Below are 72089 nucleotides of genomic sequence, written 5' to 3' on the forward strand. Positions count from 1 at the left end.
TTGCTTCCCTGGCAGTTAAAAAGATTGAAACTACAATAGCGGATCTTACTTTCCTAGCATTGCAGTGGAACAGATTGAAGTTATAGCAGCGGATCTTACTTCCCTAGCAATTAAAAAATATTGAAGCTACAACAACGGATCTTATTTTCCTAGTGTTACAGTGAAACGGATTGAAGTTACAACAGCAGATCTTGCTTCCCTTGCAATTAAAAATATTGAAGCTACAACAGCGGATCTTACTTTCCTTGCGTTGTAGTGAAACAGATTGAAGCTACAGCAGCAGATCTTGCTTCCCCGGCAGTTAAAAATATTGAAGCTACAACAGCGGATCTTACTTTCCTAGTGTTGCAGTGGAACAGATTGAAGCTACAACAGCGGATCTTGCTTCCCCGGCAGTTAAAAAGATTGAAGCTACAACAGCGGATCTTATTTTCCTAGCGTTGCAGTGAAACGGATTGAAGCTACAGCAACAGATCTTGCTTCCCTTGCAATTAAAAAGATTGAAGCTACAACAGCGGATCTTACTTTCCTAGCGTTACAGTGAAATAGATTGAAGCTACAGCAGCGGATCTTACTTTCCTAGCATTGCAGTGGAACAGATTGAAGCTACAGCAGTAGATCTTGCTTCCCCGACAGTTAAAAAGATTGAAGCTACAACAACGGATCTTACTTTCCTAGTGTTGCAGTGGAACAGATTGAAGCTACAACAGCGGATCTTGCTTCCCTGGCAGTTAAAAAGATTGAAGCTACAACAGCGAATCTTACTTTCCTAGCATTGTAGTAGAACAGATTGAAGCTACAGCAGCGGATCTTGCTTCCCTAGTAGTTAAAAAGATTGAAGCTACAACAGCGGATCTTACTTTCCTAGTGTTGCAGTGGAACAGATTGAAGCTACAACAGCGATTGAAGCTACAACAGCGATTGAAGCTACAACAGCGGATCTTGCTATGCCAATACACCCCTAATCGGTGGGCCCCACTAATCCCTCTTTATTCCGTCGTTTGGTTTAATGTATTGCTAATACGCGTGTAATACATTACTTTTCTAATCGGTGAAAACCACCGATTTCTAATCCCTCTCTTTTGCCCAGATTAGATGCCTCTTCAGTTTCCCCTCCCTGTTTTACCCTCTGCCTCAACCCGAGTCCAACTCCATTTTCTTCTTCACTTTCAACCCAGATCAAATCTGCCTCTATTTCTAAAACTAAAGAGAACCCTTTTTCTTCTTCACCATCTTTCATCTTTGTATCAATCTTTCCCCTTTCGATTTTCTTAAATTCTGTGGTTTCAATCTTTGATGCTTTCAGTTCAAAAGATTGGGTGGGGACGGTGCTCCAGTTACAAGTGCTCTCACTTGCTCTGCTCTTCTTGCTTTACTCTGCTTTGGGTCTTTTAAATAATAAGAAAGGTTGATACTTTTGGCCTGATCCTGTTCTTGAATTAGTTCTGCTTTTAGCTTTTGTTGAAGAATTTTTGTTGTATTACTTGCAAAGAAAGGATACAAGTGGGATTGAGAATAGATATTTTGATCTTTTATGTGTTCCCATAGCAATTTGTGTGGTTTCAACAATGTTAGAATTGAGATCTAACAGGTCCATTTACTCGAAATCGGTACGAGGTATTGGGTTGATTTTACACGGAACATGGTTTGTGCAAATGGGATTTTCATTTTACACTAATTTGATGGTTCATGGATGTAGCTTACATGAAAAAAGTAGAGGGAATTATACTATTAAATGCAGAAGTCACCCTGATTATCATAGAGCAAGGTTTATTGCCACATTGCAATTCAATTGCCATCTTGCTTTGCTTGTGGTTCTGGTTGTTGGGATGTTATCGCTTATTGGCAAAAGAAACGGTGTTGTTGTTGGTGCTTCAGGGGATGGTTTGCGGTATAAGCCATTAGGGGCTGAAATACAGCTAATGGATAGTAATGGGGGGAATTTCACTTTGGATTCCGATGATGATCTCGATAGTGGGATTAAAGAAGAAGATGGTTTGGTGAAAGAGAAGTCGGCTGTTGTGGAATTGGGTGGTAATGGCCATGCTTCACATGTCTGAGGTAAACATTTAGTGGTTTCTTTCGGATAGCTGGCTGAAAAGCATTGTAATTTTATTCTTTTGTAATGATATTAGTTAATAAGTGATGATTGACTTTGCATAAACTAAAATATACCCGTTTGTTTGTTGTTTTGGTCAATGAGATTTGAGTTCTATTTCGTGTTCTATCTGATTTTGATTCTCGTATGTTAATGCAGTTTTCGAGTTTAAAAATTGTATTGAGTGGTTTTGATTAATTACATCTATGGTCTGTCCAATAGGAGGATTGAATTACTTTGCACGTCATCAAGGCCTTTTCTTTTAGAGTTTCTAGTTTGCTTGAGCTTAAAATGTGGATGTGTTTTAGTAGCATTTTGTCTTTATATGTTTCTTACAAAAGTTCCTCTTATGTGCCTTTTACTTTTGTGAATCATGAGGATATTGATGGAACTTGAGCTTCAGTTTAGGTTTCTGGATTGGAGTGTTTCTCCTTGTATTAGGGCTGCTAATACCACCCTGTGTTTATCTCAAAGCTAAAGATACAAGGTGTCAAACTACATTTCTTTCTACTTTCATTTAAATGGGGCCTGCTTGCTACTGCTGCCATTACTGTATTGAAAACCTTGTTTCTATAGGAAGTCTCCAATGATACCGTAATGTTGTTACTGACTATTATTGCAGTGAGTGTTGGAGCATTTCGGAATTAGTTCGTTTGATTAGTGCTTTTTTTTTTGCCTCATATTTTGTGTAGATAGCTGTTCTGACTTGCTTGAGCATCATATGTTTCATGTATGTTGAGTGCATTCGTTCAGTCCCTATATTGTGAGCCAAAAATTGGAGGTTATGCTATTTCACTGCTGCTGCTGTTGGCGCTGCTAACTATGAATTCTATTTTTATCTTGAAAACAGGTTGTGGTGGTTGATCCAGAGGCGTATACCTATGACGATGAGGTGCTAAAGAAAGCTGAAGCTATGGGCAAGCCAGGTCTTGTGGAGATATATGCCAAAGAAGACAGTTTCATCTTTACAGTTGAATCCACTGGTGCGATCAAAGCTTCTCAGTTGGTTCTTAATGCTATAGAAATCTTGAAACAGAAGCTGGATGCAGTTCGCCTGTCTTAGGATACTGTGGAAGCTGATGATCAGTTTGGTGAACTAGGTGCCCATATGCAAGGAGGATGATCTACTTGTAATTAAGAACTAGCCATTGACATTTGTAGGTTTCAGAAAAGGCGTGTTTACATCTAACTAACTACCTTTTGTTTAAAACTCTTGAGATATTTTGGGTAGAATAGACTACTTGTTTTCCTCGATGAAAATTGTCAGCTATATGCCATCTGTTTTAAACTTAAAAGCCAGCAAAGCATGGACTGGCAAATCTTACTTGTTTTGAACCGATACAGTTGAAACTAAATTTTACTTAATTTATGTAAATCTTGGCGGTCCAAGAATTCTCTTATCAACTTAAACATGAAACAAGCCAAAATAATACAATGACACGTTTAATAATCGTCTTCCTTGGCACGTATGTTTGGAACTCGGATTGAGTGTTTATGCAGATTATAATTCTCAAGTTATATTTTGATTTTAGTAAATTCATATAAGAACATTTTATTATTAAGAATTTTATGAAATTATATATCATTATTAAATTATATTTAATATTAATTATTTTAAATTGTATAAATTCATATAAGAAAATTTATTATCAATAATTTTATGAAATTATATATTATTATTAAATTATATGTAATAATAATTATTTTAAATTATACAAATTCATATAAGATAATTTATTAGTTATAATTATTTTAAATTTTATTAAATCATATATTTTAATTAAAATATATTTAATATTAATTATTTCAAATTATCTTTCATGTGGACTTGTGGGAAATGGGGCCTCATTAGCTTCTATGTTGCTTATAGCTTTGATATGTATAAATATAATATGGAGATTAACTTGAATAATGTGTACTGTGGGTTGAAACTATAAGGACCTTCGAAGTCCATTGAAGAATGTTAAATCATAAGATTATTAATAATTATGTTAAATTATATTTAATATATTTAATAATAATTATGTTAAATTATCTATATTATGATTTGAGTAAATTCATATAAGAATATTAGTTATTAAGAATTTTATTAAATTATATATTTTAATTATAATATATTTAATAATAATTATGTTTAAATATGATTAAATTATTTATTATTGATATTAATAATCTTATTAAAAATTGAATAACAATAACAATAATAATTTACCAAAATAAATTTCTGCTAATTATTAAGAATTTTATTAAATTATATATTTTAATTAAAATATATTTAATAATAATTATGTTTAAATATGATTAAATTATTTATTATTGATAATAATAATCTTATTAAAATTTAAATAACAATAACAATAATCATTTACCAAAACAAATTTATGCTAAGGGTATTCTAGTCATTTTAGTTTTTTCCATTATGCTATTACATCTCTATTCCATTCAACCAAACACAAGATTACTATTACGCCTCTATTCCATTACATTCAACCAAACAGTTGATTTGCTATTACACCTCTATTCCAATACACCTCTAATCCATTACACCTCTAATCTAATACACCTTTAATCCAATACAGCGAACCAAACGTGCCCTTAATTGTATTTACTACTTATTTATTTCATTTTCTTTATTTTTTTTGAATAAATGTTTTAATTTATTTGTTTATATATTGTTATTTTATATGATTGTAAGTATGACTTTTATTTATTTTATATTGTTGCTATTGCTCGTATCATTTTTATACTTTTGCGTACATTATGATTTTATCATGCATAACAACAATGTAATTGGCTTTCGTATTTTTTTTACTACGATTTTCGTATTTCATTTTATTTGATATAACAAAGTTGTTTTGAATAAATAATATTTTGTGTTTAGATTCGAGAAAATCGTACCCTAACTTACTGGGTTTCGATTTTCACGGTAAACCCAAATGCACGAATCTTTTTAAACTCGAATTCTAAATAATCTCGGGTTTTAAAAACAAAATCGCGTCCTAACTTATTGGTCGTGATCTCATTTTTAAATTCGAGATAGCTAAAATATCTTTTAAACAAGCATTTTTATGTATTGGGAATTCGAGATATTATGTCCTAACTTACTGGATATGATTCTCTTTCTCGAATAACGTGAAATATGCCCTTTCTTTGAAAATTTTCAACGTTTTAATACAAGGATCGTATTTTTAAATTTCTTTAAAGTTTTCGGTTTTTCGACACTAAGACATTAAGTAATCAACTAGGTACCAATTTTGGGCGTATCGAGGATGCTAATCTTTCCTCGTGCGTAACCGACTCCCGAACTCGTTTTTCTGAATTTCGTGGACTAAACTCATTGTTTTAATAAAATTAAACCGTTTATTAAAAACAACCACTTTTACGAGGTGACCCAATCACACCTCATCAAAAAGGATTGGTGGCGACTCCCGTTTTTTTTGTTTTCGTCAAAACCCAAGTCGACCCCGTTTTTTCATCCAAAAAATGGTGTCAACAGAGATAACTAGATTATCTCTGAAAAATTAAAATTCCAATGTAGCATATAATTTTAAGAGTTTTATTACCAAAGAAAGCAAACAGAGACATGAAGCAGCCAATTACATCGTACAAACATGGAGTTAACAAAATAGAAGGATGTTCATATAAACACAACGATGGGACTCCTCACTTTGTGCTCACCATCGTCCCACACTAAAGCACCAGACACCATAGCTTTATCCATTGTCGCTTCCACTATTACTTCAAAAGACAGCTTTTGTCCCACCGATGTGAACGACAGAACATCGGGGTTAACCCTGATTTTCAACGTACCTGTCGAAAAACTCAGGTTAGCTCTGTAAACCGCCGTCGGAGATCCCACGTTTGTGACGGTCCTTTGAAGGTACGGCTGAATGGTTTCAATGGCGAAGTGGAAAGACCAAAGGAAGGGTAGTTTAGTTCCGAAACTGTCCCATTAGTGTCTTCAGGACAAGTGGAGTTGTCTTTGGATAATAATTGTATTAACCGAGTGGCGTATCCTTGTCCGCATAAGAAGTTTATGTAATCGGTTTCATTGGCATCGTATACTAGACCTGGATTTGCAGCTTTTAAAGGATTCAAATGGCCTGAACCGTATGCAAATTCAGCTTCCATGTTGATGCCAGAGCTCATGGGGGCGGCTGCAATTAACATTGCAATTGGAAATTTAAGTGAAAGTTGTACCTAATCGAACTATAAAACATATTTGTTATGAGGTTTATAATTAATTACCTGTGGTCATAAGGGCAGATTGAATAGCAGCAGGAGACCATGTGGGATGAAATGATTTAACGTAGGCAGCTGCACCAGAAACATGAGGACAAGACATTGATGTTCCTGAGATTATGTTGAATGTCACGAACCTGTTGTCGCCTGGAACTAAAGAAACAGGAGAAATTGAAGACCACGCTGCTAGAATGTGAACCCCTGGTGCTGATATATCTGGCTGCAAACAACAATTTAATGAAAAAAAAAAAAACCATCAATCCGTCACAAGTTTCTGCAAAATCATATACTTTAATATATTTGGAAAGATTTGGATAAAAATATTAAACCAAAGCTTTTTTATCATTCAAGAGCAAAATCACGCTCGGCCTCACCCAACCATTTTTTTTCTAAATCTATAATATATTGTTTTTTTTCTTATATTAAATTGTAAATTATATCCCATCAAAAAATATTTTAAGTTATCTATTTTTAAAATTTTAATAAAAGAAAAATATTAAAATACTATAATTTTAAAAATTATATTGTTTAGAATTGAGCAAAAAAAAAAAATCAAAGATTGACCCAAATCAAGGTGTTTAGACGATGGAATACAAGTTAAAATATTATGGTTATCCAAACTGAGCCGAATGCTACTTTTTTTTGTTTAATTTATAATTAATTTTAATTTTTATAATTTAAAAAATAAATATTTTATATTTAAAATAGTGAAAATAACTTAAAAGTTCTATATAGAAATATTTTTTAAAATTACCATATAAAAGTTATTGGTTATTTTTTATTTACTTGAAAAAATAAATTTTCTAGAAATATTTATAAAAAAAAAGTTGAAATTTTATCAAATGATATTCAAAAGATATAAAATAAAACTCATTTTATCAAAATAAATCTAAAAATCTAAATAAGGATAAATCGAGAATCGAATTGAATTATGATAAACGATTTAAAAAAACGACCAAACTAAACTAAACTCACCCCTAATATCGACAAACTTAAACAAATTTGGATTAAATATTTACTAATACAAGTAAGCTTGAATTAAATCCATCGACCCACGAATACTTCTATATTTACCTTAAAAGATGTTTATGTTTTATATATTGGACACAATTATTGAAAGAAAAAAAAGTCAAACCATTAAATTTTCCATCAATTTACCTTAATAATCTCGGGTGTAATCGGATTCGGACCTCTCGACGAGAAAGAGATGATATAAGGAGCCAATGAGTCATTAACCTCACTACTCCTGAATATAGTTGCTGTTGGAGCACTACAAAAACATATAGGCAAAGTCTTACATGATATTCATTTGTGTATTCATATTGTATTCGTATCGAGTAATCGTACCTGCTGGAGTTTACGTACTGAAAAATGTTGCGACCGTCAACAAAGTTAAAACAAGATGCAGGCAAAGGAAAAAGGCTAGAATAGTCAATGCTGTCCTGGCCTCGAGCCACGGTCCCAGCTGCACCAGCCAAAAGGGCTCCTATCCCATTAGTGCGTATCGTATCACAAAGAACAATCTTACCCTTCACCAAATTTTTATCCAATGAATTCGAAAAACATAACCTGCACTTAAATGATTAGATCACTAAAATATTAATAGTATAAAAAGATATTAAAAAATGAAATACTTTAATTTTACACATGTGTAACTGGATCAATTAAAAAAAGAGAAGCTAAGTTTATTTACCTGGATGATCTACTAGATGTTGTAGTAGTGTTTGGTGCATCTCCACCATAAATCATAGGGTATGTTTTATTCTTGAGATCAAATGTATTTATTGATACTCCCTACATACAACCATACATATATATATATGATAACTATCATTATAAATCTATGACTATAAATCATGTATGTATTTATATTACCTCATAAATCTTGTTGTTGCCAAGTTGAACCTTGGTGGAAAACTTGCGATCGATGGTGCTAGCTGCCACGGAAAGCGACCACGGTGAGAAATTAGAGATCGTTGAACGTCCAGGGCCTTCGTTACCCGCAGAACTTACAGTCAGTATACCGTTTTTCATGGCATGAAAAGATGCGATATCGATCGCATCTTCGAAATAGTCTCTGGTCCGTCCTCCACCGAGTGAAATTGATATAATATCGACTCCATCAGAGATCGCATCATCGAATCCCGCGAGAATGTCGGCATCCTGACAACCATCGGACCAACATACTTTGTACACCGCAATGCGTGCCGATGGAACCCCTCCTCGAGCTGTTCCTGAACCAAAGCCGTAGAGACTTGCACCGTCGACTAAATTCCCGGCTGCCGTGGAAGCAGTATGAGTCCCATGACCGTCGAAGTCTCTCGGAGATTCAAAGTCATCCGGTAAAAACAGTCCATCGCTGCGGTAATATTTTGCACCTATGATCTTGCTGCATTTGAACATATAGCAATATTAGTTAGACATTTGAAGCACTAAGATTTCTCCCATATCGAACATATACTTGTATCCGAAGCGCACCCCTAAACCCAGTAACATAACCCAAAAAAAGAAACAAAAGTTACTTGTTGCAAGTGAAATTGTCTTGTGGTTGAAATTGGCAACTGCCTTTCCATTTGGAAGGAGGTGGACCAAGTCCTTTGTCATCAAAGCTTAGAGATTCAGGCCAAATTCCAGTGTCTAAAACACCAATGATAACATCACTTTCCATGGTTGCTCTTTCAACTTGTTGAGGGAATCCCATAAAATCCCATGACCTTGTTGTATGTAGTTTTCTCTTTTCATTTGGAAACACTGATACTACACCCTTCATTCCTGAACATATCCAAACAACCAAAATTCAAATTAAGCTCGAAGATCTGCGTCTTAATCCACAGAGTATTTCCGCTTTGACTTTTAAAGTAGACCTATTATTATAACTCGAACTTGAAATTTTGATTTGTTTAACTCGAATATGAACTTGATCTAACTTGATTTGATATAAAAAGTAACAATATGAAACCAGAGGGGCATGGTAAGGTCTTGACCCTCACCTTGGTTGAATGAGAACTCTTTAATCCTTCCCAAAAAATTGTATTTTTTTAGCATTTTCAAAAGATTAATAATATAATTTAAGCTTTTGAATATAAAAATTTTAACCTTGATCCCTTCAAAGTTTTATAATTTTATTTTGGATCTCTAAAAACTTCATTGCTTCACCCTTGAAACTGGTTCAACTTGAACTAAAAAATGAACCAAACTTAAGTGCCAAATCCGAATGGAAAAAACTCAAAAAGCTCAATTGAAAAATCTGAATGATTCAATTTTGAAATTGACCTGAACTCAAAAATAATTCAAACTCGAAGTAATATAAAAATTTTAAAACTTGAATTGACTCAATCTAGAATAATCAAATTTGGAATCAATTGAACATGTCTGGTTACAAGTCTAGTTGAAAATATAGCGCTCTCTTTTTTACTTGAAATTCTTATAATTTTGTCTAAAGTTTACCAATCTAACCCTTGATTGAATCATTCAAATCATCTGTTAATTCAAATTGGTTCACTCAATTTAAATGTTGACCTAATAATAATTAAATAATTAATTCAAAAATCATAAATATTATAAAATCGATTGAAGCGCCAATTTTTTATTTTGATTTCTAGTTTTTTTAATTGAACCCAAGTGATTCACTCAAAAATCAATTCAACTCTTGTTTTCATATCGATATATTGATCGGTCTTGTTCCACCAATCCGACCTATCAATCTGATTCGATACAAATAACACTGCTTTTATCTCATAAAAAATAATTGATAAATACAAACTTAAATGTTTGTGTATATATCATAATGGATTTGAAGAAATTTTAAATGTGAGGTTGGAGTGTTACACTTACCGGCCATTTTTTGTGCTTCTTCCTCAGTCAAATCCACCACGAACCCATTAAAACTCTTTTTGTAGCTGTACAGCACTGTCTTCGACTCACTGCATTCATTCCAATTGCATGCTCAATCTCAATCACCAGTAGTAGGTTTTATTTTGTTTTGGGAATAATTATAATTAATTATTACAATTATTAGGAGGAGCTAAGGTTATTGACTGCCCTTTTACCTTGGTCCCTGTTTATATATATATATACGATATAAATATCAGATACGGATATTTAAGAAAAAAAATCAGAGGCAGCATATGTTTACACACCTGCCAAAAACATCTTGTACCATGCTGCCATGAAGCAAAGCTGTGGAAGCTCCATCTTTAAGTCGGTCACCCATATACACAATATAGCTCTGAATATTCACCGATTACAATTTTTATTTTTCTTAAAATGAAGTTCATCACCAATGGAAATTTTAGAAAAAAAAAAGACAAGAAATTAAATCCAGTATTAACCTTTCGATTGGCATTGGCGTTGGATTGAAAAAGATGAGAGGCTGCTTTGGTGGTAAGAAGAGCTAAAAGAAAGCAATGAAGTAGATATTTTCCTCCCTCCATTGAAACAATGCTCACACAAAAATAAATAACAAACTTTTCCAAGTAGTATATTTATGGAGAAAAATAGATGCTAAAGTCTTAGTCTTTGTGGAAATAAATTATATTAGAAATTTAAACTTTTCATACTTTTTTTTTTGTTTTAATTTATATTTGGGATAATATTTAAAATTGTATATAAATTTGTTGGATAATTACTACAAAATTTCCTTTACAGTAATTTTAGTAAAATGTCAAAGTTTTAGAGAAAAGAAATATGAGAAAATCAAGAAGAATGACTGAAGCTCTCATTTTGTTGCTTATAAAAAATAATGACCTCCTATTTATAGGATTCGGGTAAAATAGTTCAGGAAATTCAAAGGCCATATTGCAATGATCAGATTCTGACGATCATATTATTGCATTACCTTCGTTATAAATTACATTTGGGATAATATTTAAAACTGAACATGAATTTTATGTTATAATTATTTCTTTAAATATAATTATATTTAAAAAGAAATTGGATAAACCATTTGTTTTATTTATATTTGGATTAAATTTTTAATTTTTAAAAATAATCGTGTATTATGTCTATTTCCTACCATGGTAGCTCATTAAATAAGTGTTCCTAAATTTTTATATTTTTGTGGGTATGAACATATGACCTACATTTTGATTTTTCTTTAGTATCAATAAATTTGGGGTCACCAATTGCTACAACTAGTGAACTACTTTTCAATATTATTATTATTTCATTAAAGATGGAGAAAAGTATTTTTGAGATTGAGAAAATATTAGGTAAATTGTTCCTATTAAATAAATTATTATTTTATTTGATAATTTATTGTATAATAATGTTTTATTTTTTTTCTTAAAGTATTACTTAAGGGTGAATTCAGTTTGATTTGATTATATTTTTTTAAAAAATTAAATTTATTTATGATAATTTTGAGTTTTAAGTTGTCGGATTTTATTTTAACAAAAAGAAAAGATATATACATATATTGAAAAATAAGTTTCATATAGAATTTTACGTATTTCTAAAGGGATTTGAATAAGTAACAAACTTAACCACGAAGTTAGAATAGGAGAAAATAGGTTAAATTCTATTATTAGACACTATATTTTGAATAAGTTGTGAATTTAGTACCTATATATTAATTTAGTCATTTTCAATCTCTATACTTTTAAAGTTTTAATCTTGACCAAATGAAAGCTATCACATTAATTAAGTTCTGTTATTTTTAAAATTTGACACGTCAAATATATTATCGCATATGTTCTGTCATGTCAACTTGCCATCTCCATATATTACTCACAAAAAACCAATTAATAGATTTAACAGTTGTCGTTTACATTAAGATTAAGATTTCGAAAATTAGAAAATATAAGACTAAGAACGATCCAATTCGAGAACATGAACTAAATCCCTAACTTTACACATAATGCAGGACTAATAATAAAATTTAACCAAATAGATTTAATTGCTATTGTTTGGTCAGGATTAATTTTTTTAAAATTAAAAAAATAAATAGACTAATATTGATCAAATTAAAATACATGTATTAAATCTACAATTTATGTAAAATACATGTTCTAATGGCAGAATTTGACCGGAGAAAATATGATAAATCAGTTTGACTTTAGCTTGTATGTGGTAGAATGACATTATATGGTTTTATTGGGCATTCTTTGGTGGCGTGTATGGGAAGCAACCAAAAAAAGGGTAAACCTCATTAATCGCTAATTTACGTATTTGACAATCGAATCGATAAAATTTGTATATGTAGAGATTGAATCGATTGATTTAATTTAGAATTAAAATTAAAATAATAAAATATATAAATTTAAAAGCTACATATATTATTATACCAATTAGATAAAAGTCATCTTTTCTATTAACAATTTAATAATAATGTTAGTGATAAATTTGTAAATTTTTATACCTTGGGTGTCTACTTGCTATATAAAATTTTTTAGTTTTCATAATCATTTTTCGAAAAATTATTTTTCAAATAAATAACTCTAATATAAAAAAATGATTTTTATATAACATTTTAGCTAAAATTCTAGAGGGTGTGGAAATAAATAACGAACTAATTTGTCTCCTAACATGTCCAGAGAGAGACATAGTGTTAGAATAGGAGAAAATATTGCAAATCAGTTTGATTTTAGTTTAAAGAGGTGAAAATGACCTCTTGGCATTATTCGTCGGTCTGTATGGGGACGCAAGAAAAATATTACAAAAATGCATAATGTCAATTTTAGATTTTCATCTTCTTAACTTTTATCAATTTGGTTAAAGTTGACATTAAAACGCCTTTTGAGTACTAATTCTTAATTAATAAGCAACTAATAAAATTAGAATCTACATTTTCAAAGGTTAATATGTTAAGGGTAGACTACATTAGTCACTAAATTATAGATAAGTTTTCGTTTTGGTCACTTAACTAAAAAAGTTACAATTTAGTCATTGAACTATTCGAAAGTTTTCATTTAAGTCACTGGACTCTTAAAATCGGTGCTATATGGTTTTCTCTATCCGTACTGCCTGCACCAATCAAAAGTTCTTTTTCCCATTCTCTTTTGCAGTTTGTTTTTTTTTTCATAAAACAATTTTGGACATCATGAATCTACGGACCAAAATTCAAATAGCTTTTTTTTCTGATCTTCGATACTGACCGTCAGATCGACTTGGACTTCAGGTATATTCTTCTACTCATAGATGGGTACTAATCCATCATATCGATCATCATTTAGAGCTTGTTGGTGGAACTTTAAAAAAAAAAGACCTAATAGCTTAGTAACTTAAATAAAAAATTTTAAACAGTTCAGTGACTTAAATGAAAACTTTTGAATAATTTAATAATCAAATTGTATCTTTTTTAAGTTAGTGGCCAAAACTAAGATTACCCTTTATTTAGTGACTAATAGTATAGTTTACCCATATATTAAATAAGACCTTGAATTTTATCATCACTTTATTTAGATAAAGCGCTTATACTTTTACTATACTTAAATAAACCATTAAACTTTTATGGGTAAACTAAATTAGTAGTCATCCAACTATTAGTAAATTTTTTTAGTCACACAATTATGAAAAATTACAAATTGGTCACCCAACTATTCAATTTTGTCTTTTTTGGTCACTAACTAGCTAACGGTGATAGCTTTTAAAATTGACATAATAGCAACTTTAACACTAAATATTTATAAATTATGTCAATTTAGAATTGATTCTAAAAAATTAACTCTCAACATTTACACAATGTGTAATTTGGTTTTTTTTTTTTGCAATTTTACTTTTCTTTGTTGCATGAAGGTTAATTTTAAAAGAATGAGAAAAGATTAAAATTATTATCTTAGAATTTTTTGGGATTTCCATTTTTTGTATATCAATCAAATTCAACTAATAAAATTGTTTTTTTTAGCTTTTTAGGTGAAAGTGTCACAAAATAAAACTTCAAAAAAGACCAAATTTCTCAATATGTAAACGTTGAGGGTAAGATTTTTTTGAATCAAGACTAAATTTATACAATGTATAAATGTCAAGGGTTAAAGTTACTATTATGCCAATTTTAAAAGCTGTCACCATTAGCCTAGACCAAAAAAAGACAAAATTGAATAGTTTGGTGAACATTTTGTAACTTTCCATAGTTGAGTGACCAAAATAAAAAATCAAATAATTAAGTGACCATGTTGTAACTTTTGATAGTTAGGTGATCAAAAAAGAAATTTACTAATAGTTGAGTGACCACAATTGTAGTTTATGCAACTTTTATTGATACCATATAAGACTTAATCTCTAACCTGTATACAAATAAACCCTTAAAATTTAAGTTATATCTAAATAAAACTCTTAATATAAATCATTATTTCATTTACAATAAGAGCTAATTCAAATACAAATAAAAGTATAATAACTTATTTGGGTACAACAAAAAATATAGGGACTTATTTAATGAATGTAATCTACTTCAAGGGCACTTTTGGTAGTTTAGCCTTTTCAAATTTCAGGTTTTCACAGCTATGATATTGAAGCAAATACAACTATTGGACTCCTCGCTTTACGCACACCATCATCCCACACTAAAGAACCAGAAACCATAGATATGCATCCATTGTTCCTTCAATTATTACTTGAAAAGACAGCTTTTGCCCCACAGATGTAAACGACAAAACATTAGGGTTAACTCGGACTCTAGCTGTTCTTGTCGGAAAACTCACTCTTGCTCTATACGTTGCCATCGGAGATCCCACATTCGTAACAGTTCTATTGAAAACACGACGAACAGTTGTTGAAGAAGTGAAAACAGCAAATGAAGGATAGTTTAGATCCGAAAGTACTGTTCCATTTGTTGCTGCAGAACATGTTGCATTATCCCTATTAACTTGTCGAAGAAACCAAGTGTCATATCCTTGTCCGCATAAAAAAATTTATGTAATCAACTTCATTGGAATCGTAGATTAAGCCTGGATTTATAGCTTTGATTGGGTTCAAATGGCCTGATCCGTATGCAAACTCAGCGTCCGAGTTCATGCATGAACTCATACGGGAAGCTGTAGTGATAAGGGAAGATTTGATAGCAGAAGGAGACCAAGTGGGATGAAACGACTGCGGCAGAAACATGGGGACAAGCCATTGATGTGCCTGAGATTATGTTAAATGGAACCCATCTATTATCGCGCCTCTATTTTGGGAAACTGGTGAAGCTAAAGACCATGCAGCTACAATATCAACCCCTGGTGCTGACAAATCTGGCTGTAATTATTACCCACAAAAATTTAGAAAACTTAGGATTAAGTTACGCCTAAGCTTGCTATTAACATATTTTATAAGTTCTCCTTGGCTTAAAATTTTGTTTAAATTAACTCATATTTATAAATAACTAATTTAAATCTATTTTAGATCTGCCTATATTATTTTTAAAAAATAAAATATATATTTATATTATTTTTAATTTAATATTTAATAACTTTATATATTTTTTATTTATTAAAATTTTATATATAGTTACCTAACATTTTTTAATTTTTAGATTATAGTAGTATTATATAGTACTATAGATTTAATTTTTATAAATGATATAATATATAAAAATAATGTAATATAAAATATTAGAAACATAAAAATTGAGTCGGACTTGAGCTTTAAATTTTCAATCATAGAGATAACTAGATTATATACGAAAAATCAAAATTTCAATATAGCATATAATTTTAAGAGTTTTATTACCACAGAAAGCAAACAGAGACATGAAGCAGCCAATTACATCGTACAAACATGGAGTTAACAAAATAGAAGGATGTTCATATAAACGCAACGATGGGACTCCTCACTTTGTGCTCACCATCGTCCCACACTAAAGCACCAGACACCATAGCTTTATCCATTGTCGCTTCCACTATTACTTCAAAAGACAGCTTTTGTCCCACCGATGTGAACGACAGAACATCGGGGTTAACCCTGATTTTCAACGTACCTGTCGGAAAACTCAGGTTAGCTCTGTAAACCGCCGTCGGAGATCCCACGTTTGTGACGGTCCTTTTGAAGGTACGGCTGAATGGTTTCAATGGCGAAGTGGAAAGACCAAAGGAAGGGTAGTTTAGTTCCGAAACTGTCCCATTAGTGTCTTTAGGACAAGTGGAGTTGTCTTTGGATAATAATTGTATTAGCCGAGTGGCGTATCCTTGTCCGCATAAGAAGTTTATGTAATCGGTTTCATTAGCATCGTATACTAGACCTGGATTTGCAGCTTTTAAAGGATTCAAATGGCCTGAACCGAATGCAAATTCAGCTTCCATGTTGATGCCAGAGCTCATGGGGCGGCTGCAATTAACATTGCAATTGGAAATTTAAGTGAAAGTTGTACCTAATCGAACTATAAAACATATTTGTTATGAGGTTTACAATTAATTACCTGTGGTCATAAGGGCAGATTGAATAGCAGCAGGAGACCATGTGGGATGAAATGATTTAACGTAGGCAGCTGCACCAGAAACATGAGGACAAGACATTGATGTTCCTGAGATTATGTTGAATGTCACGAACCTGTTGTCGCCTGGAACTGAAGAAACAGGAGAAATTGAAGACCACGCTGCTAGAATGTGAACCCCTGGTGCTGATATATCTGGCTGCAAACAACAATTTAATGAAAAAAAAAACCCATCAATCCATCACAAGTTTCTGCAAAATCATATGCAATAATATATTTGGAAAGATTTAGATAAAAATATTAAACCAAAGCTTTAGCAAAATCACGCTCAGCCTCACCTAACCCTTTTTTTTCTAAATCTATAATATATTGTTTTATTTTCTTATATTAAATTGTAATTTATATCGCATCAAAAAAATATTTTAAGTTATCTATTTTTAAATTTTTAATAAAATAAAAATAATAGAATACTATAATTTTAAAAATTATATTGTTTAGAATTGAGTAAGAAAATAAAAAAAATCAAAGATTGATCCAAATCGAGGTGTTTAGATGATGGAATACAAGTTAAAATATTATGGTTATCCGAACTGAGCCAAATGCTACTTTTTTGTTTAATTTATAATTAATTTTAATTTTTATGATTTAAAAAATAAACATTTTATATTTAAAATAGTGAAAATAACTTAAAAGTTCTATATAGAAATATTTTTTAAAATTACCATATAAAAGATATAGTTTATTTTTTATTTACTTGAAAAAATAATTTTTCTAGAAATATTTATAAACAAAAAAAGTTGAAATTTTATCAAATGATATTCAAAAGATATAAAATAAAACTCATTTTGTCAAAATAAATCTAAAAATCTAAATAAGGATAAATCGAGAATCGAATTGAATTATGATAAACGATTTTAAAAAAAACGACCAAACTAAACTAAACTCACCCCTAATATCGACAAACTTAAACAAATTTCGATTAAATATTTACTAATACAAGTAGGCTTGAATTAAATCCGTCGACCCACGAATACTTCTATATTTACCTTAAAAGATGTTTATGTTTTATATATTGGACACAATTATTGAAAGGAAAAAAGTCAAACCATTTAATTTTCCATCAATTTACCTTAATAATCTCGGGTGTAATCGGATTCGGACCTCTCGACGAGAAAGAGATGATATAAGGAGCCAATGAGTCATTAACCTCACTACTCCTGAATATAGTTGCTGTTGGAGCACTACAAAAACATATAGGCAAAGTCTTACATGATATTCATTTGTGTATTCATATTATATTCGTATTGAGTAATCGTACCTGGTGGAGTTTACGTACTGAAAAATGTTGCGACCGTCAACCAAGTTAAAACAAGATGCAGGCAAAGGAAAAAGGTTAGAATGGTCAATCCCGACCTGGTCTCGAGCCACGGTCCCAGCTGCACCAGCCAAAAGGGCTCCTATCCCCTTACTGCGTTTCGTATCACAGAGAACAATCTTACCCTTCACCAAATTTTTATCCAATGAATTCGGAAAACAGAATCTGCACTTCAACGATTGGATCATTAAAATATTAATAGTATAAAGAGATACGAAAAGATAAAATACTTTAGTTTTACACATGTGGAACTAGATCAATTAAAAAAGAAAAAAAAAGGCTAAGTTTATGTTACCTCGATGATGTAGTAGATGTTGAAGTAGTGTTTGCTGCGTCTCCGCCATAAATCATAGGGTACGTTTTATTCTTGAGATCAAATGTATTTATTGATACTCCCTACATACAACCATACATATATATATAATAACTATCATTATAAATCATAAAATTGATATATGATTATAAATCATGCATGTATTTATATTACCTCATAAATCTTGTTGTTGCCAAGTTGAACCTTGGTGGAAAACTTGCGATCGATGGTGCTAGCTGCCACAGAAAGCGACCACGGTGAGAAATTAGAGATCGTTGAACGTCCAGGGCCTTCGTTACCTGCCGAACTTACAGTCAGTATACCGTTTTTCATGGCGTGAAAAGATGCGATACTGATCGCATCTTCGAAATAGTCTCTGGTCTGTCCTCCGCCGACTGAAATTGATATAATATCGACTCCATCAGAGATCGCATCATCGAATCCCGCGAGAATGTCGGCATCCTCACAACCATCGGACCAACATATTTTGTACACCGCGATGCGTGCTGATGGAACCCCTCCTCGAGCTGTTCCTGAACCAAAGCCGTAGAGACTTGCACCGTCGACTAAACTCCCTGCTGCCGTGGAAGCAGTATGAGTCCCATGACCGTCGGCGTCTCTTGGAGATTCAAAGTCATCCGGTAAAAACAGTCCATCGCTGCGGTAATATTTTGCACCTATGATCTTGCTGCATTTGAACATATAGCAATTTTAGTTAGACATTTGAAGCACTAAGATTTCTCCCATATCGAACATATACTTGTATCCGAAACGCACCCCTAAACCCAGTAACATAACCCAAAAAAAGAAACAAAATTTACTTGTTGCAAGTGAAATTGTCTTGTGGTTGAAATTGGCAACTGCCTTTCCATTTGGAAGGAGGTGGACCAAGTCCTTTGTCATCAAAGCTTAGAGATTCAGGCCAAATTCCAGTGTCTAAAACTCCAATGATAACATCACTTTCCATGGTTGCTCTTTCAACTTGTTGAGGGAATCCCATAAAATCCCATGACCTTGTTGTATGTAGTTTTCTCTTTTCATTTGGAAACACTGATACTACGCCCTTCATTCCTGAACATATCCAAACAACCAAAATTCAAATTAAGCTCGAAGATCTACGTCTTAATCCACAGAGTATTTCCGCTTTGACTTTTAAAGTAGACCTATTATTATAACTCGAACTTGAAATTTTAATTTGTTTAACTCGAATATGAACTTGATCTAACTTGATTTGATATAAAAAGTAACAATATGAAACCAGAGGGGCATGGTAAGGTCTTGACCCTCACCTTGGTTCAATGAGAACTCTTTAATCCTTCCCAAAAAATTGTATTTTTTTAGCATCTTCAAAAGATTAATAATATAACTTAAGCTTTTTAATATAAAAATTTTAACCTTGATCCCTTCAAAATTTTGTAATTTTATTTTGGATCACTAAAAAATTCATGATTTCACCCTTGGAACTGGCTCAAATTTGAACTAAAAAATGAACCAAACTTAAGTGTCAAATCCGAATGAAAAAAACCCAAAAAGCTCAATTGAAAAACCTAAATGATTCAATTTTGAAATTGACCTGAACTCAAAAATGATTCAAACTCCCAAGTAATATAAAAATTTTAAAGCCTGAATTGACTCAATCTAAAATAATCAAATTTGGAATCAATTGAATATGTCCGGTTACAAGTCTACTTGAAAATATAACGCTCTCTTTTTTAGTTGAAATTCTTATAATTTTGTCAAAAATTTAACAATCTAACCCTTGATCGAATCATTCAAATCATCTGTTAAGTCAAATTGGTTTGCTCAATTTAAATGTTGAACTAATAATAATTAAATAATTAATTCAAAATTCATAAATATTATAAAATCGATAATTCAAACGTCAATTTTTTATTTTGATTTCTAATTTTTTTTAATTGAACCCAAGTGATTCACTCAAAAATCAATTCTAACTCTTGTTTTCAGATCAATATATTGATCGCTTTTATTCAACCAATCTGACCTATCAATCTGATTCAATACAAATAACACTGCTTTTATCTCATAAAAAATAATTGATAAATACAAACTTAAATGTTTGTGTATATATCATAATGGATTTGAAGAAATTTTAAATGTGAGGTTGGAGTGTTACACTTACCGGCCATTTTTTGTGCTTCTTCCTCAGTCAAATCCACCACGAACCCATTAAAACTCTTTTTGTAGCTGTACAGCACTGTCTTCGACTCACTGCATTCATTCCAATTGCATGCTCAATCTCAATCACCAGTAGTAGGTTTTATTTTGTTTTGGGAATAATTATAATTAATTATTACAATTATTAGGAGGAGCTAAGGTTATTGACTGCCCTTTTACCTTGGTCCCTGTTTATATATATATACGATATAAATATCAGATACAGATATTTAAGAAAAACAATCAGAGGCAGCATATGTTTACACACCTGCCAAAAACATCTTGTACCATGCTGCCATGAAGCAAAGCTGTGGAAGCTCCATCTTTAAGTCGGTCACCCATATACACAATATAGCTCTGAATATTCACCGATTACAATTTTTATTTTTCTTAAAATGAAGCTCACCACCAATGGAAATTTTAGAAAAAGAAAATGACAAGAAATTAAATCCAATATTAACCTTTCGATTGGCATTGGCATTGGCATTGGATTGAAAAAGATGAGATGCTGCTTTGGTAGTAAGAAGAGCTAAAAGAAAGCAATGAAGTAGATATCTTCCTCCCTCCATTGAAACAATGCTCACACAACTTTTCCAAGTAGTATATTTATGGAGAAAAATATATGCTAAAAGTCTTATAGTCTTTGTGGAAATAAATTATATTAGAAATTCAAACTTTTCATACTTTCTTTTTTTTTGTTTTAATTTATATTTGGGATAATATTTAAAATAATTACTACAAATTTTCTTTACTGTAATTTTAATAAAATGCGAAAATTTTAGAAAAAAGAAATATGAGAAAATCAAGAAGAATGAATGAAGCTCTCATTTTGTTGCTCATAAAAAATAATGACCTCCTATTTATAGGATTAGGGTAAAATGATTAGATTCTAGCGGTCATATTTTTGCATTACTTTCGTTATAAATTATATTTGGGATATTAATATTTAAAACTGGACATGAATTTTGGTCTAATATATAATGTTATAATTATTTCTTTAAATGTAATTATATTTAAAAAGAAATTGGATAAACCATTTATTTTATTTATGTTTGGATTAAATTTTTAATTTTTAAAAATAATCGTGCATTATGTCTATTTCCTACCATGGTAGCTTATTAAGTAAGTGTTCCTAGATTTTTATATTTGTGTGGGTATCAACATATGAAATCTCACAAAAAGATAGGGAAATGGAGTAAGGAATGGGAAAAACCAGCTGTCAATGAATGTATTGACCCACACATTTTGATTTTTCTTTAGTACCAATAAATTGGGTGTCACCAATTGCTACAACTAGTACTGAACTATTTTTCAATATTATTATTATTTTCATTAAAGATGGAGAAAAGTATTTTGAGACTGAGAAATTATTAGCTAAATTGTTCCTATTAAATAAATTATTATTATTATTATTTTATTCGATAATTTATTTTATAATAATGTTCTAAAATTTTTTTTCTTAGGTATTATTTAAGGGTGAGCTCTTGATAGTATTTTTAAAAATTTTTAGAATTATCTATGATAATTTTGAGTTTTAAATTTTCGGATTTTATTTTAACAAAAAGAATATATACATATACTGAGAAATAAGTTTATATAGAATTTTAGGTATTTCTAAAGGGATTTGAATAAGTAACAAACTTAAGCACGAAGTTAGAATAGGAGAAAATAGGTTAAATTCTGTTATTAGATACTATATTTTGAATAAGTTGTGGATTTAGTACCTAAATATTAATTTAGTCATTTTCAATCTCTATACTTATAAGTTTTAATCTTGACCAAATGAAAACTATCACATTAATTAAGTTCTGTTATTTTTAAAATTTAACATGTTAAATATAGTATCGCATATGTAATGTCATGTCAACTTGCCATCTCCATATATTACTCAGAGAAAATCAATTAATAGATTTAACAGTTGCCGTTTACATTAAGATTAAAATTTCGAAATTCAGAAAATATAATACTAAGAACGATCCAATTCGAGAACATGAACTAAATCTCTAACTTTACACATAATGCAGGACGAATAATAGAATTTAACCAAATAGATTTAATTACTATTGTTTGGTCAGGATTAATTTTTTTTAAAATTTGAAAAATAAATAGAATAAAATTAATCAAATTAAAATAAATGTATTAAATTTACAATTTATGTAAAATACATGTTCTAATGGCAGAATTTGAGGGGAGAAAATATGATAAATCAGTTTGATTTTAGCTTGTATGTGGTAGGATGACATTATTTGGTTTTATTTGGCATTATTTGGTGGCGTGTATGGGAAGCAACCAAAAAAAGGGGTAAACCTCATTCAATTATTAACATATTTTTACTTGTCGGTCTGTATGGGGACGCAAGAAAAATATTACAAAAAGGCATAATGTCAAATTTAGATTTTCATCTTTTTAACTTTTATCAATTTGGTTAAAGTTGACATTAAAACGCCTTTTGAGTACTAATTCTTAATTAATAAGCAACAAATAAAATTAAAATCTACATTTTCAAAGGTTAATATGTTAAGGGTAGACTACATTAGTCACTAAATTATAGATAAGTTTCCATTTTGGTCACTTAACTAAAAAAGTTACAATTTGGTCACTGAACTATTCGAAAGTTTTCATTTAAGTCGTTCGACTCTTAAAATCGGTGTTATATGGTTTTCTCTATTCGTACTGCCTGCACCAATCAAAAGTTCTCTTTCCCATTCTCTTTTGCAGTTTATTTTTTTTTCATAAAACAATTTTGGACGTCATGGATCTGCGAACCAAAATTCAAATAGCTTTTTTTTATCTTCGATACTGGCCGTCAGATTGACTTGGACTTCAGGTATATTCTTCTACTCATAGATGGGTACTAATCCATCATATCGATCATCATTTGGAGCTTGTTGGTGGAACTTTTTAAAAAAAAAAAGACCTAATAGCTTAGTAACTTAAATAAAAACTTTTGAACAGTTCAGTGACTTAAATGAAAACTTTTGAATAATTTAATAACCAAATTGTATCTTTTTTAAATTAGTGGCCAAAACTAACATTACCCATTATTTAGTGACTAATAGTATAGTTTACCCATATATTAAATAAGACCTTGAATTTTGTCATCACTTTATTTAGATAAAGCGCTTATACTTTTACTATACTTAAATAAATCATTAAACTTTTATGGGTAAACTAAATTAGTAGTCATCCAACTATTAGTAAATTTTTTTAGTCACTCAATTATGAAAAATTACAAACTGGTCACCCAACTATTCAATTTTCCATTCAAGTTTGTCTTTTTTGGTCACTAACTAGCTAACGGTGATAGCTTTTAAAATTGACATAATAGCAACTTTAACACTAAATATTTATAAATCATGTCAATTTAGTATTGATTCTAAAAAAATTAACTCTCAACATTTACACAATGTGTAATTTGGTTTTTTTTTTTGCAATTTTACTTTTCTTTGTTACACTGAAGGTTAATTTTAAAAGAATGAGAAAAGATTAAAATTATTATCTTAGAATTTTTTGGTATTTCCATTTTTTGTATATCAATCAAATTCAACTAATAAAATTATTTTTATTTTTAGTTTTTTAGGTGAAAGGGTCACAAAAAAAAAACTTCAAATTACTCAATATGTAAACATTGAGGGTTAGATTTTTTGGAATCAAGACTAAATTGATACAATGTATAAATGTCAAGGGTTAAAGTTACTATTATGCCAATTTTAAAAGATGTCACCATTAACCTAGACCAAAAAAGACAAAATTGAATAGTTTGATGAACATTTTGTAACTTTCCATAGTTGAGTGACCAAAATAAAAAATCAAATAATTAAGTGACCATGTTGTAACTTTTGATAGTTAGGTGATCAAAAAAGAAATTTACTAATAGTTGAGTGACTACAATTGTAGTTTATGCAACTTTTATTGATATCATATAAGACTTAACCTCTAACCTGTATACAAATAAACCCTTAAAATTTAATTATATCTAAATAAAACTCTTAATATAAATCATTATTTCATTTACAATAAGAGCTAATTCAAATACAAATAAAAGTATAATAACTTATTTGGGTACAACAAAAAATATAGGGACTTATTTAATGAATGTAATCTACTTCAAGGGCACTTTTGGTAGTTTAGCCTTTTCAAATTTCAGGTTTTCACAGCTATGATATTGAAGCAAATACAACTATTGGACTCCTCGCTTTATGCACACCATCATCCCACACTAAAGAACCAGAAACCATAGATGCATCCATTGTTCCTTCAATTATTACTTGAAAAGACAGCTTTTGTCCCACAGATGTAAACGACAAAACATTAGGGTTAACTCGGACTCTAGCTGTTCTTGTCCGAAAACTCACTCTTGCTCTATACGTCGCCATCGGAGATCCCACATTCGTAACAGTTCTATTGAAAACACGACGAACAATTGTTGAAGAAGAAGTGAAAACAGAAAATGAAGGATAGTTTAGATCCGAAAGTACTGTTCCATTTGTTGCTGCAGAACATGTTGCGTTATCCCCAGTAACTTGTCGAAGAAACCGAGTGTCATATCCTTGTCCGCATAAAAAATTTATGTAATCAACTTCATTGGAATCGTAGATTAAGCCTGGATTTATAGCTTTGATTGGGTTCAAATGGCCTGATCCGTATGCAAACTCAGCGTCCGAGTTCATGCCTGAACTCATAGGGGAAGCTGTAGTGATAAGGGAAGATTTGATAGCAGAAGGAGACCAAGTGGGATGAAAAGATTTAATGTACGCAGCTGCGGCAGAAACATGGGGACAAGCCATTGATGTGCCTGAGATTATGTTAAATCGAACCCATCTATTATCGCGCCTCTATTTTGGGAAACTGGTGAAGCTAAAGACCATGCAGCTACAATATCAACCCCTGGTGCTGACAAATCTGGCTGTAATTATTACCCACAAAAATTTAGAAGACTTAGGATTAGATTACGCTTAAGCTTACTATGAACATATTTTATAAGTGTTCCGAAATATAGACTTAAAATTTTATTTAAATTAGTTTATATTTGTAAATAATTAATTTAAATTTTTTTGGATATGTTTATATTATTTTTTAAAAATAAAATATATATTTATCTTATTTTAATTTAATATTTAATAATTTTATATATTTTTTATTTATTAAAATTTTATATATAGTTACCTAATATTTTTTAATATTTAGATTATAGTAGTATTATATAGTCCTATAGATTTAATTTTTATAAATGGCATAATATATAGAAATAACATAATATAAAATATTAGAAAGTCGGATTTGGGTCTTAAATGTTCAAGCAGAACAGGCCTAATTTCCTTACCCAATTCATTTTCCAGGCTTAACAATTTTGTCTAAGTCCTTTCAAATTTCAAGTAGGCCTCCGAGCTTTGAACAAATAGTTCAGTTCATGAACAGATTTAGTTTAAATTAAGTCAAATCATGTAATATTTAACTCGATTTTTGAAAAAAAATCAAAATACAAAATGAATTAAATTGAATTATTATGAAAAGGTTATATGAATAGAGATTATTAAGTCATAAAATTTACCTTGAGTATTTCGGGTGTAATCGGATTCGGACCCCTCGAGGAAAAAGAGGCTACATAAGGAGCCCTAGTGTCATTAACCTCATTACTCTTAAATATAGTTGCAGTTGCATTGCTGTAATGGATATGTGCAAATGATTTTCAGTTCGTTTACGATATTAAATGAAAAGGTACGAAATAGAAAGACGAAACCCGAACTACAAATTACCTCGTTGAGTTTATATATACGAAAATCTTGCTGCCGTCGACCAGATCAAGAAGAGAAGCAGGCAAAACAAAAGAGAATGCAACATCTTTTGGTGAATTGTCTCGCAACAACGCACCAACTGCACCAGCTATTAATGGTCCTTCCCCGGAGACTAACCTATCACAAAGTACAATTTTGCCTTTCACCAAATTAGGGTCCAATGAGTTCTCCAAGCAAATCCTGTAAAAAAAAATCGATTAGTTTCAGTATCCGACTGTTATTGATATTCTATTTTAGTCGGGCTCAAAGATAATGGTCAAACATGGGTATGTCACATTGACTTTTTTCATCTATGAGGGATTATATCTTTGTACCTATGTTTGAATGTGTCAAATATATTTCAAAGATCGTGTCTCATAATATGTGATAAATATGAATTATTTGGGAAAAATAGGGAGTAAAAATACATGGTTGATATTACCTTGATGAAGATGATGTATAATTCCCTATAGGGTTTGGTGCATCGCCACCATAAATCATAGGGTATGTTTCATTCTTGAGATCAAATGTATTTATTGATACACCCTGATCACATTTAAGAGAAAAATGAAAAACATTATAAGATTTCACAATAATATAAGTATTGGGTGTAGTGATAAGATGAATTTAAATTCAAATTTTGAAGACACATTGTTAAGAGGGATAATCATGAACTTCGAAATATTAAATCTTTATAAATTATAAAATAGAACATAATTTATAACCGATAGTCATAATTTGTATAAAAAAATCTATCATTTAAATTCAAAATCTCTTATTGATTCAATCATTAAGAGGTCACATTCTTGAGATATTTTAAGATTATCTCTAAACATATTATAAGACAAATTTCAAAACCCTTAAAAGATTTTTACTTTCCATTGAATACAGTAGGGACAATCATTGGCATTACCTCATAAACCACATCGTTTCCAAGCTTAACTCCGGTGAAAAACTTCCGATCAATTGTGCTAGCAGCCACTGAAAGGGTCCATGGCGAAAAATTCGTGATGGTTGCTCGTCGGGGACCTTGATTACCGGCAGAGGTCACTGTCAAAATGCCATTTCTCATTGCATGAAAAGCTCCAATCGCAATCGAATCACGGAAATAATCTGTAGGAGTTGTTGATCCGACTGATAGAGATATAATGTCGACCCCATCGGCAATCGCATCGTCAAACGCCGCAAGAATGTCGGCATCAGAACAACCGTCGGACCAACAAATTTTGTACACCGCAATGCGTGCTGACGGAACTCCTCCGCGAGCTGTTCCGGCACCAAGGCCAAACAAGTTTGCCTGGTTAACTAACCTTCCAGCAGCCGTAGATGCGGTGTGAGTTCCATGGCCTTCTGAGTCTCTTGGAGAAATGATATCGTTTGAGCCAAATAATCCATCGCTTTTGTAATATCGTGCTCCTATGATTTTACTGTATTCAAAGAGTAATATTGGTTAAAATCTAAGTCGGGATGGCAATAGAGCGGAGCAGAAGCGAGACTATTTTATTTACATTCGTCTAGCTTACATAGAGCAAACAATTACGAAATCTATATTTAAAATTATAAACACATATATTTACGTTGTTTTAAGGTGCATACTTGTTGCAAGTGATATTATTTGCATCTTGGCAAATGCCTTTCCATTTGTCCGGAGGTGGAGAAAGTCCTTCGTCATTAAAACTTTGGGATTCGGGCCAAATTCCGGTGTCTAAAACTCCGATGATGACATCACTTTCCGAAGTTGCTCTTCGTACTTGTTGTGAGAAGCCCATGAAGTCCCATGATCTTGTTGTATGTAAGATTTTCTTTTCATTTGGAAACACTGATACTACACCATTCATTCCTAAATGTTCACAGATAAGTACATGAACAATTACTTGAAAGTTTCACGCTTTTGTCTCGTAAAAGATATGGAGTTGAAGGTGTTATAGAAATCATGTTCACTCACCGGCCATTTTCCGTGCTTCTTCCTCCGTTAGCTCCGCCACAAACCCGTTAAAACTCCTCTTGTAACTACAAAGCACCGACTTCGTGGCGGATTCGCTGTCGATGTAATTTATGAAGTTATATTTAAATGATAACAGTAATCTTATATTATCGGAAACTCCAAGATATGAGTTATAGATAGGAGTGTTCAAATTTCGATTAAAATTAAATTAATCGATCGAATTAATCTAATTTGGTTAATAGATTAGTGGCTGAACTTAATTCGGTCGGAGTTCGGTTAATGATTTTTTGAAATTTCGGTTCAAAATCAGATAATTAACCGAATTAACTAAATTAACCGAACTCAATAATTAATATTATGTGTTAATTTCAAGACATTATTTTTTGGTTAATTCAGTTAACTTTCAAGAAAAAAACATATATTTCTGTTAATTTCAATGTAATTTTTTTATATATATTTTATACTTGTTTTAAACAAAAGATAAAAACATATAAATTTTGATTAATTAGGTTAACTGACTGAATTAACCGAAAGATTTTGATTCGATTAACAATTAAAAGATTATACAGTTCGATTAATTCATTTAATGTTAATTTGGTTCAGATAATAACCGAACCGACTGTTTGAACACTCCTAATTAATTATAAAGATATATATAGTTGATATAAATATATTTAATTTAAAAAAAAATTCAAATGATCATGCTCATACTCATATTTAATATATATCGAAAACGAATATTTAAGAAAATAATAATAAATTATATATAAATCGAATCAATAACAATTACATCCAAGTAATTAGTATTGATTTATATACCTGCCTAAGACATCTTGTAGCGTACTGTTATGAAGTGAGGCTGTTGCAGTTCCAACTTTAGGTGGATTTCCCATGTATATAACATAGCTCTGCAAATTCCATGGTTTTAATATATATATATATATATATATATAAGTTTCTTAGCAATGATCAATTTGTCCAAAAACTAGAAATAAATTAAATTATGTTCATATCACGCTGAGATTAAATAATAAAACAATTAAAGTTACCATCTTACAAAAATTCTTTACATGCATGAAAAAAAAATGAATATGTACATATCAATCTATATCTGATACTAACCCTTGAATTATTAAAAATAAGATTAAAAAAGTTACCCTTTTATCTGATTGAGACACTCCGATGGTAAGGAGAAGGGCCGAGAGAAATCCATGAATGAGAAGACAATGAAGAAGAGAAAATCTTTGGCCATCCATTTGACACAAAAGAAAATTTGCCAACAAATGTATTAGCTATGGATTTTTATAGATTAACTCAACAGACTCGTTCCTTAAAGAGCAACATAAATTAATTTGTTTCAGCATTGAATTATTCAAGAAATTTATATCTTATTTTATTATTCTAATATGTTAAGTTAGATGTATAACGTGCATGTAGAAGCCAAGTAAAATTTAGGGTAAAGTATACCAACAATGATTCAATTTTAATTAAAATAATATTTCAGTCACTAAACTTTAAAATGTTACAACTCAATTACTAAACTTTACGAAAATAATAAAATAGCCACTAATTAGGACATTTTCCATTACAGACATAATGGAGAGTTGAGCTGGCCCATTAACTAGCAAGTTGTATGTTAACTAGCTATGGTGGAAACTCAATTTAAGAACCCTAGTTGTTGGAAGTAAAAGCAAAAGAGAAGAAATGAAGATACCTACTTTGATTCCGGTTTGTTACTGTGGAAATTCAACTCATACAGAGACGAAACTCAACTCAAAGATTGTAATTAGAGCAAGAAGCTTCCTCAAAGATTTGTTGACTAGTTTTTTGATGTTTTCGGTTGATGTTGTTGAAATCCAACGTCGTTAAAGTTGAGGTTTTAGTGATTAAAATGTTATTTTAATCAAAATTGAGTGATTGTCGATGTATTTTTCCCTAAAATTATGTAGAAACAGACATTAATGAGAACAATCGTTTGGTTGCAGATATCATAACTATTTTTTATTTTTTTATATTTAAATAATAATCATATTTTTATATTTATATTAAAGTGCCAAAGGCATCTTTCGAGCATATATTTAAGAAAATGAAAAAAATATATTTGTATATAAACACATTCAAGTATTAAATATAAATATATTATTATAAATTTAAAAGTACATGGGGGTATATATAAATGTAGAAAAGCTAATTCATACAAGAAATCAAAAGATTAGGTAAAATATATATAATTTTTAAGAGAAAAAAAATATAAAGAACAATTCAAAAATTATCCATGGTTGGTCATGTTCTATAAAGATGGAAAGTGATATTTTCTGAGTTTGGGAATAAAAAAATTATTTAGAATTAACAAGTCAAATCATAAATCAAGAAGCCAATTCAAATAATTAAGAATAACAATGACATCTTAACTGGCAAAAATAATAGTCAAATTGTGGTGGCAGTCTTAACTTTTGCACCCATACCCCTACCTTTTTTATAGTCTAATATTTTGAATTAGAGGTGAATATTTATATGATTTTTAATTTATTTACAGTATAATTTTAAGGTTATATTTTTATGTGTTTTAACATGGTTGGTTATAATTTTTTTTTAACATACATTAATAGTTATCCAACTATTAGTAAATTTATTTTTTGATTATCTAACTATAAAAAGTTACAAAATCTGCTCGACTGGTCTAAAAAACCCGTTTTACTATTAAAAATTAGTCAAATATATTAAAATATATTTTTACTTGCTATTTTATAATTAAATTTTAATTTAAAAGCACTTTTTTGTTATTTAAATTGAATTAAGGTCAGGTCGGCCCAAAGTGCAAAAATCATTGTCTAAGCTCAACCCTAGTCGGGTCGGGCCAAATGGGCCACCCGATCCTTGGACAGACCTACAAAATGGCCATGTGACTATTAGTACATTTTTTTAATCACCCAACTATAAAAAGTTGTAAAGATGATCACCCAATTATTCAATTTTGTTTTTTTTTATCATTAGCTAGGTGAAGGTAGTAGCTTTTAAATTAGCATAATAGCAACTTTAATTCTCAACCTTTATAAATTATGTCAATTTAGTCTTGATTTTAAAATAAAAAAATTAACCCTCAACATTTACACATTGTGCATTTTGGACTCTCTTTTTTTCAATTTTTCTTTTCTTTGTGACATAGAGGGTTAATTTTAAAAGAATGAGAAAAGATGAAAATTATTATCTTGGATTTATAAATTTATTTTTTTATTATCTTTTTAGGTGAAAGGGTCACAATGAAAAGAAAAGCTACGAAAAATACTAAATTACACGATGTGCAAATGTTGATGGTTAGATTTTTTTAGAATTAAGACTAAATTGTCACAATATGTAAATGTTGAGGGTTAAAGTTTCTATTACGCCAATTTTAAAAGTTATCACTGACCAAAAAAGACAAAATTGAATAGTCAAGTGACCATTTTGTAACTTTTCATAGTTGGGAGAACAATTTTTTTTTTTACTAATAGTTAGGTAAATATTTTATAACTCTTCATAGCTAAATGACCAAAAAAGAAATTTACTAATAGTAGGGTGACTAATAATGAGTTTACCCAAAACGATGGCCAAACAGAGAAACAGGTTTATTATAACAGTACATGGAACGAGCAACAGAAGCTTCCCCAACAATCTCCCACTTGACATTTTGACAAAACTAAGTGGTAAAAACTTCCTCTGCACATATGCATCGTATCCAAAAGAATGTAGCATGGTATGAATAAAGCAATAACAAAGCTTTTTCATATCTCCCTCTACGAAATATGCACAATAGAGTTTCAACACAACAATTCCGAGTATTAAAACAAATTCAAAAGTAGCAAAATCCAACAATTGCCATACGCTATAAAGTTCAAATAAAAAACATCCAATCTTTATCCACAGCAGCAGCATTCAAACACACCAGCAACCAATAGCCATCATAAAGAACCAGACTCTCTTCCCCTTTCACCATGTCGAATGCTCCAAGTCTTGAAGTAGGTTAGTGAGGTGAGCTTTTCATGTGTTGAGTTGATGATCCTCCAAGTTAATGCTGTCAATTTTGGTTCTGAGCATGACCATTACCTTGCCTTTTGAGTCGCGATAACACTTTGAGTTCCACTAGCTGCTCCTATTACAGCAGAGGGTGGAATAAGCTCTCTTAGTACCAAGTCATTCAGTCGACTTAGTTTAAATAGTTTGCTGGAGATTTTGCGCTCCAAAACCATGTCTAATAGAACACCATTTTCACTTTTATATTCTTTTGAAGAATAAACAGAAGAGGGAAACGGAAGGAACTCATGGTTCAACACGGACTCAACATGTTTTACCATTTGCTCAAAGATAAAGTCTCCAAGGTTGAAACGCACCCCTTGGCCCACTATATAGAGAAGTCGAGCTAGTGGCTTATTAACAGAGGATTTATAGATTGTTGGCAGCCAATTGTGGATGGCTATCTTGTGCAACATGCAAAACTTGATTGTTAACCTCGTGGTCGATAAAGGTAAACTCTTGAGCCAAACTCACACAACTCCTCTAGTGATAACATCAATAATGTGATTGAAATCTTGAGTGATGAGTTGGTCGTGCCCGACGTGCATGCACTGGGGCTAAGAATCAACACACAATTTAAGAATTTAAAAGTGGCTTTGCAACACCCCTATACCAGATCCGACCTTCAGGACCTGATATAAAACTATTACATTTGGTGCCAAAACGCTCCTGGCTAAACACTAGCACTTGAACATTTTATGACTAAATTTTAGCCTTTACAACTTATTAATATCACTATGGATGTTTGGAAACTTTGTCGGTTAACCAATTTCGCTTGGAAGTAAATAGAATAAATTTTTTATTCAAAACAAGGGGCAAGTATCGGTACCAAAATCTAAGGGATTGATACTAGAGGTGCTCATGGGCCGAGACGGGCCCAAAAAAATTTTTCGGCCTGTGTCCTAGGCCCGGGCTCGGCCTGGCCCAAAATATTGGCCTGAAATTTTGTCCAGGCCCGGCCCGGGAAAAATTCCTAAGCTCAAGCCCAACCCGGCCCATTTTTTAATAAACACCAAAATTTTATTAATACCTATGGCCAATGTATTGATTTCTTGGCTTGGGTACCGATACCAAATTGGCATTCTGTTTTCGAAAAACTCAATTCCAAACACCAAGTATCAATACCTGATCCTTGGTATTGATACCTTAGGTCAATTTGCTTAAAAACATTTGGAAAATTTGTTTAAAACCCCCTGCAAAGAGTTTGTACCATTTCAACACTTAAAAACCAATTCCAAAGAAGTTTAAATCGATTTAAAACAATTCTAATTCAACCACATATGCATGCATACATTTAAACTCTTAACAATTCATTTCAACTAATACAAAAGTAGTTCATTAAAATACCAAAATAAGTTAAGTTCCTAAAAGTTTGCAATTTTGTCCCACCACTTGGAACACATTCAGTTTACCTATGTACATATAATTCTAACTCAAAATATAATACATACTCTCTTAGAACTAAAGGATGTGATGAGATAAGAAGCCCACGACCTCAACTATGACTCATCGGATGCCACTATACCTACGTGTTGAAAATAAATTCGTTATGTCTGTGAAAACTTAGTACTATAAGAAATCTTTAAACGATAAAATTTCCAAATTTGAACAACAGACCTGTATTCAACTTCTATACAATAATTTATACTTATAATTAACAATAATCACCCATTTTTAATTTCAATACTTACCTTATTACGCAAAGCTACTCTTGTAGACCACATTTCTTATCCTTGCCCAATGTAAGCTTAACAGAACAAATTAGGACATACAAAATAAATATAAAATTGCACTGAAGAACATAATTAGGTCAGTGGTGCACTGAAGTGCGATAACAGAACAGTGGGTACCATAATGCTAATTTGAAAAGTGGGCACTGTAGTGTGTATTAGAACATTGGGTACACTAATTATCCTTAATGGTATGTCATTTATATCCTAATGGTTCTTATTTCGTCTACATGGGCTGACCTTTTAAATATTCGAAACTAACATTTAATTGATGGATATAACATCGCTTTCCATATTCACAATTCAGTCCTTATTATCGCAAACATTATACAATCTTGTAAATTCAATTACACATTTAATACTAGTAATTTTAGTATATAAATTAGTACTTGAACTCTTCTCATAAACTCTACATTGGTTTTTACTACACATAATATTAATATTTTTAAATTCAATCTAACTATTAACATAATTTATAATTAAACCCTAACTAAACATAAATAAATTCTTGAAGTACTTACAACAAAAGCCTGGATGGTGGATTTTACTTTTCCTTAACCTTCTCATTTCCTTTTCCTTCAATTTGATCTTCTCCTTTCTTTTCTTTTTCTTCAATTTCAAAACAAACATATAACATTTATATGTTAAACAACATAATCAAGTAATTTTTCTATGTTATTTAATAGAAATAAACACGTATGGCATGAAAGTTTCATTATCTCTTACATTAACCCCTTGAAATTGAAAACCCAATTCTTACTTTTTCTCTCATTTATCACTTCTATGGAGACTCCTTTCTTAAAACTAAGGTACCCACTAGTCTTCTCTATTGTTTTTACTAAAGAAACACCAAAGGAAAGGAAGGTTTTGAGCTTAGATTTGATCAACAATGGTGGAAGGACTTAAATAGAATAAAAAATAAAGTTTGGTAACCATGAAATGTAGGTGACATTTGAATTCTAAAAAGATGAAGAGTCTTTCATCTTTTCTTCACTTTTCTACACAGTTCTACAAAAATATCACATGATTTTTACTTAAATTTGTCGAATTGATAATAAGTCCTCTAGTCATCCATCTTTAGACTTTAACCCCTTATCATTATGCCTATAAATATCTACTTAACCAATTACCATTTTACCCTTAATCATCTTTAAAATTCCATGTATGAATCATATTTTTGCTTGGTAAAATTTCCTATTAGTCCTTCCTTGTTTTTCCACATTTTCCATGTTTTCTCATAACTTTCTAATTTCATACTTTCACTACAATAATTTCTATACTCTTTCAATTTATTCAATGCTTCTATTCAAAATTTTCCTATCTAAGGAGTATTACCTAATTTCCTATCGGGTCTAAATACTTTCTAATTTCACACTCAAATTTCCTATTTGTTCTATTTAAAAAAATTCTCCACTAATTCTTGACTCAATCCATCATTGTACCTAGCTTCGAGCCAAAACATGACCTTTACAAGCTTACTGCAAGTGTGACAGACTAGTTGTAATATTTATAAGTGTTACAATGGAACACTTTGAGTATTCCAAAGATCGAACCCAAGGGATTGTCAAATTGATAAATGTGTTTATCAAGTTAATTGCAAGTTAAGCAATTACTAATCTAATCAAGTCAAAATTGTTTGTGCGAATTCCAAAAAAAATGTTTATAAACTAAATTTAAATTATCAATTAAAAAAACTAATCTAATTTTCTTCCTTAATGCTTTAGATAATGAAAATGATAAAATGATGGTCAATTGATCCATTACTCACTAACTTGTAATGATGACAAGTTTCAACAAATTTGTGGATTCAAACACCACCATAAGAGAATACTTCTCAAAATGTGAAAACATAATGTTTCGTTCTTTGATGACTTTGTTGCTGGTTACATTCTCCCATCTTTTTTGAGCAAGAATATTGAAAAATTCTAGCGGCTTTACCTTATTGAACTCTTTATCGTTCTTGGAATGAACCTCTCAAAATCGCTTGGAGTGAATGTACGTGTAACGACCTGATTTTCAGTGGTACCAAAAAATGTGATTTTGAAACACCACTTTCATAAATCGAGTCTGTAAATATAAAATAGGAATATTTACGAAGTTAATATGTGAATATAATAAAGAATGATCAGGTCAGGTAAAGGGTGCTACAGTATAGGCCTATTACTGTTTCATCATTCTTTTACTTTTCTTTTGCCTTTACCCATGCATGTAATTGGGCAAGTGTCTCACTTGCTTCTTCAATTTTAAAAATTGATTCTCGGTCTGAAGAGTCATAATCTTCTTCTTCGAATTTTTTAGTTGGTTCTTTCGACAATTATTGTTCTTCCTCTTCTTATGATAAGTCAGAATCTTAGTCGAAGGTGGAGGAGTTGTTTTCGATTTCAACAGTAGTTTCCATATATTTTGCTACATTATAGGTTTGCTTAATTTGGGCAAGAATAGCATCAATTTCTTTAATGGCAGTAGTAGACGAGAGAAGTATATAAAGAGTCTCAGCCCCTATTTTGGCAACGAAACATTTCGACGACGAGGGGTGGGCTAAGCTTTGACCTCCTGTGGTATATCGTCAACAACTTTGATGGGTGATCTTAGGGACTTTCTGGGTTTCCTTTGTGCTGAACATTTCACCCTTGCCATGTTTTCACCAAGAAAACAAAGCAAAAATAGAGAAGCAGTAGAGATGAAGAACAATAATGGTGAGGATTAAACACCAAAAAAGAGTCTTTTCTTTTTCTTTTTAGAAGGATGACAAGAATTTTGAGGAGTCTTGAAAAGTTTAATGCCTAACATACTTTCTTCCAAAACAGAGACATGAGATGCGACAAATTAACAATGAAGGAAAAAATTACAAAAATACCTCAAATATGGCACAGCCCAAAAGACCCTCTTATGCTTTCTAATTGACTTGCATTCAAGCTTTTTGTAAAGATATCCTCCAATTGTGAGATATATTTTAACTATATCATCTTGTTTTCAATGAGTTCCAAAATTAAAGTGATGTTGAATCTCAATATTCTTTGTGATGCCCCTAACTCAATTCGATTCGCCGGATCCGAATCTCAGGTGTTACTGTACAAAACTTTTATCTTTAACGAAACACTTGACAAACTTTCTTACTGAACATTTTTTTCTCATTAATTTTAAAACTAATAGTCTTATTATTTAAGAACACATAATATATTATTACAAATTATTACTTCAGATTTAATACAATACTTAATAATATTGATGTTATTGAAAGATAGACTAAAAGGGCGCAATCCTAACTACTACACGCTCCTATTGTATGCATAATAGCCCACTTCGCCACTTTCTTGGCACAGTCTTGGTGTTGTTTCTCCAGTCACAGTTTTTTAGCATTCAAACCTGAAACATAATTACACACAAATAAGTTCTTAGGAACTTAATGAGGGTAAACTCATATTTACCTTATAAAAGGATAATATACAGAATCTGATAGCCCATTTTTGCCATCTACTCTTTCTTTATCACAAGTTTACACTTTGAAGAGTACCATACCCTTCTCATACTTATCCATAAACCCAACTACTACACTCTTAATCATACACATTTTTTTTATCTACCGGCCTCAAACTTTCTAGGACATTCTCTAATCTCTTCTTGATCATGATTCCATACAAATACATTTGAAGAGCAATATGTATAAGCTCTCTCTTCAAACTCAACTATTGGTTATTAGCAAATACATACAATCAGCGAATTTCCATTTAAACTCAACTATCAACAGATTACCGAAGCAATCCCTATCCAGTTTATTCTCAATACCAAATCATATTGCCAGAACTTTACCTAGGATAGTTTGATGGTATTCTTTTGTATTCAATAATTCAGAGTCATTCACATTCCATAATATTTCAGAGTAAATCAGAACACAACAAAATGGTGCATAACCTTTCATGCACACAAATTCATACATTTTATTCAATAGCATCTCTTTTAGTCTCATTCAACTACAGATCAATTCTATTTCACTCATTTTCATTTTCACTATATATATGTTAAACTTATCATTTCCTAATCACAACTTATATTGTACTTACTACACGGCGGACGATCACTTTGCGCCATGTTATTTTAGTTGAGCACGCTAGAAAGCCAATCAAAATACGCCACAAGACTTCTTATAGAATACGTTAGAAAATATCGTACTGAATGTGCCATAATGGTTTCATACAAATTATGCCATAATGATATCATACAGAATCTTGTGTTTACGATCCATTTATAAAACCATTTCATATCTTGCCAAGGGTCATAACCTTATGGTTTACGTATACATTCATGTATTGCGATCTACCATTTCGATTCAAATATATCGAAGGGTACACCATGAACATACATGTCATTTCATAGCCTTGTATCTCACGGACTCAGCCACATAGACTTACGCACATTATGTATCACGACCTACCAGTTCGGTCATTAATATACTTAAGAAAACACCATGAGTGTTTTCATACCTTAAGGTGTCATAGGTCATAACCACATGGTCTTTCATTTCACTCATACCGTGACTTGCCAATTTGGTTAGCAGTAACTGCCCTACTAGAGGCATCACAAAGAGACTTAGGCATAACAATCACTTACCAAAACTCATACATATATCAGATAATTCCTTATCTTCCAATCTCGAGCTGTACTTAAACTAATAAATATATACATCAATATCAATCTATTTTGACATAATTGCATTCATATAGTCGTGTACATATTACATTCTTACCATACTTTTCATGAATACCGATTTGTAATTTGGTCACTTTCATTTAGGTAAGGGTGTGCAAAATTCGGGTAAAACCGAAAAAATTCGGTTAACCGACCGAATTCGGTTAATCGGTCGGTTAACCGAATTTTTTCGGTCGGGGGTCGGTTAATTATTTTTTAATTTTTCGGTTAACGTTTAATTCGGTTCGAAACCGGTAGGTTAACCGAATTTTTTTGGTTAACCGAAAAAATTAATAAATAAAATTATAATATATAAATAGGCCCACTATTCATCTAAACCCAATCTAAACCCAAGTATTTAATCCAACCCAATTACCCAACCCAACCCAATCATAAAATTAAATTACAAATAATTTAATAAATAAAAATAAAATTTTAAAACTAAGACTAAAACTAAAGTCTAAAAGTCTAAAAATAATTTAATTATGTAGTGATTCAATTTGGTTAATTCGGTTAATTCGGGTAATTCGGTTAATTCGGTTAATTTGGTTAATTTTTTACCAAAAATAAAAAAACATATAATTTTCGGTTAATTCGGTTAACCGACAGAATTAACCGAAAAAATTTCGGTTCGATTAATTTTTTTGAAAAAATTTCGGTTCGGTTAACGGTTAAAGATTTTGAAAGGTTGGTTAATTCGGTTAATGTTATTTTGGGTCGGTTAACAGGTCGGTTAACCGAATGAACACCCCTACATTTAGGTATACTTCTTATTTGAACATGTTGTTATAAAGAGTCAGTATAGAGACTCACCTGACACTCACATACAACAACTTGAACTCCTGACTCACACATTCATCAAGAAACAACAACAACCACTGCTAACAGAACATATGAACACTATTAGAACTCATTTGTATACAATTTACCATCATCTCAAGCACAGACAACGCCCATGCAAAGCCTTATTTCTTCATCTTATTGTTCATGCGCCCATACAAACTTAATCTTTCAGAACTTAACATGCAGAGTTGTAATACTTACCAGAAGATAAAATAATCACCGATTACACCAAGAATATTATTCTTTAGCTTAATGAGAGAACTACAGAGTTCCAAAAAGAATCAGATAACAGCATTTTAGAAAAAGAAAGAAGAAAACTCTCTTTCTCTAATCTCATTCACATATATATAACCCAATTTCACTTACAAGAGTTCAACATGTGTCACTTAAATTCAGAGTTTGTCTTTTATAATGACTTACAGAATCTGTGAATGTTATAAATGAAAATCTAATATTTTAAATACCTTGTTAGTCTATCCAGTTAGTTCCTAACTAGATTACATTGCAACTTAACTTGTACAGTGCTTCAGACAAGCTGGGCACAGTATACCTTTGGCGTGAACTCATATATTAAATACATTTTTACTTAGTCATTATTATACTCTAACTAACATAGAAATCTAGCATAGGGCCATCACTAAATTACATATTGATTGGAATATGCCAAAAGAAATAATTAGGTGGGTAGCACTTCGCCAAAAGAGTTTATTCCACTAAAACCCACCCAAATCTCAGGCCTGCTAGATTCAGGGTGTGACATGCTTTGTGTGAGAGTGTAGCATCGGGTTCAAAAAATATTGATTGTGCTTATATTGTCACAATACACCATTAGAACGTGGGTTGGAACGTGATAGTCCTGAAGAATTTGTTTCACCCAAATGAGTTGGGTGCAACAACTTTTAGCTGCTATATATTCGGCTGCAGCTGTTGAGAGGGAGATGAAATTTTATTTCTTGCTATGCCACGACACTAGGTTATTTCCCAAAAAGAAACATCCTTCGAAGGTACTCTTTCGGTCATCAACACTACCGAACCAATCCACATCGTTATACCTAACGAGAGCCATGTTTGTATCCTTAGTGAACCAAAGCCCATAATCGATAGTGCCCTTCACATATTCAATAATTCATTTCACTACTTTAAGATGTAATTCTTTCAAGTTAACTTGGAAGTGAGCACATACACCAACACTGACAAATATCTAGCCTGCTAGCCGTCAAATAGAGTAAGCTTCCAATTGTACTATCAATTGAGACACCCTCCTTGTTTATACCAAGCTTTTCACTTGATCCATTGGGAGCCCGAGCATTCTTGGCTTACTTTAATTTAATTTTTTTCACCATGTTAGCTGCATATTTTTCTTAATTTCAAAATATAACCCAATTTAGCTATTTAACTTGTAGACCAAGAAAGTATGTGAGTTCTCCAACCAAGCTCATCTTGAACTCAAATTTCATGAGTTGAACAAACTCATTCCTTGCCTTTTCTGAATTTGAATCGAAAATAATATTGTCAACATAAATTTGAACAAAAATCATATCCTTCACGCTTTTCTTTATGAATAGAGTTTTATCCATGCTTCCTCGAACATAACCTTGTTGTAACAAGTATTGGCATTTATACCAAGTTCTTGGAGCTTGTTTTAGCCCGTATAATGCCTTTGACAGTTTGTACACATAGTCCAGATAATGTAGGTCAATAAACCCTTTAGGCTCATTGAGCCATCCATTCAGAAATGCACTTTTAACATCCATCTGAAACAATTTTATGTTAAGGTAGCAAGCAATAGATAAAAAAAGACAGATTGATTCTAACCTTGCTACTGGAGCAAATATTTCATCAAAATCCACTCCTTCAACTTACATGTACCCTCGATCTATATTGGAACCCACCCACATTGTTTGAAAAGTCAAAAAGGGTGGGCACCGAAAGTAGAAAGTAAGATTGGTTGGAAAGTTGGGTTAAAAGTTGGCATGGGATAATTGCAATTTTAGTCCCTAATTGTATAGGGACATTGCAAGTTGATCCTTAAACCTCAACTATAAATAGGCCTAACCATTTCTTACTTTCTTCATCCCACACTTGCCATTCTCTACTTAAGGCAATTGTTCTCTCTCCCTATTTGTAAACTTTCACTTGTATTTTTGGAGTGAAATATATTTGGTAGTGCCCGAGGACGTAGGCAAAATTTGCTGAACCTCGTTAAAATTCTAGTGTTCTTTATTTTTTGTTCTGCATATTTTGCAAGTGTCATTGTAGTGATTTATTGTGCTATTAAATTACGATAGAGGGATATTCTGGCTAGGAAAGATCTGGTATGTAAGCGATCCTCGTGATCCACCTCTCTTTCCTGGGAATTGAACTTAGTGTGATTTTTCAGTACAATAATTTTACTCTTTCACACGCTTCCGTGCAACAATTGGTACCAGAGCCAGGTTCGTACTTGGGGAATACGACCGTTTATAGTACTATTTACGTATACGACACTATTCACGTATACGATACTATTCACGTATATGGCACTATTCATGTATACGATACTATTCACGTATACGGCACTATTCACGTATACGGCACTATTCACGTATACAGCACTATTTACGTATACGGTACTGTTCACGTATACAGTAGTTGGGATTGAGGAGAAAAATGGCAGCAGCATCGTCATCAGCAAGGACTACTGTGACAAATGCAAAATTTGAAGTAGAGAAATTTGACGGTACCAATAATTTTGGTATGTGGCAATGTGAGATCCTGGATGTCTTATGTCAGCAAGAGCTAGATATAGCCCTTAAAGAAAAACCTGACAAGATGGATGACAAGGAGTGGGCCAAGATCAATAGACAGGCGTGTGGTACAATCCGCCTATGTTTGGCCAAAGAGCAGAAGTACTCTGTCATGAGGGAGACATCAGCGAAGAAGTTATGGGATACACTGGAAGAAAAGTTTCTAACGAAAAGTCTTGAAAATAGGCTTTATATGAAAAAGAAACTTTATCGATTCACGTATGCACCCGGTATGTCGATGAATGACCATGTGAACTCATTCAATAAAATTTTAGCAGACTTGCTAAATTTGGATGAGAAATTTGAAGATGAAGACAAGGCATTATTGTTGTTGAATTCCCTTCCTGATGAATATTATCATCTTACCACCACATTGCTTCATGGGAAGGACACAATCACATTTGATGCAGTCTGTAGTGCGTTGTATAGATCTGAGACTCGAAAGAAAGATAAAAGAGATCACAGAGATACAACCGCAGAAGTCTTAACAGTAAGAGGTCGTTCACACAGCAGCAAATCTGGTAGAAGGGGAAAGTCCAAAGGGAGACCCGCCAAAGATGAATGTGTCTTTTGCCGTGAAAAAGGGCATTGGAAAAAGAATTATCCTAAGCTACAAAAGGGCAAGGCTATTTCTAATGCATGTGTAGCGGAGCATGATGAGGAGTCAGACTTTAGCTTGGTTGGCATGGCAATGGCATGTCAAATGGATGAGTGGATTTTGGATTCAGGATGTACTTACCATATGTGTCCTAATAAGGACTGGTTTTCTAGTCTTAAAGAGCTAGAAGGTGGAATTGTTCTTATGGGCAATGATAGTGCTTGTAAGACAATGGGAGTGGGTACAGTCCAATTGAAGAATCACGACGGCTCAATCCAAGTCTTGACAGATGTTCGCTACGTACCTAGCCTGAAGAAAAATCTCATCTCATTAGGTGCCCTAGAATCTAAAGGGCTCACAATCACTTTGAGAGATGGATTACTAAAAGTAGTAGCTGGGCAACTGACGGTGATGAAAGGCACAAGAAGAAATAACTTGTATTTTTTAAATGGAAGTACAGTTATTGGATTCAAGGTTGTTGGAAAAGAAAATTGGGTTTGCAAACTGACAAAGTCGCTTTATGGATTGAAGCAATCTCCGAGGCAGTGGTACAAGTGATTTGATCAGTTCATGAAAGGGCAAAGGTACACAAGAAGTAAATTTGATCATTGCGTGTATTTTCAGAAGCTACAAGAAGGAACTTTCATATACTTGCTCTTATATGTTGATGATATGCTAATAGCATCTAAGAGCAAAGTTGAGATTGAAAGATTGAAGACTCAACTCAATCTCGAGTTTGAGATGAAAGATCTAGGAGAAGCTAAAAAGATTCTCGGCATGGAAATATGGAGAGATAGAGCTCATGATAGAGTTAGCTTGTCTCAGAAGCAGTATTTGAAAAAGGTACTACAACAGTTTGGCATGAACGAGCAGACAAAACCTGTAAGTACCCCGTTGGCTTCTCATTTCAAGCTTTCTGCACAACTATCTCCTTCGACAAATACGGAACGAGAATACATGTTGCAAGTTCCGTATTCTAATGCAGTGGGTAGCTTGATGTATGCAATGGTGTGTACAAGACCCAACATTTCACAGGCAGTTAGTATAGTGAGCAGGTATATGCATAATCCTGGAAAAGGACATTGGCAAGCTGTGAAATGGATTCTACGGTATATTCAGAAGACCGTGGATGTTGGATTACTGTTCAAGTAGGATAATACACTTGGTAAAGGTGTTATTGGGTACGTTGATTCTGACTATGCCGGTGATTTGGACAAGCGAAGATCAACCACCGGTTATGTGTTTACACTTGCTGGAGGACCAATAAGTTGGAAGTCTACACTACAGTCTACAGTTGCATTGTCAACCACAGAAGCCGAGTACATGGCTGTAACAGAGGCTGTAAAGGAGGCTATTTGGTTACAAGGTATGGCTAAAACCTTGGGGTTGGTTCAGGAGCATATTAACGTGTATTGTGATATTCAAAGTGCTATTCATTTAGCAAAGAATCAAGTCTATCATGCACGTACAAAACATATCGATGTACGATTCCATTTTGTGCGGGAAATTATTGAAGAGGGGAAAATTTGTCTTCAGAAGATCAAGACTGCAGATAATCCCGCAGATATGATGACCAAGGTGGTAACATCAACCAAGTTCGAACATTGTTTGAACTTGATTAATATCCTGCAAGTTTAACAGTTGAAGAAGGCACTATCAAGTATTGTTGTCAAAGGCAGAAAGAATTGTGTGAAGATAAGATTATCCTAATCAAATCTTCAAGGTGGAGATTATTGGAACCCACCCACATTGTTTGAAAAGTCAAAAAGGGTGGGCACCGAAAGTAGAAAGTAAGATTGGTTGGCAAGTTGGGTTAAAAGTTGGCATGGGATAATTGCAATTTTGGTCCCTAATTGTATAGGAACATTGCAAGTTGATCCTTAAACCTCAACTATAAATAGGCCTAACCATTTCTTACTTTCTTCATCCCACACTTGCCATTCTCTACTTAAGGAAATTGTTCTCTCTCCCTATTTGTAAACTTTCACTTGTATTTTTGGAGTGAAATATATTTGGTAGTGCCCGAGGACGTAGGCAAAATTTGCTGAACCTCGTTAAAATTCTAGTGTTCTTTATTTTTTGTTCTGCATATTTTGCAAGTGTCATTGTAGTGATTTATTGTGCTATTAAATTACGATAGATGGATATTCTGGCTAGGAAAGATCTGGTATGTAAGCGATCCTCGTGATCCACCTCTCTTTCCTGGGAATTGAACTTAGTGTGATTTTTCAATACAATAATTTTACTCTTTCACACGCTTCCGCGCAACAATCTACAAGATAAGATTTATTCCTTGTGATCACTCCATTCTCGTCAATCTTGTTCTTGAAGATCCATTTGGTACATATTATATTGTACTCTGTTAGTTGTGGTTCAAGTGTCCACACTTCATTTCTAACAAACTGTTGTAACTCTTCCTGCATGGCAGCTATCCTGTGCTCATCTTGTAAAACCTTCTCTACTCTTTTAGGTTCCAATGTTAACACATAGCACCCCATGTTGATCATCTCTCGAAATTTATTTTCTTTCCTCGAGTTCTTCTACTGTCAGCAATATCACCAATAATATATTCGGGAGGATGATTCTTTAATATATTGGTTGGAGGGTTCAACTTGTGCCCCCCATTTACTTCAACCTTAAGACACTTTGTTTTTGTTCCATCTTCTGTTACAACAGACTTTGTTTTAGCAGTTGTTGCTTCATCTTCAGGCAATTCTACTAGAGACTTTGAGGAGTCATCAATAATTACATTTATAGACTCTATCACAATCCTAGTTCGTTTATTATAGACCTAGTATGCTTGACTGTTTGGTGAGTATCCTACAAATACACCATTATCGCTTCGAGGGTCAAACTTTCATTTGGCTTCTCGATCTCTTAGAATATAACATGGACTACAAAAATTTTGAAAATAAACACCATCAGCTTCCTTTGTTTCCTGATCTTATAGGGACTCATTCTTTTTAGTGGTCTTAAGAATACCCAATTACTAACATAACATGCAGTATTAACGACCTTGGCCCATAACTTATGTAAAATATTTTTTACATTAAACGTCACCCTTGTCATCTCTTATAATGTTCAGCTCGACAATCCTATTTTTCTGAGGCGTCTTAGGGGCTGAAAATTCATGCAAGATCCCTTCTTGATCACAGAAGTCTCAAACTCATAATTCTCGAACTATTTTTCCTGGTCACTTCAAATTCGAATGATCTTCCCAATATTCTCACCTTTTTTCATTTATGAGCTTTATACATGGACTCTTAAACACCTTGAAAGTTTTATACTTTTCTTTTAGAAAGTTAGCCTAAGTGAAACAAGAAATGTAATCAACACAAACAAAAACATACATCTTTCCTCCTAGGATCTCTAGTTGCATAGAACCAATAAGATCTATTTGGAGCAACTCTAATAATCTTGTGGTAGTGATCCATCGTAATGAAGGATAGGACGAGCAATGATTTTTTTTCCATTTAAGCAATTCCACAAGGTTTCGTAATAACTCCTACAAGTTTTGGTAATCCTTGGATAGCTCCATGTTGCACAACCCTTTGAAGACTTTTGTAGCTTGCATGCCCTAGCCGTTGATGCCATAGATCAAGCTCATTCATTGATTTCACAAAATATTTTTCTTCCTTTATGAGACGATAAAAATTATCAAATGACCAAGCTCCTTTTATTATGCATTGACCGCTTGTGTCTAGGCCTCGCAACAATTCTTGTTAAAACCTACTAGAATTCTCTCATCACACAGTTGACTTATGCTGATTAGATTTGCAAAAAGTCCTTCCACAAGATGAACATTATTGGGCTTTGGTAATCCTTCAACATCTAAGACCCATTTTCTAGTTACTCTCCCCTTTTGACCATCTCCAAAGGTTACTCTCCCTATATCACATTTTTGAACTTCTTTCAAGAATTTTTAGTTTCCTTACATGTGTCTCGAGTACCCTCTGTCAAAGTACCAAATCTCCTCAATTGTGGATTTTAAAGAAGTATGAGCAATCAAAAGGCTTCTTTCCTTGAAAACCCAGACTTACTTCACTTGTTGTACCTTCCTGTTTCTTGGACAAACATTGCTGCCACCATGTTTGTACTTCTTGAAGTCCTCTAGCAACTTGTAACAAAAAGGTATTATATGATCCTCCTTACCGCGACAATGGTAAAAAAAAAATTCTCTTCTTTTTATGTTCTTCCTTTGTTCCTGAGGCATCGCATTCATTAACTTTTAACAAATATATAAGATGGTTTAGTGTTCATACCCTTGTTTGGATAACCAAGGCCACATCTCCCTATTTCAAACCTGTGTAGATAAAATTTTGTCAAGCTTTGTGCTTTAGAATCTCTTCAAGGTCAGTTTTGTATCTTCAAGTTCTTTATTGGCCTTTTCAATAACTTGATTCCTGATGAGAACTTCCTTTACAAGGGCTTTCTTTTGACTTCTTAAGATGCACACTTCTTGAATATCTTTATTTATTTCACATAGCATTTCCATCCTTTTTTAACAAGTGAAAATAAGCATTTTCAATAGAACCCTTTTTACTTTGTTCCTCTGTCTCTTCTTCCAGTTCGGTAGTGAATGTCGCTTCTTTATCGGACTCAGACATATCATCTTCTGATTCTTCATCACTCCAAATAGTGATAAGCAACTTTAGCTTCTTCTTTTTTTTCTTTTTTTCTTTTTTGTATTTGCACATTCAATCTGAATATGTCTGTATCCTTCGCATTCATAGCATTGCATAGTCTTCTTCTTCATGAATTACCCTCTATTCTAACTCTTTTTGGGCATTTCTTCTCCTTGTTTATCTATTACCAATTTTTCTTGGCAAAATGTTTTAGAGTCTTGATGAATTTTTTTTTAAATACTTTGTTTTGAATAGGAGGATCATATTATACTAATAAGTAAAATGAAATTATTTTGTAGGTAATTTTTTTTATGATTAACATTTTAACTATACATATTAATATCATAACTGAAGTCATTTGGTCATACAGATATAATTGGTTTTTGCTTCATAAGAAGCACGGATGAAGATTGAAATAAAGAATTAAATGGTTTATTTTGGAAACAATTAGGGTTTCATGAGAATTTATCAATTATTTCTTGCTTTTCAATATAAACATGTCCAAATATTAAGTTACTCAGATCCGAAAGTCCATCTATTATTTCAAAATGTACAGACAAAATTAGAGCCTAAAAATGAGCTTCACGTAAAAATTCAGCCCTTTAAACATGATGTTGGACTTGAATTCTAAAGGCTTGAATCTAGCTTAGTTGGACACATTTTTAGATTTATAATATATTAATTTTTTATTTTTATATATTACGTAATTTATATCAATTAAAAATTAAATATATAATTTTACAATGCAAATATTAAAAAAATTATTAAATTATCGATGTTTAAAATTTTAATAAAAGAAAAAATTACTAAATACAAAATAAAAATAAAAAATGAGAAAAAAAAAATTATATGTACGAGTTTAGATAAAATTGAATTAATTATTTATAGAAACGAATAACTTTAACAAAATTTAAGACTCATGTCTTTGATCAGGCCAAGGTTAAGCAAATATATGAGACATTGATATCAACCCTTTCTTAATTCTATAATATATTAGGGTTTTTTTAATATGTTACAAAATTTATATCATTTGAAAATAAAATATACAAGTCATAATGATAAATTTAACTCTTAATGTATTTTTTTTAGTTAATTTATCTATTATAAACAATCAAATCAGATTTTAACATGTAACAACACTCATGGTAATTCACGTAGAACACATACAACACTATTTGTCTTATACGTACATCAATAAATAATTTAAAAATTATAAAAGTATTAAAATAAAAATAAATTCAAATTAAAAAAAAAACATAAAATACATTTGGAGTCTACCATGTTTATTTAGTCAATATTTCCATCAAAAAAACAATTCAATTTTTTTTGAAAGGTTAAAAGTCAAATTGAACTTTTTTTTAAAAGCCTGATACCCAAATTTAATTTTAAAAAATTAAAAGTCAAATTAACAAAAAATGTAAACATGAATACCTGATTTAATTACTAGTATAATAATACAAGGGAAAAACTTATTTATCACATAGGTATACAATAGTTAGACCTAAAATAAAAAATATTTAGCACAAATTTAAGCTTGAAATTGAAAAAAATGACTAAAAAATCTTGTAAAAAATAAAATGACTAAATATTACTAATTGAATTAATTTATTGTTAATCCATAAACTAAAACGTGTAAACCAAACTAATATAAAAGCTTAATTTATCATTATGTCAATATATAACACTACAACGCAAATATTAAAAAATGTATGAAGTATAACATGTGCATTTTGAAAGAAGAAAAAAAAAATCATATGTACCAACCTAACCTAAATGAAATTGGATTAACTATTTATAAATATTAACGGGTATAAAAAAAATTAAAACTCAATCATCCTACAAACATCTCTAGACAGGCAGAAGGGTTGTAAGGCCTAAAAGTAATGAACATAAAATTGTCAGTTGTCATCCAAAATGAATTGCAATGTTTTGTTGGATTTATCTCAACATGTTTCAAAAACAATAATTCAATTGTTGCTCATGTAAGCTATGCCAACCCCAAAATTCATAAAAGGTGTTTTTACCTAAACCAGCAACCCCCCGAAAATCCGACAGCTCGGAAGCCATTAGCAGGCAGTTGGGAGACAGTGGAGACGTTGCCTCACTTGTAAAGAAAATGAACCGATGTCTGTTAGACCAACGATGTAGGAAGAACTACGAGCGCATATGGAGATTTGGCCTCATTTCTTGATTAATCTCAAGACATCACCAACGAGATGCAAGGAACCAGTTACAAGGACCTAATCAATCAAGATAAGGGAATTATAAAACCCAAGAGAAACACAAACGAAGTGAGAGTTGTAAGCATTAAAGAAAAGAAAAAGCTACAACTGAACCACAACCTCGATGCTTTTTCACTAAGACCAAGGAGTATAGGGATATGCCTATAGGCTATGGTTAAGTTTTTGCCGAGTTCTCCCTACTTAGGTTGACACTCATATTCAACACATATTCGGACATGGGTGTTGGATATAATGCTCTAAATATATGAAGAACTTTTGAAAATTGAGTATATCTGACATTCCCCGATCAGGTACTTTTCTGACAAATTATTCACTAAGCCTAACCAATTATTCCCAAGACAGTAGGCTACATGTATTATATTAAAGACCCAGCAATTTAATCGACACAAATATCAACCACCATAAAAGACAGCTCACAGGAGATCATCCATACTTTACTCTCAATTCAATAATAAAATAATGTTTCAGAGGAACAGAACAAGAGCCACTCAATGGCTCGATTCATGCATAATCCTACATGTTCCAATATCCTCCAAGGTTTTACAAGCTACACTTTCAACAACCACCACATCAAAACAAAGTTAGAATGATAAGTTCTGAGACTATATCCAGGAACTCGATGTAAAGTACTCTAACCTTGTTATATATAGGAGGCAGGCAAATATTTGCAACAGCAAGCTTATAATCTCAAGCAAATATAATCCACAAAACACAATCATTACCTGAAAATGAACAAATCGATCCTTCTGGGCAGTATCCCTGAGCCATTTGATAGCCGATGGTAGAGAAGAAAAGACAAAACTGTTTTTACAAATCGTAACGCTCATTCCTGTATCATCTTTCACTTCTTCACAAGCTTGGTCCGTGTTACTGGGCTCCCCTCCTAGTATATGAAAGATCCAATCATTATAAACTAAACCGAACTAAAGCACCCTTAGTTATGCTCCATGTCCACAATAAATTTGCACATTTTGTGACGATCATAATTAAAATCAGTTCACTTATATCATCAAGCAGAAAAAGGGATTTGAATCCCAAGGAAGTAAATCCCATTGGAAATCAAAATATGGGGGGGGGGGAACTTGAAACATTATGCGATGAAAAGGCTGCAGACTTAATTATTTTAAAATTACAAATTCAACATAACTCACAAACTATGAATTTTAGAAAATAAGAAGAATGTGATGCCATGCATTAGACTGGTACCTTTATCACTCTGCATAAGGGTTTCCCATGCGCTTTGAAGAGCAAATTGCCATGACAAATCAACTTGAGGATCAACTGTGGGTAAAGCCCGGGATCCAACCTTGTGATACACGGATATGTTTGGCACAAACAGAGCCTTCAGGAAGCAGACACCTGAAGTATCAATTACAAGATTTTAGACTAAAACAGTGCAATAAAGAATTAAAGCACCTGAACGTAACCATTCCCCTAAAACACCAGATCTTTCATGAACTTCAAAAGCATTTACAATGCTTTCCATCATATGGATGTAAAATTCTATCCATGAGAACATATCTAAACATGCCTCTAACTCAAGTAATCACCATGGCTGGCACATGTCCTCATCAAGCGAGGCAGAAGCAACTGAGGATCTCGCACTGACATACAATTGACTAGCAGAATCTGCAAGTAATTCTCAAAAGCTTAAGTCCAGTATCATCAAGATGCAGCCCAAATCTATTGTACAGCTTAAAGTTTAGAAAAGCACGGAAATATAAATAAGGTGTGCATGAATGTATATTTGAAAAAAGTAGCAACAGTTTTCAGCCAGATGCTCAAGGAATTATCAAAATATACATTTACTTTTGCCTCAAGTTATGTTTGAGCTTTATAAACTCAATCATCAAATTTCTGAAGCTTTCTGAAAAACCAAATAGCCTCCTAGGTTTAGATTATCCTTCATACTATTACTCATAAGCAAAATACAAGTCAGCACCAAACTCCACGTGTTTGATTGCTTCTTTTGACTTGCTAAAATAGAAAAGATTGAACAGTGGATATAATAAGATCAAAACAAAACTGATGTTTGTAAGGACAGAGTACTCTCAATCACGTCTAAGTTTTTAAAACTGTGGAAAAGAGCAGGGCACTCTACCTGGGCAGTATCCTTCTTAGATCCTTCATCCATATGCTGCTGTGGCTGATAATTCAGGTTAGATAGGTGATTATCATCCCTCGTGCAAAGAGAAAACCACCTTGCACAAGCTTCCATGCTTTCAGGACTGTGGGCTCCATCCAAATAAAAAACCAGATTTCCAGGGCTTTCAATGTCAGGGACAATCTGAGCCCGCCCTTGCAAACTTGCTGTGGTTAGGCCCATAATAAATGGTTCAGGTAATGGACCCTATTCCCAGGAAATAAACAACTTTTAAGCAAATGGAAATTGGAATGCAGCGAAAGTCTTCAATAAATAGAACCTACTGTTTGATTGAAATTGATGATAGGATGACCAGTCCTCCGAAGCCAAGTAGAACACAGTGCAACAGCAAGACCAGCATTCAAATATTGATGTTCACCTTCAAGTGCAAGTTTTAGACCATTCAGCAAATTCGCATCTAGTGGATGTGCTACTTGAAGGTTTACCTGTTAAGGACATAATTATATTCATGTCCTTTAGAACAAGGCAATATCCAGAATTTGAATACAAGTTGAGTCATGCATTCAAGTTCTTTGCATCAGGAAACTCAGAAATGGAAGTGTTATGCATACATTCAACTTTGAAGCTTTCTCTTCAAGCACATGCATAGCCTCATCAGCCTGAGGTACAGTAAAGGCCGGGATTTCATGCTGCATCAGAAAAATTACTAACATAAAGGTTTTGCTCGATAAGATGGAAAGAAAATTAGAAAGATGAAAAATTGGAGAAAAGCAGAAAAATAGAAAAAACATTATTGCTTTCCATTGGTATGCTTGGTAGGAAAGACAGAAAAATGAAATGAAAAATAATTTTATCTTCATCCATGGCTTGGTAGCGTTGGAAAATGAAAATTTAAAAAAAAAAAAAAAGTACTTAATCTTGTAAATATGCACACTTAACTCGCATCTCCTTGCTCTCTCTCCTCTTATCATTATAATTTGGAATGATAAGCTTTTATGTATTAGAATAGAAAATAATCATCTTTCCTATTTTCTTTTCTTTCACTTTTATTTCCTACCAAGCAAACACAATTTACTTTCTTTTCACTTTCCCACTCTTCATCCTCTACTTTTCCATTCAACCAAGCACACCCAAGAAAAAGGAAATAGATTTAAATTATGTTGCAAAACTGGAACAGAGTCTTATCATATGCTTTAATCGACGTGGTTCTAAAAGTAAAAGCACCTTAAAAATACCAGCCTTCACCCCAGCAATTTCTCCCAGAGTATTTCCTGTTTATGGCGTCCAAAAGAGGAAAGAAAGTAATCTTTAGCATTAGCTTTAATTATTCTGAAAGAAGCAAGTTATTTTGAAATACATGGATACACCAAATGACAAAATTCACAAGTAATTACTCACGTAGCTCAGAAAGTTGGTATATAGGGGTATTTTTTCATTTAGTTCCGCATAATTTAGTTGTTCTCCGGTTAATGAAATCTCACAGATATGCTGGAAATATAGCTTTCAACATTATGCTCAAAAAACCTTTGATGTCACAAATTTACTGCACAATGTTAAAAATAATGGAACACAAAATGAAATCTTTGTTACTCAGAGATCTTGATCAATAACTTTACAAAGATATTCAGAGATCTTTCACTTATATTAATTATGAACGTTCATGAGAAGTTAACTAAAGTTATATAATACTAACCAAGAATCTCCATGTGATCATACCCAAGGGAAGATAAACCACATACAATAGGGTTTTTAACCTGAAAAAAAGACACATTGACAAAAAATTAGAACAAGATAGGCATTAGCTTTATATTCTAGCACCACAATGGCCAGAAATGATAAGATTAGCTTGGCAGATATGTAGAGTATTTGTGAACAAAATTAGAAAAATACCACATTGGTTGCATCAAACCTTCCACCCAAACCAACCTCCAGAATTGCAACATCAACCTGCATGGACAATTTAAAGACAATCAATATTTTCACTTCATGGAAGAGGATGATCATGAAATGGTAGAAGCGACATGGGAACAGCTTCATATAGAAGGATCATAACACACATCAAACCTGCTCTGATGCAAATATCTTAAAGGCAAGCAAGGCCAGGAAGCGAAAGTATGTAGGCATTGGTACATCATCATTGGTTTTTTCCTATGAATCAACGAAAAAAGTTAAGTAGGATTAAACTCATTGTTCGAAGGAAAAATCCAAAATAAAAGACAATACTGTTTATTCGATGATAAATATGGAACTGGACTCTGAGAGAAATGATACTGCAGATGATGCTGTTTCAAGCTGTCAAAAAGGCAGAGAGTCCAGGCAAGTCCATGCGGACTATTCAGGTTTGTTTGAAATGCTATACAACTCAATTCTTATTCCTTCTACTAGACTGATTGGCTAGAGAAGCCCTAACTTCCTATTGACCATGCCAAATTCTAAAAAAAGTATCCCCGCCCCCCCCCCCCAAAAAAAAAATAAAAAAGGGTCATCATATGCACCATGCATGACTATTAGCTTTTAGTCTGATGATGCTTTGTTGAAGACAAATACTAGGAGAAATAAGTTAGCAAATTCTAATAAACAATTTACGACTAATTCTTGTACAATACTAGTTGACGACATAGGAAGTCCTTATTGTAGAGCCAAATACTTACTACTTAGGACAGACAATAATTGATGTTAAAAAAATTAAAAAACCAACTTAATAACATAGAGAAAGGCAAATAAAATTGTAGAAGACCCCAGCAGGACGGAACCCTAGTGTGGATGTACCTTCAGCCTATCATAGCACCACCAGAAATATTCCAAGAATTTCTCCTCACTTATTTCCAAACTGAAACAGCCAAGAAAGACAAGAAATTAACAATACTATCAACACCTAAAATTTTAAATACTCATAGATAGCAGTAGTTAGCCAACATTAACAATAGAAAGCTTTAAAAAATTAGACAATAACTTAACTTACTAGATAAGACCAATTAAATAGACAAACCACCCATTTGAAACGCTTACCCATCCAGTCGAAACCTTTCACGAACATCAATAAGATGAGGAGATGTGAAAAGTCCAGTTCGAAACCCACAATTACGTAATATAGATTCAGCAAACGTGCATGTTGATCCCTTTTCAAATTTCCAAATGAAGAGAGAATCAGTATATCAATTCATATGCTATATACAAACAGGATAGAAGATTTAAGTTACATTGAAGCCAACTAGACCAAAATAGCACCAATGCCTATAAGGCCGAGTGCTAAGGAGCTCGGTACCGGCATCCGTTCAAGTCTTGCGGAAGGAGAAAATATGTATTGGGGGAGTTTTCCGACCTCAGGGTTAACCCGACTTAACTCAGAATAGTCGGGGCCAATGTGACTACTGATACCAGGTCTTAGACAAAAAAAAAAACTAGTAGAAAATAGTGGCAAATGCGAGGACGAAGCTACAGATAAATGCAGCATACAAAAGCAAAAAAAAAAGAAACGGGAAAAGATTCTTAAAGTTAATTAGCTAAAATTAATGAGTTTCAGAGAAAGAAAATTTTCAATACCTTTCCTTTAGTGCCAGCAACATGGATGATTTTCAACTGTGGAATTGCCTCATCCAGTTCCAAAATCTATAATCCATTCAACAATCGGCTTAACTTTGAACTCTAAAAAAATCAATTTCTGAAAATAACTCAATCAAAGCAAAACCAAATTACTTTCAAATAATCAAAGAGCAAGTCGTAGCCGCCCCCTTTATTACTCTTGTCAGCACGGCTCTTTTTCGTTATCAACGACGACAAGGCATCCAACGTCGATTGGTATCGATCCGCCGCAGACTCCATCGATCCTCCTACAATAAAACAAAACAGAAAATCATAAAAACTGGGAAAAAAAACAGTTTTTCAATCCTTTTTTTTTTTTTTACCTTCGGCCATTGGGATATTTTTTATTTGGATGGATGAAAGGATTGGGGAAATGAGAGGAGGCGTTGAGAAGTGAAGACCAAGAGATGATGAGATTGGGATTGGGATTGGCATTGGCATTGGGATTGGATTGGAGGGTTGAGCAATTTTAAGCCAAGGAGCCACATTCACCGATAGCGACATCGTTTTGTTTTTGTTTGTTGACTTCTATTGGACGTTTTGTGCACAATGATAATTTAATCCACGACCCGTGACATTAGATCATATTTATAAGTAAGATGATCTTAGATAGAAAATTTAAGTGCAAATACTACAAAGGAGAAGTTGTAAGAACCTCAACTCTAGATATCATCCCCATACTCTAAACCTTGGATCATCTGAACCACCGCATCTGATCGATTACTAGCCTAACAAGCGAATAGGTCTAAACAAAATTTTGTTGATTGTGTTGATATTGTTGTGAGATTGACGATACCCCAATGGCCTCATCATAAACTTTCCTATGTTTGATATTCAATGATAGCTTTAAAAGAATAAGTTAAACGACAACATTCAAAATTTAAAAGAACAAGTTGATTATCCAGACAATAACCACAAGCCACTGCTAAGCAATTTCAACTTGTCTTTTTCATATTTAAAACACAGATTAATAACCAAATAAATAAAAAGTTCATTTCCATATTTAAATTGAGCTATTTCGAGAAGTTAAATTGAGAGGTTTTTCATAATGAGCATTGTAATTCATTAATTAGATAATATTTTTTAATTTTTTTTGAAAGGGAAATTTATTAATTCATTCAATGAATGAGACCATATAATTCGGGAGAATAACAAACACCCATTGTAGGCGGTAAAGGACAAGCTCCATCAACACAACAAAGGTTTTAGCCTCAAAATTAATAAAACATTATGGCACTTTGACAATTGGCTCTGTCACAACATATTTGGAATGATTGCAAGCACTTTAATATAATAAGAAAATTAGTCATGGATGCTCCAAATCGACAGGCATAAATCGGCAAAAGAACTAAGCATCCACCAAATTAGAGAGGACGACGACAAAACTAACCTTAAAATCATTCGCAAAAGCAAGAATAAAAGGCGTACTCTAAGTGTAGACAAAAACTTCTAAAAGTGAAGACTTATTAAATAATGGAAAAATAAACAAAAAAATATAAAACTTAAGACATCACAGGTCTAAACCGACTCATGAAATCATTTATTATTCTGAAATACTCTCAAAACAAAAACAAATTAAGAAGTCAACAAAGAGTCACCCACTTTCTAAAAGAAATTGTCGGTGGTCGACAGTGTTTTAGCAATAATAGGCCTCATCATCTGTCCATTATAACTTGTGAAGACAACAAAGATACCCACAAAATAGATCTGCAAACTGAAAAGAAAGAAGTCACATAGAGTGGATGAGAAGAAAAAAAGAAAAATAAGGTTAATGGTCAGGAGAAAAATAAGCATTCTTATGTCATTTTCATTCATTCTTGGTCACTTTCCAAGCTTAAAATTTCACTAAAGGTCAATCTAATTTACACAAGTTCATTTTAACTTCACTTACATATTAGCAAATTCCATCTCTTCCTATATATATATATATATACACATACGTGTGTGTGTGGGGTATTTTCTTCAAATTCTCCCTTGTTCTGTTGCCAGGCAGATTAGACCTACTTCCACTAAAATACATTTATCTTTTAGTGCAAAATTTATATAAGATTTTATTTGTTTCTCTTAAAAATAGACTCATTAATCATTTCATACATATAAAATTTGTCTATTAATTATTTTTTTTATAATTCTTAATGAATTTTTAAAGTTAGAACAAGAGAGCTCAAAATCATTCTGACCTTATCTCCCTAAAATTAATATATCTCATAATTTACAATTCCATTACTTACACAATTTTTTTATATAATACTAGACTCAATAGGATTTAATTTCATATTTGTTTTAACCTCTAACTCAATTTTTAAATTTTTTTGTAAAATTTCAAATTTAAGCTACTGTTGCTATCCCAGAAACTATTTTAGTGAAAATATTTACTTTTATAATCATTATACTTTTGATTACTATTCAATTTAATCATTTAGATTTATATGTTGATAACATATTCATTTACTTACCTTAATACTTCTCATAATACAAATTATATTTCTCTCTCACTTGAAAGCTTAGTGTTTTTACATATCATACTTCATTAATACTTTCAATCTCTACTATTTCAATTAAAATACACATATCATACATATCATTCATAACATTATTTCAATTAAAACTCAATTCCAAACACCAAGTATCAATACCTGATCCTTGGTATTGGTACCTTGGGTCAATTTTGCTGAAAAACATTTGGAAAATTTGTTTAAAACCCCCTGCAAAGAGTTTGTACCATTTCAACACTTAAAAACCAATTCCAAAGAAGTTTAAATCGATTTAAAACAATTCTAATTCAACCATATATGCATGCATACACTTAAACTCTTAACAATTCATTTCAACTAATACAAAAGTAGTTCATTAAAATACCAAAATAAGTTAAGTTCTTAAAATTTTGCAATTTAGTCCCACCACTTGGAACACATTCAGTTTACCTATGTACATATAATTCTAACTCAAAATATAATACATACTCTCCTGGAACTAAAGGATGTGATGAGATGAGAAGCCCACGACCTCAACTACGACTCATCGGATGCCACTATACCTACGTGTTGAAAATAAATGTGTTATGTCTGTGAAGACATAGTACTATAAGAAATCTTTAAACAATAAAATTTCCAAATTTGAATAACAGACCTGTATTCAACTTCTATACAATAATTTAGGCTTATAATTAACAATAATCACCCTTTTTTAATTTCAATACTTAACTTATTACGCAAAGCTACTGTTGTAGACCACATTTCTTATCATTGCCCAATGTAGGCTTAACAGAACAATTTAGGACATACAAAATAAATGTAAAATTGCACTAAAGAACATAATTAGATCAATGGTGCACCAAAGTGTGATAACAGAACAGTGGGCACCATAATGCTAATTTGAAAAGTGAGCACTGTAGTGTGTATTAGAACATTGGGTGCACTAATTATCCTTAATGGTATGCCATTTTTATCCTAATGGTTCTTATTTTGTCTACATGGGCTGGCCTCTTAAATATTCAAAACTGACGTTTAATCGATAGATATAACATAGCTTTCCATATTCACAATTCAGTCTTTATGATCGCAAACATTATACAATCTTGTAAATTCAATTACACATTTAATACTAGTAATTTTAGTATATAAATTAGTACTTGAACTCTTCTCATAAACTCTACATTGGTTTTTACTACACATAATATTAATCTTTTTAAATTCAATCTAACTATTAACATACTTTATAATTAAACCCTAACTAAACATAAATAAATTCTTGAAGTACTTACAACAAAAGCTTGGATGGTGGATTTTACTTTTCCTTAACCTTCTCATTTCCTTTTCCTTTTCCTTCAATTTGATCTTTTCATTTCTTTTTTTTTCTTCAATTTCAAAACAAACATATAACATTTATATGTTAAACAACATAATCAAGTAATTTTTCTATGTTATTTAATAGAAATAAACACGTATGGCATGAAAGTTTCATCATCTCTTACATTAACCCCTTGAAATTGAAAACCCAATTCTTACTTTTTCTCTCATTTATCACTTCTATGGAGACTCATTTCCTAAAACTAAGGTACCCACTAGTCTTCTCTATTGTTTTTACTAAAGAAACACCAAAGGAAAGGAAGGCTTTGAGCTTAGATTTGATCAACAACGGTGGAAGGACTTAAATAGAATAAAAAATAAAGTTTGGTAACCATGAAATGGAGGTGACATTTGAATTCTAAAAAGATGAAGAATCTTTCATCTTTTCTTCACTTTTCTACACAGTTCTATAAAAATATCACATCATTTTTACATAAAATTTTCGAATTGCTAATAAGTCCTCTAGTCATCCATCTTTACACTTTAACCCCTAATCATTATGCCTATAAATATCTACTTAACCAATAACCATTTTACCCTTAATCATCTTTACAATTCCATGTATGAATCATATTTTTTCTTGGTAAAATTTCCTATTAGTCCTTCCTTGTTTTTCCACATTTTTCATGTTTTCTCATAACTTTCTAATTTCATACTTTCACTACAATAATTTCTATACTATTTCAATTTATTCAATGCTTCTATTCAAAATTTTCCTATCTAAGGAGTATTACCTAATTCCCTATCGGGTCTAAATACTTTCTAATTTCACACTCAAATTTCCTATTTGTTCTATTTAAAAAAATTCTCCACTAATTCTTGACTCAATACATCATTGTACCTAGCTTCGAGCTAAAACATGACCTTTACAAGCTTACTACAAGTGTGACAGACCAGTTGTAATATTTATAAGTGTTACAATGGAGCACTTCGAGTATTCTAAAGATCGAACCTAAGGGATTGCCAAATTGATAAATGTGTTTATCAAGTTAATTGCAAGTTAAGAAATTACTAATCTAATCAAGTCAAAATTATTTGTGCGAATTCCAAAATAATTTGTTTATAAACTAAATTTAAATTATCAATTAAAAAAATTAATCTAATTTTCTTCCTTAATGTTTTAGATAATGAAAATGATAAAACGATAGTCAATTGATTCATTACTCGCTAACTTTTAATGATGACAAGTTTCAACAAATTTGTGGATTCAGACACCACCATAAGATAATACTTCTCAAAATGTAAAAACATAATGTTTCGTTCTTTGATGACTTTGTTACTTGTTACATTCTCCCATCTTTTTTGGGTAAGAATATTGAAAAATTCTAGCGGCTTTACCTTACTGAACTCTTCATCGTTCTTGGAATGAACCTCTCAAAATCGCTTGGAGTGAATATACGTGTAACGACCTGATTTTCAGTGGTACCAAAAAATGTGATTTCGAAACACCATTTTCATAAACCGAGTCTGTAAATATAAAATAGGAATATTTACAAAGTTAATATGTGAACATAATAAAGAATGATTAGGTCAGGTAAGGGGTGTTACAGTATAGGCCTATTGCTCTTTCATCGATCTTTTACTTTTCTTTTGCCTTTACCCATGCATGTAATTGGGCAAGTGTCTCACTTGCTTCTTCAATTTTAAAAATTGATTCTTGGTCCGAAGAGTCATAATCTTCTTCTTCAGATTTATTTGTTGGTTCCTTCGACAATTATTGTTCTTCTTCTTCTTGTAATGAGTCAGAATCTTAGTCGAAGGTGGAGGAGTTGTTTTCGATTTCAACAGTAGTTTCCATATCTTTTGCTACATTACAGGTTTGCTTAATTTGGGCAAGAATAGCATCAATTTTTTTGAAGGGAGTAGTAGATGAGAGAAGTATATGAAGAGTCTTAGCCTCTATTTTGGCAACGAAACATTTTGACGAAGAGGGGTGGGCAGAGCTTTGACCTCCTGTGGTAGATCGTCAACAACTTTGATAGGTGATCTTAGGGACTTTCTGGGTTTCCTTTTTGCTAAAAATTTCACCCTTGCCATCTTTTCACCAAGAAAACAAAGCAAAAATAGAGAAGAAAAAAATAGAGAAGCAGTAGAGATGAAGAACAATAATGGTGAAGATTAAAGACCAAAAAATAGGTCTTTTCTTATGTTTTTTGCAAAGATATCAGCCAATTGTGAGATATATTTTAACTATATCATCTTGTTCTCAATGAGTTCCCAAATTAAAGTGATGTTGAATCTAGATATGCTTTGTAATGCCCTTAACTCAATTCGATTCGCAAGATCTGGATCTCAGGTGTTACTGTACAAAACTTTTATCTTTAACGAAACACTTGAAAAACTTTCTTGTTGAACATATTTTTCTCATTAATTTAAAAACTAATAGTCTTATTATTTAAGAACACAAAATATATTATTACAAATTATTACTTCAGATTTAATACAACACTTAACAATATTGATGTTATTGAAAGACAGACTAAAAGGGCGTGATCCTAACTACTACACACTCTCGTTGTATGCATAATAGCTCACTTCGCCACTTTCTTGGCACAGTCTTGGTGTTGTTTCTCCAATCGTAGTCTTTTAGCATTCAAACCTGAAACATAGTTACACATAAATAAGTTCTTAGGAACTTAATGAGGGTAAACTCAGATTTACCTTCTAAAAGGATGATACACAGAATCTGATAGCCCATTTTTGCCATCTACTCTTTCTTTATCACAAGTTTACACTTTCGAGAGTACTATACCCTTCTCATACTCATCCATAAATTCCAGCTAGTACACTCTTAATCATGCCAATTTCTTTTTATCTACCGGCCTCAAACTTTCTAGAACATTCTCTAATCTCTTCTTGATCACGATTCCATACAAATACCTTTGAAGAGCAGTATGTATAAGCTATCTCTTCAAACTCAACTATTGGTTATTAACGAATACATACAATCGGAAAATTCCCATTCAAACTCAACTATCAACAGATTACCGAAACAATCCCTATCCAGTTTATTCTCAATACCAAATCAGATTGTCAGAACTTCACCTAGGATAGTTTGATAGTTTTCCTTTGTATTCAATAATTCAGAGTCATTCACATTCCATAACATTTCAAAGTAAATCAGAACACAACAAAATGGTGGATAACCTTTCATACACACAAATTCATAACTTTTATTCAATAGCATCTCTTTTAGTCTCATTCAACTACAAATCAATTCTATTTCGCTCATTTTCATTTTGATTATATATATGTTGAACTTATCATTTCAAAATCACAACTTATATTGTACTTAGTACACGGCGGACGATCGCTTTGCGCCATGTTGTTTTAGTTGAGCACGCTAGAAAGCCAATCAGAATACCCCACAAGACTTCTTATAGAATACGTTAGAAAATATCGTACTGAATGTGCCATAACGGTTTCATACAAATTATGCCATAATGATTTCAAATAGAATCATGTGTTTACGATCCATTTATACAATCATTTCATATACTGCCAAGGGTCATAACTTATGGTTTACGTTTACATTCATGTATTACGATCTACCATTTTGATTGAAATATATCGAAGGCTACACCATGAACATACATTTCATATCATATCATATCATTTCATATCCTTGTATCACACGGACTCAGCCACATAGACTTACACACATTATGTATCACGGCCTACCAGTTCAGTCATTAATATACTAAAGACAACACCATGAGTGTTATCATACCTTAAGGTGTCATGGGTCATAACCACATGGTTTTTCATTTCACTCATACCGTGACTTACCAATTTGGTTAGCAGGAATTGCCATACTAGAGGCATCACAAAAAGACTTAGGCATAATAATCACTTACCAAAACTCATACACATATCAGATAATTCCTTACCTTCCAATCTCGAGCTGTACTTAAACTAATAAATATATACATCAATATCAATCTATTTTGACATAATTGCATTCATATAGTCGTGTACATATTACATTCTTACCATACTTTTCATGAATACCGAATTGTAATTTGGTCACTTTCATATAGGTACACTTTTTATTTAAACATTTCGTTATAAAGAGCCAGTATAGAGACTCGCCTGACACTTACATACAACAGCTTGAACTCCAGACTCACACATTCATCAAGAAACCACAACAACCACTGCTAACAGAACATATGAACACCATTAAAACTCATTTGTATACAATTTACCATCATCTCAAGCACAGACAACCCCCATGTAAAGCCTTATTTCTTCATCTTACTGTTCATGCGCCCATACAAACTTAATCTTTCAGGGTGTGACATGCTTTGTGTGAGAGTGTAGCATCAGGTTCAAAAAATATTGATTGTGCTTATATTTTCACAATACACCATTAGAACGTGGGTTGGAACGTGATAGTCCTGAAGAATTTGTTTCACCCAAATGATTTGGGTGCAGCAACTTCTGGCTGCTATATATTCGGCTGCAGCTGTTGAGAGGGAGATGAAATTTTATTTCTTGCTATGCCACGACACAAGGTTATTTCCCAAAAGGAAACATCCTTCGAAGGTACTCTTTCGGTCATCAACACTACCGAACCAATCCACATCGTTATACCTAACGAGAGCCATGTTTGTATCCTTAATGAACCAAAACCCATAATCGATAGTGCCCTTCACATATTCAATAATTCATCTCACTACTTTAAGATGTGATTCTTTGAAGTTAACTTGGAAGTGATCACATATACCAACACTTCGACAAATATCTAGCCTACTAGCCGTCAAATAGAGTAAGCTTCCGATAATGCTTCGATACATTGTACTGTCAATTGAGACACCCTAATTGTTTGTACCAAGCTTTTCACTTGATCCAATGGGAGCCCGAGCATTCTTGGCTTACTTTAATTTAATTTTTTTCACCATGTTAGCTGCATATTTTTCTTAATTTAAAAATATACCCCAATTTAGCTATTTAACTTGTAGACCAAGAAAGTATGTGAGTTCTCTAACCATGCTCATCTTGAAATCAAATTTCATGAGCTGAACAAACTCATTCCTTGCCTTTTCTGAATTTGAATCGAAAATAATGTTGTCAATATAAATCTGAAAAAAAAATCATATCCTTCACGCCTTTCCTTATGAATAGAGTTTTATCCATGCTTCCTCGAACATAATCTTGTTATACTAAGTTCTTGGAGCTTGTTTTAGCCCGTATAATACCTTTGACAGTTTGTACACATAGTCTAGATAGTGTGGGTCAATAAACCCTTTAGTCTACTCGACATAAACCTCTTCATTGAGCCATGCATTCAGAAATGCACTTTCAACATCCATCTGAAAAGATTTTATGTCAAGGTAGCAAGCAATAGATAATAAAAGACAGATTGATTCTAACCTTGCTACTGGAGCAAATATTTCATCAAAATCCACTCCTTCAACTTACAAGTACCCTTGATCTACAAGATAAGATTTATTCCTTATGATCACTCCATTCTCATCAATCTTGTTCTTGAAGATCCATTTGGCACATATTATATTGTACTCTGTTAGTCGTGGTTCAAGTGTCCACACTTCATTTCTAACAAACCATTGTAACTCTTCCTGCATGGCAGCTATCCTGTGTTCATCTTGTAAAACCTTCTCTACTCTTTTAGGTTCCAATGTTAACACATAGCACCCCATGCTGATCATCTCTCGAAATTTATTTTCTTTCCTCGAGTTTTTCTACTGTCAGCAATATCACCAATAATATATTCGGGAGGATGATTCTTTAATACATTGGTTGGAGGGTTCAACTTGTGCCCCCCATTTACTTCAACCTTAAGACACTTTGTTTCTGTTCCATCTGTTCAAAGGTGGCAACAACAGCTGTAGCGACCTAAAAATTTGGCGATAGGCGCTAATCGAAGTAATTATTGAAAATTTGAAAACTGAATCTCGATTTTATTTGAAAAAGGAGTCGCCACCGATCTTTTTTTCCTAGGTGTGATCGGACACCTAATAAATTCTCTTTTTAAGAGAAAATTTATTTTGAATTTTTTCCAAAAAAGAGGTAATTTTAGGTCTACGAGAAAATCCAGAGAAAATTAGGGTCCGGGAGTCGGTTACGCGCGAGGAAGGTATTAGCACCCTCGCGACGCCCAAAATTGGTATCTCGTTAAACGCATGTTGTCTTAATTTTCAAAAATACGAGTTCCATTTAATATTTAGTCGTGATCCGATTGAAATACGAGAACCTTTTTTTTTTAAACACGAGAATTTTGAAGCGCAGTATTTCTTTTTTTTTTAAAAACGAATTTTTATTTAACACGAGAATTTTTGAAAACACGAGAATTTTTAAACAGGAAAATTTTAGAAACATGAAAATTTTTAGAAACACGAAAATTTTTAAAACACGACATTTTTTTTGAAACACGGGAATTTTTAAAACAGGGAAATTTTAGAAACACGAAAATTTTTAAAACACGACATTTTTTTGAAACACGATTTAAAAAAAATTTTGAAATGCGAGAATCTTTTTGAAACACGAAAAATTTTTTACAAACGCGAAAAGTGAAATTTTTGAAATACGAGAAATTTTTGAAAACACGAAAATTTGAAACACAAGGTTTTTTTTTGAAAACACGAAAACACGAAAATTTGTCAAACACGGGAATTTTTGAAAACACGAAATTTTTTTAAACACGAGAATTTTTTGAAAACACGAAAACACGAAATTTTTTAAAACACAGGAATTTTTGAAAACACGAATTTTTTTTATTCACGAGAATTTTTGAAACACGAAATTTTTTTAAAAGAAAGAGACACGACTATATTTTTTGAAACACGGAAAATTTTATTATTATTATTTTGAAACACGAGAAATTTTGAAGACATGAAAATTTTTGAAACATGATTTTTCTTTAAAAAATACCGTATTTAACACAAATCGATGATATTCATCCCGATATGGCGATGAAACCATCGAATTAGTGTTAACTCAATTCAATTTAATATTTAATCGGGGTTCTATTAAAACACGAGAAATTTTTTTAAATACGGGGATTTTTGAATATTTTTTTATTTTTTTTAAAAGGGCGTCCCGAATTTAACACGAGCTATCGATATCCACCCAACATAGCGATGAATTCGGTGACTCGATGCTAAACCGATTCGTTACCTTATTTATTAAAATAATTTTATTTCATTTTTTTATTGCAAATAAAGCCACACTAATATTACTAAAAAACTATTTAAAATATGCTAATTAAATTCAAATGAAATAATATTTAAATAAATAAAACTATATTAAAAAATTTAAGGAAGTTACCAAAAAGCCCCAAAGTTGTGGGCCCCTTTTTTCTTTTTCTTTTTTTTTCCTTTTTTTTCTGCTGGATGTCGGGCCTGGGCGTTGGGCCGAAGGGAGGCCTGCTCGGCCTGCTGCTGCTGAGCCTGGGGGCTGCTGCTGCTGGACCTGCGCTGGGGCTGCGCAAAAGGGGCCTGCTTCCTTTTTCTTTTCTTCTGCTGGGCTGTTACTGCTATTGGGCCTGCTGCTTGTTATTTTTTTTTCTGGTTCTTTTTTTGCTTGGGCCTGGGTGTTTTGCTGCTGGATCTTGCTGTTTGGAATGGGCTGTTGGAGCGCGGGTCGGGTCGGGTTGGTTCCGAGGGTCGGGTGGTTGGGTCGGGTTGACCCGACTGACTATAATTTTTCTTTTTCTTTTTCTTTTTCTTTTTCTTTTTCTTTTTTCTTTTCTTCTCACTTTTTCTTCTTTTTTCTTTCTTCTTTCTTCTTCTTCGGGCCGCACCTTAACCCCACGTGCGCCTTTGAGGGCGCTTCCTCCACCTGGTACGACGGCCGGCGGTGGCACGGTGGTGATGAAGGGACGACTGGACTTTCCTTTTGGACCTTTCTTTTGCTTTTTTCTCATTTTTTGCTACTGCGTTTTTGTTTTGCTTCTCTTTTTGTTTCGATTTCTCTTGGCTTCTAGGTGGTGGTACGGTGGCTGCGGTGGCCGGTAGTGGCACGACGGTGGCGAGGGCTTTTTAGGCTGCTATTGTTTGGATTTTTTTGAATTTTCTCTGCACTTTTTCTCTCTTTTTTTTTATTGTTCCCCCCTCAAAAAAAAATCCCTCCCTCTCCTTTTAATCCCCTCATGTTGTCCTCTTTCTAATTGTTTGCAGGTGGCAGAGGAGCCATGATGGCCTAGGGGGGCTGCTGGAGTAGCTCGGCTGGGAGGGGTACTCTCGGCTGCTGCAGCAGCGGTTAGACAAGTCCAGAAGGACTAAATTGCATAGGATGCAAAGCTTCTGGGGAAAAAGTGCAATTTTAGCAAAAATATGGGCCAAATTGTAATTTTTTGAAATTTTAGGGGTTAAAGTGAAATTTTGAGAAAGTTTAAGGGTTGAAATGTAATTTTAGAAAAGTTTAGGGTCAAAATGTAAATTTTAAAAAGGTTTGGGGTCAAAATATAAGTTTTAAAAAGTATAGGGGTCAAAATGCAATTTTTTATTTTTTTATTATTTTTTTAACACAAAATTATTGCCGGACAAAATTCAGTGATTACAACAGTAGCTACATGCAAGAAACCATGCAAAGTGCACGTTGCATGAAGAGAACCAAAAATCCAGCCAATGCATGCTAGTGTCCATGGTGTAATTCAACGGCAGCATTTTTATTTTGTAGACTTTTGATAGTTAATGCTGTAATCATTTTATGCTTTAGTCAGCTAAGATTAATTGTGTGCTTAGCTGATTTTGTAGCCATTTTAGGTTATCATTAAGTTGATGTAAACCTTTTGACACTTGCACAAGCAAGTTTTGTTTTCTTTCTATGTATTTTTGATCTATTTATGTATGCAACTATGCTCTTATTCGGGTAATGATAAAATCACTTGGCTCATTCAACTTTCTCTTGTTTTTTGCTTCTGTTTTAATCTTAAAACACCTCAACAATCGATTTTAGTTATTTTTAAACTTTGTTGCTCAGTTAAAAACCAACAAATGGTATCGAGAGCCGTTGTCTTTGAGGTCCTCTTGTTGTGTGCTGTGTTTGTTGAAGCTAAGTGCTTGAAAGAAAAGAAACAGGAGCTATCCTTGTTGCTCGGTGTTTGGAAGCTGCATGAAGATGAGCTTTTCACCACCAATTCCACCTGTGTTCGCTGGTGAAAGCTACAATATATGGGCTGTAAAAATGAAAACATACCTACAAGCACATGACCTGTGGAATGTTGTTCAAAATGATACAGAGCCACCACCTTTGAGAGCTAATCCAACAATAGCTCAGATAAAGCAGTATAATGAAGACTGTGCAAAGAAGTACAGGGCCATGTCATGCCTTCAAAGTGGAGTTTCAGATGTTATCTTCACAAGGATAATGGCCTGTGACACACCAAAGGGGGCCTAGGACAAACTCAAGGAGGAGTTTCAAGGTCCAGACAAAACTAGGCAACAACAACTCATCAACTTGAGAAGAGATTTTGAGAATCTGAGTATGAAAGACTCAGAAACCATCAAGCAGTATGCTGACAGAATTATGGCTACTGTCAACAACACAAGACTGCTTGGGGATGACTTCAGTGATCAGAGGGTAGTGGAGAAAGTCATGACAACCCTGCCAGAGAAGTATGAATCAAAGATTTCTTCCTTGGAGGACTCGAGGGACTTATCAGCCATTTCCTTGACAGAGCTGATAAATGCTCTCTATGCACAAGAGCAAAGAAGAACAAACAGAATGGAGGAGTATTCTGAAGGTGCTTTTCAAGCCAGGAGTAGAGAGAGCTCAAGCTCGAGCTCGAATCACAAAGGCAAGAAGCCTTGGTCAGAAAAGAAAGAAAGAGGGAAGAAGGAAGCTGCCAAGAAGAAATTTCCACCTTGTGTTCACTGCAAAAGAACAACTCACCTTGAGAAATATTGCTGGTACAAGCCTGATATTCAGTGTAGAGGCTGCAAACAGCTAGGCCATATTGAAAAAGTATGTAAAAACAAACCAAAAGCTCAGTCACAGCATCAGAACCAAGCCCAAGCTGCTAAAGACATCGAGGCACAAGAAGAACATGTCTTCACAGCTTCTTGCTTTGCAAGCTCGAGCAAAGTAAGTAAGATTTGGCTGATCGATAGTGAATGCACTCATCATATAGCTTCAAATGAAAGTATGTTCAAGGAGCTTGACACCTCTTTTGAGTCTAATGTCAGAATTGGAAATGGTGAGCTTCTCAAGGCCAAAGGCAAGGGCAAGGCAGTGATTTGCACCAAATCAGGTATTAAAACTATTTCTGAAGTTCTTTATGTACCTGACATTAACCAAAATTTGCTGAGTGTTGGTCAGCTACTGGAGAAAGGTTATTCTCTTCTGTTTGAAGGCAAAATTTGTACAATCAAAGATGCTACTGACCAAGTGCTAGCAGCAGTAGCTATGCAAGACAAAACTTTCAATGTAGATGTGAATCAGTTGCAAGCAAGAGCATATGTAGCTCAAAATGATGAGGCAAGCTTGTGGCATAAAAGAATGGGGCATGTGAACTACAACTCACTCGGGCAATTGCAAAAACTGAATCTGGTTGAAGAAATGGCCAAGTTCGAGCCAAAGAAAGAAGCATGTGAAGTCTGTCAGCTTGGCAAGCAGACCAGACTGTCTTTTCCAGTCAACAAGGCATGGAGAGCCCAGGAGAAACTTCAGTTGGTTCATACAGACATCTGAGGACCAATAAAGACTAGCTCTCTAAATGGCTGCAGGTATTTTACTCTGTTCATTGATGACTACACAAGGTTTTGCTGGGTAAGCTTTCTGAAACAAAAGTCAGATGTTACTGACTTCTTTTGCAAGTTCAAAGCTTTGGCAGAAAAACAAGCCAACTGCAAGCTTAAAAGCCTAAGGTCAGACAATGGAGTTGAGTATGTGTCTCAGAGGTTCCAGAAGATTTGTGATGATGCTAGCATCCTACATCAACTAACCACTGTCTACACACCACAGCAAAATGGTGTTTGTGAGAGAAGAAACAGGACTGTTCTCAATATGGCTAGATGCCTGCTGTTTAAGGCAAAAATGCCAAACAACTTCTGGGCTGAAGCAGTAAACACATCTATTTACTTGCTGAATAGACTGCCGACTAAAGCAGTTAAGGGTAAAACACCCTTTGAGGCCTGGTTTGGGCAGAAACCAATTGTGTCACACTTGAAAGTGTTTGGATGCTTGTGCTATGCACTGGTGCCAGCAGAGAAAAGAACTAAGCTGGAAAGAAAGTATGTGCCAAGTGTGTTTGTAGGTTACAGCAGTGTAAAGAAGGGTTATAGGATCTTCAATCCATCAACCAAAAAAGTAATTGTGAGCAGGGATGTCAAGTTTAATGAAGCAAGCTGCTGGAAGTGGAATGGGACAGATGCAAGCTTAACTGAAAAAGATTTGCAGGACCTTGATCTCCAACATGCTGAAGTTGAAAGTGAAGCTGTGGATGACTTTGATGATATGCCTGTCAGAGGCACTAGAACATTGGCAGACATCTATGAAAGATGTGCTGTGACTATGGTTGAGCCATCCTGCTATGCTAAAGCCTCAAAAGAAAGATGCTGGCAAGAGGCTATGGAAGCTGAACTAAGGATGATCCAAAAGAATGACACCTAGGAGCTGGTTGATAGACCAGAAAATAGAAAGATCATTGGAGTAAAGTGGGTGTTCAGGATCAAGAACAATGCAGATGGATCACTAAACAAACACAAGGCCGGATTAGTTGTGAAAGGATATAGCCAACAGCAAGGAGTCGATTTCTTTGAAACTTTTGCTCCTGTTACAAGGCTGGACATTATAAGGATATTGTTTGCCCTAGCAGCTCAGAAACAATGGCAGGTGCATCAACTGGGTGTTAAATCAGCCTTTTTAAATGGATTTCTCATGGAGGAAACCTTCATAGAGCAACCTGAAGGCTTTGAAGTTCAAGGAGAGGAACAAAAGGTCTACAAGCTCAAGAAGGCTCTATATGGCCTCAAACAGGCTCCAAGGGCCTGGTATGATCGAATAGATGCCTACTTGACAAGGCACGGGTTCACAAAAATCACTAGTGAGCCTACTCTCTTTGTTAAGAATGAGGGTGATGAGACTTTGCTGATTGTGTCACTGTATGTTGATGATCTGTTGGTCACTGGTTGCAAAAGGGAGAAAATTGAGACCTTTAAGAAGCAAATGCAAAGTGTGTTCGAGATGACTGATCTTGGCTTGATGACATACTTCCTTGGCATGGAAGTGAACCAAAATGAGCAAGGCATCTTCATTAGCCAGAAGGCTTTTGCATCAAAGGTTTTGAGCAAGTTTTGCATGTCAAACTGCAAACCTGCTAGCACTCCTATGGCTTTAGGAGAAAAACTCACTAGCCTAAGTGATGAAGATCGAGTGGATGAAAAGAATTACAGAAGCCTGGTTGGTTGCCTACTCTACTTGACTGGAACCAAGCCAGACATCATGCATGCTGTAAGTCTTCTATTGAGATTCATGCATTGCTGCACAGTTGCACACTTTAAAGCAGCAAAAAGGGTCCTAAGGTATGTCAAAGGGACTTTAAATTGTGGAGTGAAGTTTGAAGGAGCTGAGGAATTGAAACTGGTAGGATACTCAGACAGTGATTGGGCTGGCTCAGGATGACATGAAGAGCACATCAGGCTACTTTTTCACCCTTGGTTCAGGTGTTTTTTGCTGGAGCTCGAAGAAGCAACAGACAGTGGCTCAATTCACTGCTGAGGCTGAGTATATTGCTGCTGCCTCTGCAATAAATCAAGCC

The 72089-nt window shown here is 32.8% G+C and overlaps 2 protein-coding genes and 3 pseudogenes across 4 annotated transcripts; 1 reads left to right on the forward strand and 4 right to left on the reverse strand.

Annotated features, from left to right (window-relative positions):
* Positions 1 to 2252, forward strand: part of LOC107934186 (uncharacterized) — a 6016-nt pseudogene extending 3764 nt beyond the window's left edge.
* Positions 2253 to 5633: 3381 nt separating this feature from the next.
* On the reverse strand, positions 5634 to 10808 carry LOC107943444 (cucumisin-like; annotated as a pseudogene).
* A 5152-nt stretch (positions 10809 to 15960) lies between these two features.
* Positions 15961 to 21385, reverse strand: LOC107900456 (cucumisin). 3 transcript variants are annotated; one of them, XM_016826058.2, is made up of 11 exons: positions 21013 to 21385; positions 20820 to 20908; positions 20517 to 20605; positions 19198 to 19447; positions 18700 to 19064; positions 18551 to 18612; positions 18359 to 18459; positions 18007 to 18228; positions 17818 to 17929; positions 16674 to 16887; positions 15961 to 16582 (listed from the first exon to the last, which is right to left on the reverse strand). In XM_016826058.2, the coding sequence occupies exons 1-11, from the start codon at positions 21118 to 21120 to the stop codon at positions 16572 to 16574; spliced, it is 1623 nt and encodes a 540-aa protein (XP_016681547.2). In that variant the 5' UTR covers positions 21121 to 21385; the 3' UTR covers positions 15961 to 16571. The 3 variants fall into 3 exon arrangements, with proteins under 3 accessions (XP_016681547.2, XP_016681546.2, XP_040951952.1); XM_016826057.2 differs by having other exon boundaries at positions 18551 to 19064; XM_041096018.1 differs by lacking the exon at positions 15961 to 16582 and having other exon boundaries at positions 16643 to 16887; positions 18551 to 19064; positions 21013 to 21226.
* A 3100-nt stretch (positions 21386 to 24485) lies between these two features.
* LOC107899816 (cucumisin-like) lies at positions 24486 to 32601 on the reverse strand (annotated as a pseudogene).
* Positions 32602 to 49503: 16902 nt separating this feature from the next.
* LOC107900459 (folylpolyglutamate synthase) lies at positions 49504 to 56033 on the reverse strand. The gene is made up of 16 exons (XM_016826063.2): positions 55841 to 56033; positions 55632 to 55765; positions 55479 to 55544; positions 54945 to 55054; positions 54705 to 54765; positions 54000 to 54083; positions 53826 to 53882; positions 53629 to 53689; positions 53160 to 53206; positions 52547 to 52624; positions 52259 to 52420; positions 51933 to 52181; positions 51382 to 51460; positions 51038 to 51190; positions 50554 to 50714; positions 49504 to 49828 (listed from the first exon to the last, which is right to left on the reverse strand). The coding sequence occupies exons 1-16, from the start codon at positions 56019 to 56021 to the stop codon at positions 49769 to 49771; spliced, it is 1743 nt and encodes a 580-aa protein (XP_016681552.2). The 5' UTR covers positions 56022 to 56033; the 3' UTR covers positions 49504 to 49768.
* Positions 56034 to 72089: the final 16056 nt, after the last annotated feature.

This window comes from Gossypium hirsutum, chromosome D06 (genome assembly GCF_007990345.1).
Source record: "Gossypium hirsutum isolate 1008001.06 chromosome D06, Gossypium_hirsutum_v2.1, whole genome shotgun sequence".
Taxonomy (NCBI): Eukaryota; Viridiplantae; Streptophyta; class Magnoliopsida; order Malvales; family Malvaceae; genus Gossypium; species Gossypium hirsutum.

What these genes read in the sequence shown, in the direction of transcription:
- LOC107900456 (XM_016826057.2), bottom strand. Translation starts at nt 21,120, where the DNA reads ATGGAGGGAGGAAGATATCTACTTCATTGCTTTCTTTTAGCTCTTCTT. An exon ending in GCAACAACAAGATTTATGAG is followed by an intron (nt 18,460 to 18,550) that starts GTAATATAAATA and finishes GGTTGTATGTAG; the next exon opens with GGAGTATCAATAAATACATT. An exon ending in CAGTACGTAAACTCCACCAG is followed by an intron (nt 17,930 to 18,006) that starts GTACGATTACTC and finishes ATGTTTTTGTAG; the next exon opens with TGCTCCAACAGCAACTATAT.
- LOC107900459 (XM_016826063.2), bottom strand. Translation starts at nt 56,021, where the DNA reads ATGTCGCTATCGGTGAATGTGGCTCCTTGGCTTAAAATTGCTCAACCC. An exon ending in AGATATTTGCATCAGAGCAG is followed by an intron (nt 53,883 to 53,999) that starts GTTTGATGTGTG and finishes TTGTCCATGCAG; the next exon opens with GTTGATGTTGCAATTCTGGA. An exon ending in TCATCAATTTCAATCAAACA is followed by an intron (nt 52,182 to 52,258) that starts GTAGGTTCTATT and finishes TCCTGGGAATAG; the next exon opens with GGTCCATTACCTGAACCATT.